The sequence below is a fragment of the Triticum dicoccoides genome, chromosome 7A, assembly GCF_002162155.2.
Source record: "Triticum dicoccoides isolate Atlit2015 ecotype Zavitan chromosome 7A, WEW_v2.0, whole genome shotgun sequence".
NCBI lineage: Eukaryota > Viridiplantae > Streptophyta > Magnoliopsida > Poales > Poaceae > Triticum > Triticum dicoccoides.
Window position 1 is genome coordinate 273,834,545 of NC_041392.1, and position 72,089 is coordinate 273,906,633.

Genomic DNA, 72,089 nt, shown 5'->3' on the forward strand with positions numbered 1-72,089 from the left:
CTTCCGGAGCACGCATATGCATTGCATATCACATCCCGCATATCATGCCATGTTTTGCATCATGTTGCTTGCGCATTGCACCGTGGTTGATTGTGGTTTCTTTTGCTTGTGCTCTTGCTTTGGGTAGAGCCGGGAGACGAGTACATGTTCGAGGAACCCGTTGAGTACGCTTACGAGGATCAAGTTTTCGGCAACTCGGAGAACTTTGTAGGCAAGATGACCATACCCTCAAAATCACTTCTATCTTTGCTTGCTAGTTGCTCGCTCTTTTGCTATGCCGCGATACCTACCACTTGCTATATCATTCCTCCCATATTGCCGTGTCAAGCCTCTAACCCACCTTGTCCTAGCAAACCGTTGTTTGGCTATGTTACCGCTTTTGCTCAGTCCCTCTTATAGCGTTGCTAGTTGCAGGTGAATATGAAGTTTGTTCCTTGTTGGAACATGATTATTGTTGGGATATCATTATTATCTCTTATTTACTTTAATGCATCTATATACTTGGTAAAGGGTGGAAGGCTCGGCCTTATGCTTGGTGTTTTGTTCCACTCTTGCCGCCCTAGTTTCCGTCATACCGGTGTTATGTTCCTTGATTTTGCATTCCTTATGCGGTTGGGTTATAATGGGAACCCCTTGACAGTTCGCCTTGAATAAAACTCCTCCAGCAAGGCCCAACCTTGGTTTTACATTTGCACTAACAACCTATCACCTTCCCTTGGGTTCTGCAGACTCAAAGGTCATCTTTATTTTAACCCCCCCGGGCCAGTGCTTGTCTAAGTGTTAGTACGAACCTGTCATCCGCCGGTGGCCACCAGGGGCAACTCTGGGCTGGCCTGCCGAAAGTTTGGACAATCCGGTGTTGCCCTGAGAACGAGATATGTGCAGCTCCTATCAGGATGTCGGCACATCGGGCGGCTTCGCTGGTCTTGTTTTACCATTGTCGAGATGTCTTGTAACCGGGATTCTGAGTCTGATCGGGTCTTCCTGGGAGAAGGAATATCCTTCATTGACCATGAGATCTTGTGATGGGCTAAGTTGGGACACCCCTACAGGGTTTTGAACTTTCGAAAGCCGTGCCCGTGGTTATGGGCAGATGGGAATTTCTTAATGTCCAATTGTAGAGAACTTGACACTTAACTTAATTAAAATGCATCAACCGTGTGTGTAGCCGTGATGGTCTCTTTCCGGCGGAGTCCGGGAAGTGAACATGGTTCTTGTGTTATGCTTGAACGTAAGTAGTTTCAGGATCACTTCTTGATCACTTCTAGTTCACGACCGTGCTTTGCTTCTCTTCTCGCTCTCATTTGCGTATGTTAGCCACCATATATGCTTAGTGCTGCAAATCCACCTCACTACCCCCTTTTCCTACCCATAAGCTTAAATAGTCTTGATCTCGCGGGTGTGAGATTGCTGAGTCCTCATGGCTAACAGATACTTCCAAACAGTTGCAGGTGCCGATGATACCAGTGCAGGTGACGCAACCGAGCTTAAGGAGGAGCTCGATGAAGATCGTGTTCGTGGGGTTGTTTTGTTTCCAGACGATCAGTAGAGGAGCCCAATTGGGGCGATCGGGGATCTATCGCATTTGGGGTTGTCTTTATTTTGGTTCCGTAGTCGGACCTTGATTGTATTCTGGATGATGTAATGCTATATTCATGTATTGTGTGAAGTGGAGATTGTAAGCCAACTATTTATCCCTCTCTTATTCAGTACATGGGATGTGTAAAGATTACCCCTCTTGCGACATGCCTACTATGCGGTTATGCCAAGTCATGCTCCGACACGTGGGAGATATAGCCGCATCGTGGGTGTTATACCAAGCCACGGGCTTTGCCCAAGAGCATTGCAGCACCACCACCAGGGCCGCTGCCCCGGCATCCAAAACCTCGATGCCGCCTCACCCGCCACCCAACGCTACCCCAACCAAAGAGACGAGTGGCAAGGCCCCGCCTTTAGCACCCCCGAGCTGCCCCTAGTGCCCAGACCCAATAGGTCGCCCAAAACTGGCCTCCATTGGCCCGTCCTGCTGCCGGGCGCGAGATGATGAGGACATGACTACCTTGGATACGACCAAAAATATTGCATACATGTATATCTGTGAGGTGATTTCTAATGCAAACTATGCAATAATTTATTTATGTCATCCAGGACAAAAATACTTCACAAACTTTTGTGTCATGTCTAATTGCAGGTGTATGACACATTTGTACAATCCACATATGAAGATAAGGGAAAAATGGAAGTTTAGGTGCTGTTCAAAATGTCCTCTCACGTCACTTTTGGGCCAAGAGAAGATAGAGTCCAAGTCTATCACGTTCTGGATTCAGATTCAGGCTGCACAGACATACCTGACTCAAAACACCAACAACTTTTTCATACGGACTCCGAATTGGGTGATTCTTTTTTTGTTTGAAAGTAGATTTGTTGCTCTTTCCAACACAATTGGATTCACCTTCAAATTTGCCCGGAGCGTTGAGTTATGGACGAAACAATCTGACGTTGCAGCAGAATCTAAGTCAAACTACAAGCCCAAAGGTGTTGCATCACCTCCACTTGGGTCCATGAGCCTTGTACGACCTAGGGTTAGTTTTAGGCTGCCTTGGGACGTCCTCCCACCTCCTTGGCCGCCACCCTTTGCTCCTATATAAGTAGATCCATCTAGTAGCTTTTTCCTGGGGATTTGTTTAGTTAAAAGTTAGCCATTGCAACTTCGTGTAATTCGTTTGTGTCCAACGACCAGACCAAGACCGCTTTCGGATCCCCACATTTATCAATACTTCATCTATATTCACAATATTCAGATTGCATTATCATATTCGCCTCTATCAAGTGGGACCCCACCTTCATTAATAAAGCTTTCCTCTTATATTCGCAATATCCAGATTGCAATATTAGTTTCTTGCTTGTTCTTCAATTGCTTGCAGGAATTGACCTACGTGGTCAGGCTAATCGTGCTTCCGGCATCGTCGGTAACCTCAGGAGATTGGTTTAGCGATTGCTAAGGCGCAACGTCATGCACATTTGTAGTCGGATCATCAAAGTCATCTCCACCAAACCGATAGTTATCATCTCATCGAAAGATCGGGACCCTCGCCTCTATCAAGTGGTATCAGTTTTCAGGTTGCTCGGTGAGAATTTCTAGTTTTTCCTAGATTAGATTTATTTTCTTACCTATTGTCCAAGAAAAAGCCACAAAAAAGTTAGATATATTCATCCTTTGTCCAAGCCAGTCTGAGTCTTTATAGTTTTCTTTTCATTGCTTGCATAGTTGAATTATCAGTTGCATCGTCGTGTCGAGTTGCCGGTCTTAGTGTCTAGTTCGTTTAGAGTTTCGAGTTCTGTTCAAATTAGTCACGCCACCGCTACATCGTTATCCCTTCCGCTGTCCACCACCCATCCATCAATTCCCACCACATGCTACCCATCGTTCATTGTCACAATCATAGTTTAGGTCGTTCACATTTTCGCTAGATCCAATCTGCATCTTATCTAGTTTGTCTTGAAAAGAGGGAGAGAAAAAAAATAAAAAAAAGTCAGAGAAAAAAAAGAGAAAGAAAAAAAGTGTGAGAAAAAAGAGAAAAGAAAAAAAACAAAATCATTTTGATATATTGCACGCACAAAACGGAGCTACGGATGCGGAGTTAAGACATGATGAAGATGGCCTGAAAAAGTTATAGAGAAGGGACTTAGTGAAATTTTACCCCTCCTCAGATCTCAGATCTAGGGTTCTTCATGTGAAACGAGGTCAACTCCGGCGAGGTGGGGCTTGCTCCGGCGAGGGAGGAAGGCGAGGGGGAGGCCGGAGGAGGGCGGATCCGGCCGTCCCTCGTTCAGATCCGGCGGCGGGCGGCGGCTCCGGCCACCTCGGCACGGATCCGAGGCAAGGCGGCTCGCGGGGACGCGGGAGCTCCAGCGGCGAGCTCCGGCCGGCGAGCGCTGAGCGGGGCGGCGGAGGCGCTAGCACCGGCAAGGCCGAGGCGGGGGACTGGGCGGCGCACGCGGGCGAGCGGCGGAGAGCGGGCGTCGCGGGCGTGGAGGCGCTCGGTCGCGGGGTGGCGAGCGCGCGGGCCTGGCAGGCCGGCGGCGGCGTGCGGTGGTCGGGGCCATGTGTCGGCGCGGGAGAGGCTAGGAGCGGCGGCACGATTCGTCCGGTCCGGGACGGACATGTCCAGCGGGCGAGAGGGGGAAGATCTAGGGTTTCATCTGCGCGAAATTTCGGGGAGGCACACAAATATATAGGTAGAGGGAGCTAGGAGAGTCCAAATGAGGTGCGGTTTTCTGCCACGCGATCGTGATCGAACGGCCGAGAGGATGGAGGGGGTTTGGATGGGTGTTGGTCCACTTTGGAGGGGTGTTGGGCTGCAACACACACGAGGCCTTTACGGTTCCCCGGCTAACCGTTAGAGTATCAAACGAACTCCAAATGGCACGAAACTTGACAGGCGGTCTACCGGTGGTGTACTAAGGCCGCTTGGTAAATCTCGGTCCATTCCGAGAACGTTTAACACCCGCATACGAAAAGAGACAAAAGAGGACACCGGAGGACGTAGGAGTGTCGGATTAAGAAACGGACAACGGGGAAAATGCTCGGATGCATGAGACGAACACGTATGCAAATGCGATGCACATGATGACATGATATGAAATGCATGACATGCAAACAAAAGACAAGGCAACAACAGCGAATAACTGGAAGACACCTGGCGCAACGGTCTCGGGGCGTTACACTTGGTGCTGCCCGGTGACCATGGTCGTGTGGGCGGCATGGTCACCGGGGTGTGGCGTTTAGGGGCGGTGAGTATTGTCCGGGGTGAAAACATGTTCTATCTACGGACGGGCCGGCAGCGGCGAAGCATGATCCTTTCTTGAAGGCGTCGTCGCGGCCATTATTGCCCGTCGTGTTGCTCCAGGGGAAACTCTGACCCTCGGGTCGAGCGGTGGCGGCGCTCTGCTACCTCTTGAGCACTGCGTTGGATTTCCCCAAAGAGGAGAGGATGATGCAGCAAAGTAGCGTAAGTATTTCCCTCAGTTTTTGAGAACCAAGGTATCAATCCAGTAGGAGGCTACGCGCGAGTCCCTCGTACCTACACAAAAAAATAGCTCAACGCAACCAACGCGCTTAGGGGTTGTCAATCCCTTCACAGTCACTTACGAAAGTGAGATCTGATAGAGATGATAGATAATATTTTTGGTATTTTTGGTATAGAGATGCAAAGTAAAAAGTAAAAGGGCAAAGTAAAAAAGCAAAGCAATAATAAAGTGATGGAGATTGATATGATGAGAAAGAGACCCGGGGGCCATAGGTTTCACTAGTGGCTTCTCTCAAGAGCATAAGTATTCTACGGTGGGTGAACAAATTATTGTTGAGCAATTGACAGAATTGAGCATAGTCATGAGAATATCTAGGTATGATCATGTATATAGGCATCACGTCCGATACAAGTAGACCGACTCCTGCCTGCATCTACTACTATTACTCCACTAATCGACTGCTATCCAGCATGCATGTAGAGTATTAAGTTAAAAATAGAGTAACGCCTTAAGCAAGATGACATGATGTAGAGGGATAGTTTCATGCAATATGATAAAAAAAACCATCTTGTTATCCTCGATGGCAACAATACAATATGTGCCTTGCTGCCCCTTCTGTCACTGGGAAAGGACACCACAAGATCGAACCCAAAGCTAAGCACTTCTCCCATGGCAAGAAAAACCAATCTAGTAGGCCAAACCAAACTGATAATTCGAAGAGACTTGCAAAGATAACCAATCATACATAAAAGAATTCAGAGAAGATTCAAATATTATTCATAGATAGACTGGATCATAAACCCACAATTCATCGGTCTCAACAAACACACCGCAAAAAGAAGATTACATCGAATAGATCTCCACAAGAGAGGGGGAGAACATTGTATTGAGATCCAAAAAGAGAGAAGAAGCCATATAGCTACTAACAATGGACCCATAGGTCTGAAGTAAACTACTCACACTTCATCAGAGGGGCTTGGATGATGATGTAGAAGCCCTCCGTGATCGATGCCCCCTCCGGCGGAGCTCCGGAACAGGCCTCAAGATGGGATCTCGTGGATACAGAAAGTTGCGACAGTGGAATTAGGTTTTTGGCTCCGTATCTGATCGTTTGGGGGTACATAGGTATATATAGGAGGAAGGAGTACGTGAGTGGAGCTTCGAGGGGCCCATGAGGCAGGGGGCGCGCCCTAGGGGGGAGCGCCCTCCACCCTCGTGACCGCTCGTGGCTTTCTTGACGGAGGGTCCAAGTCTCATGGGTCTTATCTGATGAGAAAATCGCGTTCCCAAAGGTTTCATTCCGTTTGGACTCCGTTTGATATTATGTTTCTCCGAAACACTGAAATAGGCAAAAAAACAGCAATTCTGGGCTGGGCCTCCGGTTAATAGGTTAGTCCCAAAAATAATATAAAAGTGGAAAATAAAGCCCAATATAGTCCAAAACAGTAGGTAATATAGCATGGAGCAATCAAAAATTATAGATACATTGGAGACGTATCAAGCATCCCCAAGCTTAATTCATGCTCGTCCTCGAGTAGGTAAATGATAAAAACAGAATTTTTGATGCGAACTGCTACTTGGCATAATTTCAATGTAAATCTTCTTAATTGTGGTATGAATATTCAGATTCAAAAGATTCAAGACAAAAGTTCATGTTGAGATAAAAATAATAATACTTCAAGCATACTAACAAAGCAATTATGTCTTCTCAAAATAACATGGCCAAAGAAAGCTATCCCTACAAAATCATATAGTCTGGCTATGCTCTATCTTCACCACACAAAGTATTTAAATCATGCACAACCCCGATGACAAGCCAAGAAATTGTTTCATACTTTTGACATTTTCAAAACTTTTTCGATCTTCACGCAATACATGAGCGTGAGCCATGGATCTAGCACTATATGTGGAATACAATGGTGGTTGTGGACAAGACAAAAAGAGGGTAAGATAGTCTCACATAAACTAGGTGTATCAATGAGCTATGGAGATGCCCATCAATAGATATCAATGTGAGTGAGTAGGGATTGCCATGCAACGGATGCACTAGAGCTATAAGTATATGAAAGCTCAACAAAAAAAACTAAGTGGGTGTGCATCCAACTCACTTGCTCACGAAGACCTGGGGCATTTTGAGGAAGCCCATCATTGGAATATACAAGCCAAGTTCTATAATGAAAACATCCCACTAGTATATGAAAGTGACAGAATGAGAGACTCTCTATCATGAAGATCATGGTGCTACTTTGAAGCAAAAGTGTGGTAAAAGGATAGTAACATTGTCCCTTCTCTCTTTTTCTCTCAATTTTTTTTATTTGGGCCTTTTATTTTTTTATGGCCTCTTTTTTTCGTCCGAAGTCTCATCCCGACTTGTGGGGGAATCATAGTCTCCATCATCCTTTCCTCACTTGGGACAATGCTCTAAAAATGATGATCATCACACTTTTTATTTTTCTTACAACTCAATACTTAGAACAAAATATGACTCTATATGAATGCCTCCGGCGGTGTATCGGGATATGCAATGAATCAAGAGTGACATGTATGAAAGAATTATGAACGGTGGCTTTGCCACAAATACGATGTCAACTACATGATCATGCTAGCAATATGACAATGATTGAGCGTGTCATAATGAACGGAATGGTGGAAAGTTGCATGGCAATATAGCTCGGAATGGCTATGGAAATGCCATGATAGGTAGGTACGGTGGCTGTTTTGAGGAAGGTATTTGGTGGGTGTATGATACCGGCGAAAAGTGTGCGGTATTAGAGAGGCTAGCAATGGTGGAAGGAAGGAAAGTGCATATAATCCATGGACTCAACATTAGTCATAAAGAACTCATATACTTATTGCAAAAATCTAGAAGTTATCAAAGCAAGGTATTATGCGCATGCTCCTAGGGGGATAGATTGGTAGGAAAAGACCATCGCTCGTCCTCGACCGCCACTCATAAGGAAGACAATCAATAAATAAATCATGCTCCGACTTCATCACATAACGGTTCACCATACGTGCATGCTACGGGAATCACAAACTTTAACACAAGCATTTCTCAAATTCACAACTACTCAACTAGCATGACTCTAATATCACCATCCTCATATCTCAAAACAATTATCAAGCATCAATTTTTTTCTTAGTATTCAACGCACTCAAAAGAAAGTTTTACAAATCTTGAATACCAAGCATATTATTTTCAAGCAAATTACCATGCTATTAAGACTCTCAAAATAATCTATGTGAAGCATGAGAGATCAATAGTTTCTATAAAACAAATCCACCACCGTGTTCTAAAAGATATAAGTGAAGCACTAGAGCAAAACTATAAAACTCAAAAGATATAAGTGAAGCACAAGATTAATACTATAGAGCTCAAAAGATATAAGTGAAGCACATAGAGTATTCTATCAAATTCCAAATTATGTATGGCTCTCTAAAAAGGTGTGTACAGCAAGGATGATTGGGGTAGACTAAAAAGCAAAGACTCAAATCATAAAAGATGCTCCAAGCAAAACACATATCATGTGGTGAATAAAAATATAGCTTCAAGTAAAGTTACCGATAGAAGTAGACGAAAGAGGGGATGCCTTCCGGGGCATCCCCAAGCTTTGGCTTTTATGTGTCCTTAGATTATCTTGGGGGTGCCATGGTCATTCCCAAGCTTAGGCTCTTGCCACTCCTTGTTCCATAATCCATCAAATCTTTACAAAACTTGAAAACTTCACAACACAAAACTTAAAGTAGAAAATCTCGTGAGCTCCGTTAGCGAAAGAAAACAAAGGACCACTTCAAGGTACTGTAATGAACTCATTCTTTATTTATATTGGTGTTAAACCTACTGTATTCAAACTTCTCTATGGTTTATAAACTATTTTAATAGCCATAGATTCATCAAAATAAGCAAACAACACACGAAAAACAGAATCTGTCAAAAACAGAACAGTCTGTAGTAATTTTTAGCTAGCGCAAGATTTGGAACCCCAAAATTTCTAAAATAAATTTCTGGACGTGAGGAATTTATCTATTAATCATGTGCAAAAATAATTAACTAAATATCACTCTCCAAATAAAAATGACAGCAGTTCTCGTGGGTGCTAAAGTTTCTGTTTTTTACAGCAAGTTCAACAAGACTTTCCCCAAGTCTTCCCAACGGTTCTACTTGGCACAAACACTAATTAAACACAAAAAACACAACCAAAACATAGGCTAAATAATTTATTTATTACTAAACAGGATCAAAAACCAAGGAATAAAAATAAAATTGGGTTGCCTCCCAACAAGCGCTATCGTTTAACGCCCCTAGCTAGGCATAACAAGCAAGAATAGATCTAGGTATTGCCATCTTTGGTAGGCAATCCATAAGTGGCTCTCATGATAAATTCATATGGTAATTTTATTTTATTTCTAGGGAAGTGTTCCATTCCCTTTTTTAATGGAAATTGAAATCTAATATTCCCTTCCTTCATATCAATAATTGCACCAATCGTTCTAAGGAAAGGTCTACCGAGAATAATAGGGCAAGAAGGATTGCAATCTATATCAAGAACAATAAAATCTACGGGCACATAATTCCTATTTTCCACAATAAGAACATCATTAATTCTTCCCATAGGTTTCTTAATAGTGGAATCCGCAAGATGCAAGTTTAGAGAGCAATCATCAAAATCACGGAAATCTAGCAAATCACACAAAGTTTTGGGAATAGTAGAGAAACTAGCACCCAAATCACACAAAGCATAAAACTCATAATATTTAATTTTAATTTTAATAGTAGGTTCCCACTCATCATAAAGTTTTCTAGGGATAGAAACTTTCAACTCAAGTTTTTCTTCATAAGATTGCATCAAGGCATCAATGATATGTTCGGTAAAGGCTTTATTTTGACTATAAGCATGAGGAGAATTTAGCACGGATTGCAACAAGGAGATACAATCAATTAAAGAGCAATTTTCATAATTAAATTCCTTGAAATCCAATATAGTGGGTTTAGCATCATCTAGGGTTTTATTTCTTTTAATCCCACTTTTATCAATTTCATCATTAAGATCTAAATACTCCGAATTTTTAGAACGCCTTCTAGGTAAAGGTGGATCATATTCAGTCCCATAATTATCAAGATTAATATTGCAAAACAAAGATTTAATAGGAGACACATCAATAACTTTTAGATCTTCATCTTTATTTTCATAGGAATTGGAAGAACACGCTTTAATAAAGGCATCTTTCATAGCACGCGTCCTAGCGGTTCTTTCCTTGCACTCATCAATGGAAATTCTCATGGCTTTGAGAGACTCATTGATATCATGCTTAGGAGGAATAGATATAAGCTTTAAATAATCAACATCAAGAGAAATTATATCAACGTTCCTAGCCAAATCATAAATCTTAAGCAATTTTTCTTCAATCATAGCATTAAAATTCTTTTGCGAAGAAATAAATTCTTTAATATTAGATTCAAAATCAGAGGGCATATTATTATAATTTCCATTAGAATTGTTGTAGGAATTAGCATAATTATTAGAGGGATTACTAGGATAAGGCCTAGAGTTGAAATTTCCTCTATACGCGTTGTTACCAAAATTATTCCTACCAACAAAATTCACATCCATAGATTCATTATTATTCTCAATCAAATTAGACAAAGGCATATCATTAGGATCAGATGAAACACTCTTAGTAGCAAATAATTTCATAAGTTCATCCATCTTTCCACTCAAAACATTAATTTCTTCTATCGCATGCACTTTTTTATTAGTGGATCTTTCAGTGTGCCATTGAGAATAATTAACCATAATATTATCTAGGAGTTTAGTAGCATCTCCTAAAGTGATTTACATAAAAGTGCCTCCAGCGGCCAAATCTAAAAGATTTCTAGAAGCAAAATTCAATCTGGCATAAAAAATTTGTATAATCATCCACAAATTCAAACCATGAGTAGGGCAATTACGTATCATTAATTTCATTCTCTCCCAAGCTTGTGCAACATGTTCATGATCAAGTTGATTAAAATTCATAATATCGTATCTAAGAGAGATGATCTTAGCGGGAGGAAAATACTTAGAGATAAAAGCATCTTTGCACTTGTTCCATGAATCAATACTATTTTTAGGCAAAGATGAAAACCAAGATTTAGCACGATCTCTAAGCAAAAAAGGAAATAGCTTCAATTTAACAATATCATTATCGACATCTTTCTTCTTTTGCATGTCACACAAATCAACGAAGCTATTAAGATGGGTAGCGGCATCTTCACTAGGAAGGCCAAAAAACGGATCTTTCATGACAAGATTCAGCAAAGCAGCATTAATTTCACAAGATTCAGCATCGGTAAGAGGAGCAATCGGAGTGCTAAGTAAATCATTATTGTTGGTATTGGTGAAGTCACACAATTTGGTATTATCTTGAGCCATCGCGACAGACAAGCAATCCAACACATGAGCAAACAAAAGGCAAACAGGCAAAAAAAGGCAAATAGAGAAAGAGAGAGGGCGAATAAAATGGCAAGGGTGAAGTGGGGGAGAGGAAAACGAGAGGCAAATGGCAAATAATGTAATGCGGGAGATAGGGATTGTGATGGGTACTTGGTATGTTGACTTTTGCGCAGACTCCCCGGCAACGGCGCCAGAAATTCTTCTTGCTACCTCTTGAGCACTGCGCTGGATTTCCCCGAAGAGGAGAGGATGATGCAGCAAAGTAGCGTAAGTATTTACCTCAGTTTTTGAGAACCAAGGTATCAATCCAGTAGGAGGCTACGCGCGAGTCCCTCGTACCTACACAAAAACAATAGCTCAACGCAACCAACGCGCTTAGGGGTTGTCAATCCCTTCACGGTCACTTACGAAAGTGAGATCTGATAGAGATGATAGATAATATTTTTGGTATTTTTGTTATAGAGATGCAAAGTAAAAAGTAAAAGGGCAAAGTAAAAAAGCAAAGCAATAATAAAGTGATGGAGATTGATATGATGAGTAAGAGACCCGGGGGCCATAGGTTTCACTAGTGGCTTCTCTCAAGAGCATAAGTATTCTACAGTGGATGAACAAATTACTTTTGAGCAATTGACAGAATTGAGCATAGTTATGAGAATATCTAGGTATGATCGTGTATATAGGCATCACGTCCGAGACAAGTAGACCGACTCCTGCCTGCATCTACTACTATTACTCCACTCATCAACCGCTATCCAGCATGCATCTAGAGTATTAAGTTAAAAATAGAGTAACGCCTTAAGCAAGATGACATGATGTAGAGGGATAGTTTCATGCAATATGATAAAAAAACCATCTTGTTATCCTCGATGGCAACAATACAATACGTGTCTTGCTGCCCCTTCTATCACTGGGAAAGGACACCGCAAGATCGAACCCAAAGCTAAGCACTTCTCCCATGGCAAGAAAACCCAATCTAGTAGGCCAAACCAAACTGATAATTCGAAGAGACTTGCAAAGATAACCAATCGTACATAAAAGAATTCAGAGAAGATTCAAATATTATTCATAGATAGACTGGATCATAAACCTACAATTAATTGGTCTCAACAAACACACCGCAAAAATAAGATTACATCGAATAGATCTCCACGAGAGAGGGGGAGAACATTGTATTGAGATCCAAAAAGAGAGAAGAAGCCATCTAGCTACTAACTATGGACCCGTAGGTCTAAAGTAAACTACTCACACTTCATCGGAGGGGCTTGGATGATGATGTAGAAGCCCTTCGTGATCGATGCCCCCTCCGGCGGAGCTCCGGAACAGGCCCCAAGATGGGATCTCGTGGATACAGAAAGTTGTAGCGGTGGAATTAGGTTTTTGGCTCCGTATCTGATCATTTGAGGAGGAGTACGTAGGTGGAGCTTCGAGGGTCCCACGAGGCAGGGGCGTGCCCTAGGGGGCGCGCCCTCCACCCTCGTGACCGCCTCATGGCTTTCTTGACGGAGGGTCCAAGTCTCCTGGGTCTTATTTGATGAGAAAATCGCGTTCCCGAAGGTTTCATTCTGTTTGGACTCCGTTTGATATTCTGTTTCTCCGAAACACTGAAATAGGCAAAAAACAGCAATTCTTGGCTGGGCCTCCGGTTAATAGGTTAGTCCCAAAAATAATATAAAAGTGGAAAATAAAGCCCAATATAGTCCAAAACAGTAGGTAATATAGCATGGAGCAATCAAAAATTATAGATACGTTGGAGACATATCACGCTCCGGTGTCGTATCCTTCCTGAAGGCGCCGCCTTGGAGCCCACGGTTCGTCGTACGCAGCTTCATCTCTTCGCGGTGACGTGTTCGCGGTCGAGGACCCGGCTGCTCTTGTAGTGCTTGGGGTGATTTTTTTGCGCTCAGCGCCTATGTATCTTTGCCTTGGGTGTGTGTGACGTGCGTTTGTACCGGGTTGTTGTTGGTCATTGCTTTATATATAAAGCGGGACAAAAGTCTTTTTCGATATCAGATAACTGAACTTTCCCCACAAACATACTCTTATACAAGGATACACATACACATCCTAGATAGTTCTAAACTAAGTAGGCAATTGGACTCTAAGATGCCACAATAAAACACAATGTATGAATGGATTGATGCACTTCATCCATTCCATAATTATTATCATGGTTTTAGTTTAAATTTAAACTAACAATTATGAAAGGAGGAAGTAGTGGCTTTAACTCATGGTATAGGAGACTACCGGAGTACACCGGTTTGGGCTTGGGTGTATGTACGAGTTGGTGTTGGTTGTGTTTGATAGAAGGGAAAGAGGGATTTGGTGGAATAGTTCCTTGTATTGCTCGAGTCTCGTGGGCATATACATAGAAGTACAAAGACCAACTTGAAGTACAAGACAAGGCAGGACCAAATCCTAGTCTATTCTATACTTCCAAACAATCCTTATACTCAACATCCCCCTGCAGTCACAACGGTAGTGATGCAGACGATGAGACTGGAGAAGAATCCGAAGGCAAGCCAACGGACATCCCCTCCCCACAGTCGTAACAGTCGATGCATCACGGAGTCGTGGCTGGAGTGAAAACCGACGAGATTGCTCAAGAAGGCGGTAGCCCTTTGTGTCGTTTGTCGAGGTAGCCGAGAGCGTAGGTGGTGTAGCCATAGTTGAGGTAGCCGTGCAAAGAACGCCGTGGTCGGTGTCGAGGTAGTCGCCGTGGAGCCGCGGAAGAAGAGCGGCGGCGGCGGCTAGAGAAGAACCGTGGCGGCGGTGCTCGAAGTAGGCGATAATGAACACGACAGCGTGACGAAGACCGGCGCGGACGGTAACGTTCCCGCACCAAGGGAGGCGGTTGCTACCTCTTGAGCACTGCGTTGGTCTTCCCTTGAAGAGGAAAGGGTGATGCAGCAGAGCAGCGTAAGTATTTCCCTCAGTTTTTGAGAACCTAGGTATCAATCCAGTAGGAGGCCATGCACGAGTCCCTCCCACCTACACAAACAAATAAACTCCTCGCAACCAACGTGATAAAGGGGTTATCAATCCCTTCACGGTCACTTAGGGAAGTGAGATCCGATAGATATGATAAGATAATATTTTTGGTATTTTTATGATAAACAGAAATAAAGATGCAAGTAAAATAAATGGCAAAGGAAATAACTAAGTATTGGAAGATTAATATGATGGAAAATAGACCCAGGGGCCATAGGTTTCACTAGTGGCTTCTCTCGAGAGCATAAGTATTACGGCGGGTGAACAAATTACTGTTGAGCAATTGACAGAATTGAGCATAGTTACGAGAATATCTAGGTATGATCATATATATAGGCATCACGTCCAAGACAAGTAGATCGACTCCTGCCTGCATCTACTACTATTACTCCACACATCGACCGCTATCCAGCATGCATCTAGAGTATTAAGTTCAAGAGAACAGAGTAACACTTTAAGCAAGATGACATGATGTAGAGGGATAAACTCATGCAATATGATATAAACCCCATCTTGTTATCCTCGATGGCAACAGTACAATACGTGCCTTGCTGCCCCTACTGTCACTGGGAAAGGACACCGCAAGATTGAACCCAAAGCTAAGCACTTCTCCCATTGCAAGAAAGATCAATCTAGTAGGCCAAACCAAATTGATAATTCGAAGAGACTTGCAAAGATAACCAATCATACATAAAAGAATTCAGAGAATATTCAAATATTGTTCATAGATAAACTTGATCATAAACCCACAATTCATCGGTCTCAACAAACACACCGCAAAAGAAGATTACATCAAGTAGATCTCCACAAGAGAGGGGGAGAACTTTGTATTGAGATCCAAAAAGAGAGAAGAAGCCATCTAGCTAATAACTATGGACCCGAAGGTCTGAAGTAAACTACTCACACTTCATCGGAGAGGCTATGGTGTTGATGTAGAAGCCCTCCGTGATCGATACCCCCTCCGGCGGAGCTCCGGAAAAGGCCCCAAGATGGGATCTCGTGGATACAGAAAGTTACGATGGTGGAATTAGGGTTTTGGCTCCGTATCTGGTAGTTTGGGGGTACATAGGTATATATAGGAGGAAGAAGTACGTCAGTGGAGCAACATGGGCCCCACGAGGGTGGAGGGCGCGCCTGGGAGGGTAGGCGCGCCCCCTACCTCGTGCCTTCCTGGTTGATGTCTTGACGTAGGGTCCAAGTCCTCTGGATCACGTTTGTTCCGAAAATCACGTTCCCGAAGGTTTCATTCTGTTTGGACTCCGTTTGATATTCTTTTTCTGCGAAACTCTGAAATAGGCAAAAATAGCAATTCTGGGATGGGCCTCCGGTTAATAGGTTAGTCCCAAAAATAATATAAAAGTGTATAATAAAGCCCAATAATGTCCAAAACAAGATATAACATAGCATGGAACAATCAAAAATTATAGATACGTTGGAGACGTATCAAGCATCCCCAAGCTTAATTCCTGCTCGTCCTCGAGTAGGTAAATGATAAAAACAGAACTTTTGATGTGGAATGCTACTTGGCATAATTTCAATGTAATTCTTCTTAATTGTGGTATGAATATTCAGATCCGAAAGATTCAAGACAAAAGTTCAATATTGACATAGAAATAATAATACTTCAAGCATACTAACTTAAGTAATTATGTCTCTTCAAAATAACATGGCCAAAGAAAGTTATCCCTACAAAATCATATAGTCTGGCTATGCTCCATCTTAACCACACAAAGTATTTAAATCATGCGCAACCCCGATGACAAGCCAAGCAATTGTTTCATACTTTTGGTGTTCTCAAACTTTTCCAATCTTCACGCAATACATGAGCGTGAGACATGGACATAGCACTATAGGTGGAATAGAATAGTGGTTGTGGAGAAGACAAAAATGAAGGAAATATGCCCTAGAGGCAATAATAAAGTTATTATTTATTTCCTTATATCATGATAAATGTTTATTATTCATGCTAGAATTGTATTAACCGAAAACATAATACATGTGTGAATACATAGACAAACAGAGTGTCACTAGTATGCCTCTACTTGACTAGCTCGTTAATCGAACATGGTTATGTTTCCTAACCATAAACAAAAGAGTTGTTATTTGATTAACGGGATCACATCATTAGGAGAATGATGTGATTGACATGACCCATTCCATTAGCTTAGCACCCGATCGTTTAGTATGTTGCTATTGCTTTCTTCATGACTTATACATGTTCCTATGACTATGAGATTATGCAACTCCCGTTTGCCGGAGGAACACTTTGTGTGCTACCAAACGTCACAACGTAACTGGGTGATTATAAAGGAGCTCTACAGGTGTCTCCAAAGGTACATGTTGGGTAGGCGTATTTCGAGATTAGGATTTGTCACTCCGATTGTCGGAGAGGTATCTCTGGGCCCTCTCAGTAATGTACATCACATAAGCCTTGCAAGCCTTGCAACTAATGAGTTAGTTGTGAGATGATGTATTACGGAATGAGTAAAGAGACTTGCCGGTAACGAGATTGAACTAGGTATTAGGATACCGACGATCGAATCTCGGGCAAGTAACATACCGATGATAAAGGGAACAACGTATGTTGTTATGCGGTCTGACCGATAAAGATCTTCGTAGAATATGTGGGAGCCAATATGAGCATCCAGGTTCCGCTATTGGTTATTGACTGGAGACGTGTCTCGGTCATGTTTACATTGTTCACGAACCCGTAGGGTCCGCACGCTTAAGGTTTCAATGACAGTTATATTATGAGTTTATGAGTTTTGATGTACCGAAGGAGTTCAGAGTCCCGGATGAGATCGGGGACATGACGAGGAGTCTCGAAATGGTCGAGATGTAAAGATCAATATATTGGACGACTATATTCGGACATCGGAAAGGTTCCGAGTGATTCGGGTATTTTTCGGAGTACCGGAGAGTTATGGGAATACGTATTGGGCCTTATTGGGCCATACGGGAAAGAAGAAAAAGGGCCTCAAGGGTGGCCGCACCCCTCCCCTTGGTCTGGTCCGAATTGGACTAGGGAAGGGGGCGCCCCCTTCCTTCCTTCTCCTTTTCCCTTCCTCTTTTCCTATTCCATATGGGAGGTGGAATCCTACTAGGACTAGGGAGTCCTAGTAGGACTCCACACTTGGCGCGCCCCCTCCTAGGGCCGGCCTCCTCCTCCCTTGCTCCTTTATATACGGGGGCAGGGGGGCACCTCTAGACACAAGTTGATCCACGTGATCATATTCTTAGCCGTGTGCGGTGCCCCCTTCCACCATAATCCTCGATAATATTGTAGCGGTGCTTAGGCGAAGCCCTGCGACGGTAGTACATCAAGATCGTCACCACGCCGTCGTGCTGACGGAACTCTTTCCCGACACTTTGCTGGATCGGAGTCCGGGGATCGTCATCGAGCTGAACGTGTGCTAGAACTCGGAGGTGCCGTAGTTTCAGTGCTTGATCGGTCGGGCCGTGAAGACGTACGACTACATCAACCGCGTTGTGCTAACGCTTCCGCTGTCGGTCTACAAGGGTACGTAGATCACACTCTCCCCTCTTGTTGCTATGCATCACCATGATCTTGCGTGTGCATAGGAATTTTTTTGAAATTACTACGTTCCCCAACAGTGGCATCCGAGCCTAGGTTTTATGTGTTGATGTTATATGCACGAGTAGAACACAAGTGAGTTGTGGGCGATATAAGTCATACTGCTTACCAGCATGTCATACTTTGGTTCGGCGGTATTGTTGGACGAAGCGGCCCGGACCGACATTATGCGTACGCTTATGCGAGACCGGTTCTCCCGACGTGCTTTGCACAAAGGTGGCTAGCGGGTGACAGTTTCTCCAACTTTAGTTGAACCGAGTGTGGCTACGCCCGGTCCTTGCGAAGGTTAAAACAGCACCAACTTGACAAACTATCGTTGTGGTTTTGATGCGTAGGTAAGATTGGTTCTTGCTTAAACCCGTAGCAGCCACGTAAAACTTGCAACAACAAAGTAGAGGACGTCTAACTTGTTTTTGCAGGGCATGTTGTGATGTGATATGGTCAAGACATGATGCTAAATTTTATTGTATGAGATGATCATGTTTTGTAACCGAGTTATCGGCAACTGGCAGGAGCCATATGGTTGTCGCTTTATTGTATGCAATGCAATCGCGCTGTAATGCTTTACTTTATCACTAAGTGGTAGCGATAGTCGTGGAAGCATAAGATTGGCGAGACGACAACGATGCTACGATGGAGATCAAGGTGTCGCGCCGGTGACGATGGTGATCATGACGGTGCTTCGAAGATGGAGATCACAAGCACAAGATGATGGTGGCCATATCATATCAATTGATTGCATGTGATGTTTATCTTTTATGCATCTTATCTTGCTTTGATTGACGGTAGCATTATAAGATGATCTCTCACTAATTATCAAGAAGTGTTCTCCCTGAGTATGCACCATTGCGAAAGTTCTTCATGCTGAGACACCACGTGATGATCGGGTGTGATAGGCTCTACGTTCAAATACAACGAGTGCAAAATAGTTGCACATGCAGAATACTCAGGTTATACTTGACGAGCCAAGCATATACAGATATGGCCTCGGAACACGGAGACCGAAAGGTCGAGCGTGAATCATATAGCAGATATGATCAACATAGCGATGTTCACCAATGAAACTACTCCATCTCACGTGATGATCGGACATGGTTTAGTTGATTTGGATCACGTAATCACTAAGAGGATTAGAGGGATGTCTATCTAAGTGGGAGTTCTTAAGTAATATGATTAATTGAACTTAATTTTATCATGAACTTAGTCCTGGTAGTATTTTGCAAATTATGTTGTAGATCAATAGCTCGCGTTGTTGCTTACCTGTGTTTATTTTGATATGTTCCTAGAGAAAATTGTGTTGAAAGATGTTAGTAGCAATGATGCGGATTGGATCCATGATCTGAGGTTTATCCTCATTGTTGCACAGAAGAATTATGTCCTTAATGCACCGCTAGGTGACGAACCTATTGCAGGAGCAGATGCAGACGTTATGAACGTTTGGCTAGCTCAATATGATGACTACTTGATAGTTTAGTGCACCATGCTTAATGGCTTAGAATCAGGACTTCAAAGACGTTTTGAACGTCATGGAGCATATGAGATGTTCCAGGAGTTGAAGTTAATATTTCAAGCAAATACCCGAGTTGAGAGATATGAAGTCTCCAATAAGTTCTATAGCTGCAAGATGGAGGAGAACAGTTCTGTCAGTGAGCATATACTCAAAATGTCTGGGTATAATAATCACTTGATTCAATTGGGAGTTAATCTTCCAGATGATTACGTCATTGACAGAATTCTCCAATCACTGCCACCAAGCTACAAGAGCTTCGTGATGAACTATAATATGCAAGGGATGAATAAGACTATTCCCGAGCTCTTCGCAATGCTGAAAGCTGTGGAGGTAGAAATCAAGAAGGAGCATCAAGTGTTGATGGTCAACAAGACCACTAGTTTCAAGAAAAAGGGCAAAGGGAAGAAGAAGGGGAACTTCAAAAAGAACAGCAAGCAAGTTGCTACTCAAGAGAAGAAACCCAAACCTGGACCTAAGCCTGAAACTGAGTGCTTCTACTGCAAGCAGACTGGTCACTGGAAGCGGAACTGCCCCAAGTATTTGGCGGATAAGAAGGATGGCAAGGTGAACAAAGGGACTACGGATTAAGCGAAGATTGGCTAAGGACGAGGTGACGATGCGCGTGGGAAATGGTTCCAAAGTCGATGTGATCGCAGTCGGCACGCTACCTCTACATCTACCTTCGGGATTAGTATTAGACCTAAATAATTGTTATTTGGTGCCAGCGTTAAGCATGAAGATTATATCTGGATCTTGTTTGATGCGAGACGGTTATTCATTTAAATTAGAGAATAATGGTTGTTCTATTTACATGAGTAATATCTTTTATGGTCATGCACCCTTAAAGAGTGGTCTATTCTTATTAAATCTCGATAGTAGTGACACACATATTCATAGTGTTGAAGCCAAAAGATGCAGAGTTGATAATGATAGTGCAACTTATTTGTGGCACTGCCGTTTGGGTCATATCGGTATAAAGCGCATGAAGAAACTCCATACTGATGGGCTTTTGGAACCACTTGATTATGAATCACTTGGTACTTGCGAACCGTGCCTTATGGGTAAGATGACAAAAACACCGTTCTCCAGTACTATGGAGAGAGCAACAGATTTGTTGGAAATCATACATACAGATGTATGTGGTCCGATGAATGTTGAGGCTCGTGGCGGATATCGTTATTTTCTCACCTTCACAGATGACTTAGGCAGATATGGGTATATCTACTTAATGAAACACAAGTCTGGAACGTTTGAAAAGTTCAAAGAATTTCAGAGTGAAGTTGAAAATCATCGTAACAAGAAAATAAAATTCCTACGATCTGATTGTGGAGGAGAATATTTGAGTTACGAGTTTGGTGTATATTTGAAACAATGTGGAATAGTTTCGCAACTAACGCCACCCGGAACACCACAGCGTAATGGTGTGTCCGAACGTCGTAATCGTACTTTACTAGATATGGTGCGATCTATGATGTCTCTTACTGATTTACCGCTATCGTTTTGGGGATACGCTCTAGATACGGCCGCATTCACGTTAAATAGGGCACCATCAAAATCCGTTGAGACGACGCCTTATTAACTATGGTTTGGCAAGAAACCAAAGTTGTCGTTTCTGAAAGTTTTTGGTTGCGATGCTTATGTGAAAAAGCTTCAACCTGATAAGCTCGAACCCAAATCGGAGAAATGTGTCTTCATAGGATATCCAAAGGAAACTATTGGATACACCTTCTATCACAGATCCGAAGGCAAGACTTTTGTTGCTAAATTTGGAAACTTTCTAGAGAAGGAGTTTCTCTCGAAAGAAGTGAGTGGGAGGAAAGTAGAACTTGACAAGGTAATTGTACCTACTCCCTTATTGGAAAGTAGTATATCACAGAAACCTGTTTCTGTGACACCTACACCAATTAGTGAGGAAGCTAATGATAATGATCATGAAACTTCAGAACAAGATACTACTGAACCTCGTAGATCAACCAGAGTGAGATCCGCGCCAGAGTGGTACGGTAATCCTGTTCTGGAAGTCATGCTACTAGATCATGATGAACCTACGAACTATGAAGAAGCGATGGTGAGCCCAGATTCCGCAAAATGGCTTGAAGCCATGAAATCTGAGATGGGATCCATGTATGAGAACAAAGTATGGACTTTGGTTGACTTGCCCAATGATCGGCAAGCAATTGAGAATAAATGGATCTTCAAGAAGAAGACTGGCGCTGACGGTAATATTACTGTCTACAAAGCTCGACTTGTCGCAAAAGGTTTTCAGCAAGTTCAAGGGATTGACTACGATGAGACCTTCTCACCCGTAGCGATGCTTAAGTCTGTCTGAATCATGTTAGCAATTGCCGCATTTTATGATTATGAAATTTGGCAAATGGATGTCAAAACTGCATTCCTGAATGGATTTCTGCAAGAAGAGTTGTATATGATGCAGCCGGAAGGTTTTGTCGATCCAAAAGGAGCTAACAAAGTGTGCAAGCTCCAGCGATCCATTTATGGACTGGTGCAAGCCTCTCGGAGTTGGAATAAACGCTTTGATAGTATGATCAAAGCATATAGTTTTATACAGACTTGCGGTGAAGCCTGTATTTACAAGAAAGTGAGTGGGAGCACTACAGCATTTCTGATAAGTATATGTGAATGCCATATTGTTGATCGGAAATAATGTAGAATTATTCTGCAAAGCATAAAGGAGTGTTTTTAAAGAAGTTTTTCAAAGAAAGACCTCGCTGAAGCTGCTTACATATTAAGCATCCAAATCTATAGAGATAGATCAAGATGCTTGATAAGTTTTTTCAATGAGTACATACCTTGACAATATTTTGAAGTAGTTCAAAAATGGAACAGTCAAAGAAAGAGTTCTTGGCTGTGTTACAAGGTATGAAATTGAGTAAGACTCAAAGCCCGACCACGACAGAAGATAGAAAGAGAATGAAAGTCATTCCCTATGCCTCAGCCATAGGTTCTATAAAGTATGCCATGATGTGTACCAGATCTATTGTATACCCTACACTGTGTTGAGCAAGGGAGTACAATAGTGATCTAAGAGTAGATCACTGGACATTGGTCAAAATTATCCTTAGTGGAATAAGGAAATATTTCTCGATTATGGAGGTGACAAAAGGTTCGTCGTAAAAAGTTACGTCGATGCAAGTTTTGACACAGATCTGGATGACTCTAAGTCTCGATCTAGATACATATTGAAAGTGGGAGCAATTAGCTAGAGTATCTCTGTGCAGAGCATTGTAGACATAGAATTCGCAAAATACTTACGGATCTGTATGTGACAGACCCGTTGACTAAAATTATCTCACAAGCAAAACATGATCACACCTTAGTACTCTTTGGGTGTTAATCACATAAATGATGTGAACTAGATTATTGACTCTAGTAAACCCTTTGGGTATAGGTCACATGACGATGTGAACTATGGGTGTTAATCATATGGTGATGTGAACTCTTAGTGTTGAATCACATGGCGATGTGAACTAGATTATTGACTCTAGTGCAAATGGGAGACTGAAGGAAATATGCCCTAGAGGCAATAATAAAGTTATTATTTATTTCCTTATATCATGATAAATGTTTATTATTCATGCTAGAATTGTATTAACCGGAAACATAATACATGTGTGAATACATAGACAAACAGAGTGTCACTAGTATGCTTCTACTTGACCAGCTCGTTAATCGAAGATGGTTATGTTTCCTAACCATAAACAAAAGAGTTGTTATTTGATTAACGGGATCACATCATTAGAAGAATGATGTGATTGACACGACCCATTCCATTAGCTTAGCACCCGATCATTTAGTATGTTGCTATTGCTTTCTTCATGACTTATACATGTTCCTATGACTATGAGATTATGCAACTCCCGTTTGCCGGAGGAACACTTTGTGTGCTACCAAACGTCACAACGTAACTGGGTGATTATAAAGGAGCTCTACAGGTGTCTCCAAAGGTACATGTTGGGTTGGCGTATTTCGAGATTAGGATTTGTCACTCCGATTGTCGGAGAGGTATCTCTGGGCCCTCTCGGTAATGCACATCACATAAGCCTTGCAAGCATTGCAACTAATGAGTTAGTTGTGAGATGATGTATTACGGAACGAGTAAAGAGACTTGCCGGTAACGAGATTTAACTAGGTATTAAGATACCGACGATCGAATCTTGGGCAAGTAACATACCGATGACAAAGGGAACAACGTATGTTGTTATGCGGTCTGACCGATAAAGATCTTCGTAGAATATGTGGGAGCCAATATGAGCATCCAGGTTCCGCTATTGGTTATTGACTGGAGACGTGTCTCGGTCATGTCTACATTGTTCTCGAACCCGTAGGGTCCGCACGCTTAAGGTTTCAATGATAGTTATATTATGAGTTTATGAGTTTTGATGTACCGGAGGAGTTCGGAGTCCCGGATGAGATCGGGGACATGACGAGGAGTCTCGAAATGGTTGAGACGTAAAGATCGATATATTGGACGACTATATTCGCACATCGGAAAGGTTCCGAGTGATTCGGGTATTTTTTGGAGTACCGGAGAGTTACGGGAATACGTATTGGGCCTTATTGGGCCATACGGGAAAGAAGAAAAACGGCCTCAAGGGTGGCCGCACCCCTCCCCTTGGTCTGGTTCGAATTGGACTAGGGAAGGGGGCGCCCCCTTCCTTCCTTCTCCTTTTCCCTTCCTCTTTTCCTATTCCATATGGGAGGTGGAATCCTACTAGGACTAGGGAGTCCTAGTAGGACTCCACACTTGGCGCGCCCCCTCCTAGGGCCGGCCTCCTCCTCCCTTGCTCCTTTATATACGGGGGCAGGGGGCACCTCTAGACACAAGTTGATCCACGTGATCATATTCTTAGCCGTGTGCGGTGCCCCCTTCCACCATAATCCTCGATAATATTGTAGCGGTGCTTAGGCGAAGCCCTGCGACGGTAGTACATCAAGACCGTCACCACGCCGTCGTGCTGGCGGAACTCTTCCCTGACACTTTGCTGGATCGGAGTCCGGGGATCATCATCGAGCTGAACGTGTGCTAGAACTCGGAGGTGCCGTAGTTTCGGTGCTTGATCGGTCGGGCCGTGAAGACGTACGACTACATCAACCGCGTTGTGCTAACACTTATGATGTCGGTCTACAAGGGTACGTAGATCACACTCTCCCCTCTCGTTGCTATGCATCACCATGATTTTGCGTGTGCGTAGGAAATTTTTTGAAATTACTACGTTCCCCAACAAAAAAGGGGGAAGATAGTCTCACATCAACTAGGCGTATCAACAGGCTATGGAGATGCCCATTAATAGATATCAATGTGAGTGAGTAGGGATTGCCATGCAACGGATGCACTAGAGCTATAAGTATATGAAAGCTCAACAAAAAGAACTAAGTGGGTGTGCATCCAACTCGCTTGCTCACGAAGACCTAGGGCATTTTAAGGAAGCCCATCATTGGAATATACAAGCCAGGTTCTATAATGAAAAATTCCCACTAGTATATGAAAGTGATAACATAAAAGACTCTCTATGAAGATCTTGGTGCTACTTCGAAGCACAAGTGTGGTAAAAGGATAGTAGTATTGTCTCTTCTCTCTTTTTCTGTCATTTTTTTATTTGGGCATTTTCTCTTTTTTATGGCCTCTTTATTTTAGTCCGGAGTCTCATCCCGACTTGTGGGGGAATCATAGTCTCCATCATCCTTTCCTCACTTGGGATAATGCTATAAAAATGATGATCATCACACTTTTTTATTTACTTACAACTCAACAATTACAACTCAATACTTAGAACAAAATATGACTCTATGTGAATGCCTCCGGCAATGTGCCGGGATATGCAATGAATCAAGAGTGACATGTATGAAAGAATTATGAACGGTGGCTTTGCCACGAATACAATGTCAACTACATGATCACGCAAAGCAATATGACAATGATGGAGCGTGTCATAGTAAACGCAACGGTGGTAAGTTGCATGGCAATATATCTCGGAATGGCTATGGAAATGCCATGATAGGTAGGTATGGTGGCTGTTTTGAGGAATGTATATGGTGGGTGTATGATACCGGCGAAAGATGCGCGGTATTAGAGAGGCTAGCAATGGTGGAAGGGTGGGAGTGCGTATGATCCATGGACTCAACATTAGTCATAAAGAACTCATATACTTATTGCAAAAATCTACAAGTTATCAAAGCAAAGTATTACGCGCATGCTCCTAGGGGGTAGATTGGTAGGAAAAGACCATCGCTCGTCCCCGACCGCCACTCATAAGGAAGACAATCAATAAATAAATCATGCTCCGACTTCATCATATAACGGTTCACCATACGTGCATGCTACGGGAATCACAAACTTTAATACAAGTATTTATCAAATTAACAACTACTCAACTAGCATGACTCTAATATCACCATCTTCATATCTCAAAACAATCATCAAGTATCAAACTTCTCATAGTATTCCACACACTCATAAGAAAATTTTATTATAAATCTTGAATGCCTAACATAATTAAAGCAATTTACCACGCTGTTTTGTAGGACTCTCAAAATAATCTAAGTGAAGGATGAGAGAACAATGGTTTCTATAAAACAAATCCACCAACGTGCTCTAAAAGATATAAGTGAAGCACTAGAGCAAAAACTATATAACTCAAAAGATATAAGTGAAGCACATAGAGTATTCTAACAATTTCCGAATCATGTGTGTCTCTCTCAAAAGGTGTGTACATCAAGGATGATTGTGGAAAACTAACAAATAAAGACTCAAATAATACAAAACACTCCAAGCAAAACACATATCATGTGGTAAATAAAAATATAGCTCCAAGTAAAGTTACCGATGGAAGTAGATGAAGAGGGGGTGCCTTCCAGGGCATCCCCAAGCTTTGGCTTTTACGTGTCCTTATATTATCTTGGGGGTTCCATGGGAATCCCCAAGCTAAGTCTCTTGCCACTCCTTGTTCCATAATCCATCAAATCTTTACCCAAAACTTGAAAACTTCACAACACAAAACTTAAAGTAGAAATCTCGTGAGCTCCGTTAGCGAAAGAAAAGAAAACACCACTTCAAGGTACTGTAATGAAATCATTATTTATTTATATTGGTGTTAAAGCTACTGTATTCAAACTTCTCTATGGTTTATAAACTATTTTACTAGCCATAGATTCATTAAAATAAGCAAACAACACACGAAAAGCAGAATCTGTCAAAAACAGAACAGTCTGTAGTAATCTGTAGCTAACGCAAGATCTAGAACCCCAAAAATTCTAAAATAAATTGCTGGACGTGAGGAATTTATCTATTAATCATTTTCAAAAATAATTAACTAAATAGCACTTTCCAAATAAAAATGACAGGAATTCTCGTGAGCGCTAAAGTTTGTGCTTTTTACAGTAAGATTAAAAAGACCTTCCCCAAGTCTTCCCAACGGTTCTACTTGGCACAAACATTAATTAAACACAAAAACACAACCAAAACGGAGGCTAGATAAATTATTTATTACTAAACAGGAGCAAAAATTAAGGAATAAAAATAAAATTGGGTTGCCTCCCAACAAGCGCTATTGTTTAACGCCCCTAGCTAGGCATAAAAGCGAAGATAGATCTAGGTATTACCATCTTTGGTAGGCAATCCATAAGTGGCTCTCATAATAGATTCAGATGGTAATTTAATTTTCTTTCTAGGGAAATGTTCCATGCCTTTCCTTAATGGAAATTGGAATCTAATATTCCCTTCATTCATATCAATAATTGCACCAATCGTTCTAAGGAAAGGTCTACCAATAATAATAGGACATGAAGAATTGCAATCTATGTCAAGAACAATAAAATCTACGGGCACATAATTCATATTTGCAACAATAAGAACATCATTAATTCTTCCCATAGGTTTCTTGCTAGTGGAATCCGCAAGGTGCAAGTTTAAAGAGCAATCATCAAAATCACGGAAACCTAGCAAATCACACAAAGTCTTAGGAATCGTGGAAACACTAGCACCCAAATCACACAAAGCATAGCACTCATGATCTTTAATTTTAATTTTAATATTAGGTTCCCACTCATCATAAAGTTTTCTAGGGATAGAAACTTTCAACTCAAGTTTTTCTTCATAAGATTGCATCAAAGCATCAACGATATGTTTGGTAAAGGCTTTATTTTGACTATAAGCAGGAGGAGAATTTAGCATGGATTGCAATAAGGAAATACAATCTATCAAAGAGCAATTGTCCTAATTAAATTCCTTGAAATTCAAAATAGTGGGTTCATCGATATTTAAAGTTTTGACTTCTTCAATCCCACTTTTAATAATTTTAGCATCAAGATCTAAAGACTCCGAATTTTTGAAACGCCTTCTAGGTAAAGGTGGATCATATTCAGTCCCATCATTATCAATATTCATATTACAAAACAAAGATTTAATAGAGGACACATCAATAACTTTTAGATCTTCATCTTTGTTATCATGGAAACTAGAAGAACATGCTTTTATAAAGCAATCTTTCTTAGCACGCATCCTAGCGGTTCTTTCTTTGCACTCATCAATGAAAATTCTCATAGCTTTGAGAGACTCATAGATATCATGCTTAGGTGGAATAGATCTAAGTTTCAAAGAATCAACATCAAGAGAAATTCTATCAACGTTCCTGGCCAACTCATCAATCTTAAGCAATTTTTCTTCAACCAAAGCATTGAAATTCTTTTGTGAAGTAATAAATTCTTTAATATTAGATTCAAAATCAGAGGGCATCTTATTAAAAATTCCATAAGAATTTTTGTAGGAGTTACCATAATTATTAGAGGAATTACTATCATACGGCCTAGGATTAAAGTTTCCTATATACGCGTTGTTACCAAAATTATTCCTACCAACAAAATTCACATCCAAAGATTCATTATTATTATCAATAAAAGTAGACAAAGGCATGTCATTAGGATCAGAAGAAACACTTTTATTAGCAAATAATTTTATAAGTTCATCCATCTTTCCGCTCAAAACATTAATTTCTTCTATCGCATGCACTTTCTTATTAGTAGATCTTTCGGTGTGCCATTGAGAATAATTAACCATAATATTATCTAGGAGTTTAGTAGTTTCTCCTAAAGTGATTTCCATAAAAGTGCCTCCCGTGGCCGAATCTAAAAGGTTTCTAGAAGCAAAATTCAATCCGGCATAAAAAATTTGTATAATCATCCATAAATTCAAACCATGTGTAGGGCAATTACGTATCATTAATTTCATCCTCTCCCAAGCTTGTGCAACATGTTCATGATCAAGTTGCTTAAAATTCATAATATCGTTTCTAAGAGAGATGATCTTAGCGGGAGGAAAATACTTAGAGATAAAAGCATCTTTGCACTTATTCCACGAATCAATACTATTTTTAGGAAAATACGAAAACCAAGCTTTAGCACGATCTCTAAGCGAAAAAAGAAATAGCTTCAATTTAACAATATCATTGTCCACATCTTTCTTCTTTTGCATATCACACAAATCAACAAATTTGTTTAGATGGGTAGCGGCATCTTCACTAGGAAGGCCGAAAAACGGATCTTTCATGACAAGATTCAGCAAAGCAGCATTAATTTCACAAGATTCAGCATCGGTAAGAGGAGCAATCGGAGTGCTAATAAAATCATTGTTGTTGGTATTAGTAAAGTCACACAATTGAGCCATCGTGACAAGCAAGCAATCCAACACACAAGCAAACAAGAGATGGGCAAAAAGAGGCGAATAGAGAAAGAGGAGGACGGAGAGAGAGAGAGAGAGGGCGAATAAAACGGCAAGGGTGAAGTGGGGGAGAGGAAAACGAGAGGCAAATGGCAAATAAAGTAATGCGGGAGATAAGGGTTTGTGATGGGTACTTGGTATGTTGACTTTTGCGTAGACTCCCCGACAACGGCGCCAGAAATCCTTCTTGCTGCCTCTTGAGCACTGCGTTGGTTTTTCCTTGAAGAGGAAAGGGTGATGCAGCAGAGCAGCGTAAGTATTTTCCTCAGTTTTTGAGAACCAAGGTATCAATCCAGTAGGAGGCCACGCACGAGTCCCTCACACCTACACAAACAAATAAACTCCTCGCAACCAACGCGATAAAGGGGTTGTCAATCCCTTCACGGTCACTTACGAAAGTGAGATCTGATAGATATGATAAGATAATATTTTTGGTATTTTTATGATAAAGAGAAATAAATATGCAAGTAAAATAAATAGCAAAGGAAATAACTAAGTATTGAAAGATTAATATGATAGAAAATAGACCCGGGTTTCACTAGTGGCTTCTCTCGAGAGCATAAGTATTAGGTGGGTGAACAAATTACTGTTGAGAAATTGACAGAATTGAGCATAGTTATGAGAATATCTAGGTATGATCATGTATATAGCCATCACTTCCAAGACAAGTAGACCGACTCCTGCCTGCATCTACTACTATTACTCCACACATCGACCGCTATCCAGCATGCATCTAGAGTATTAAGTTCAAGAGAACAGAGTAACGCTTTAAGCAAGATGACATGATGTAGAGGGATAAACTCATGCAATATGATATAAAGCCCATCTTGTTATCCTCGATGGCAACAATACAATACATGCCTTGCTGCCCAGACTGTCACTGGGAAAGGACACCGCAAGATTGAACCCAAAGCTAAGCACTTCTCCCATTGCAAGAAAGATCAATCTAGTAGGCCAAACCAAACTGATAATTCGAAGAGACTTGCAAAGATAACCAATCATACATAAAAGAATTCAGAGAAGATTCAAATATTGTTCATAGATAAACTTGATCATAAACCCACAATTCATCGGTCTCAACAAACACACCGCAAAAGAAGATTACATCGAATAGATCTCCACAAGAGAGGGGGGAACTTTGTATTGAGATCCAAAAAGAGAGAAGAAGCCATCTGGCTAATAACTATGGACCCAAAGGTCTGAAGTAAACTACTCACACTTCATCGGAGAGGCTATGGTGTTGATATAGAAGCCCTCTGTGATCGATACCCCCTCCGGCGGAGCTCCGAAAAAGGCCCCAAGATGGGATTTCATGGATACAGAAAGTTACGACGGTGGAATTAGGGTTTTGGCTCCGTATCTGGTAGTTTGGGGGTACGTAGGTATATATAGGAGGAAGATGTACGTCGGTGGAGCAACATGGGCCCCACGAGGGTGGAGGGCGCGCCTGGGGGGGTAGGCGTGCCCCCCTACCTTGTGTCTTCCTGGTAGATGTCTTGACGTCGGGTCCAAGTCCTCTAGATCACATTTGTTTCGAAAATCACGTTCCCGAAGGTTTCATTTCGTTTGGACTCCGTTTGATATTCTTTTTCTCCGAAACTCTGAAATAGGCAAAAACAGCAATTCTGGGATGGGCCTCCGGTTAATAGGTTAGTCCCAAAAATAATATAAAAGTGTATAATAAAGCCCAATAATGTCCAAAACAGGATATAATATAGTATGGAACAATCAAAAAATATAGATACATTGGAGATGTATCAGCGGTGCGGCGCATATCACGTGGAAGTCAACGCGCGTGGACAACGGTGGACCGCGGGCCGCAGTGTTACGGCCCGAAGGGTCGACGCAACGGCGGCGGGCAGGTCAGGGCGACGGTGGGTAAGACCTTAGGGCGGTTGCAGGGATCGTGTGCCACACTCACTACGCCCCGACGGGGCGACGCAGCGGCAGTGCGAGGATCGGTGCAGCCTCGGGGACGTCCTCGGTGCGGCGGTTGACCGCGGGCCGCCGCACTACGGTCCGAAGGGGCGACGTACTGGCAGCGCGCGAGGTGGTGCAACCACGGGAACGGCCTCAGGGCGGCGGCGGGGATCACGTGTCGCGACACTATGGCCCGAAGGGGCGACGCAGCAGTGACACGGATCGGTGCAGCCACGGGGAGAACCACGGGGAGGCGGCGCTCCGGCCCGACGAGGCGACGCCGCGGCAGCCTGTTGCTCGATCGGTGAAGGGGTGCTCTGAAATCGGAGACAGGGCGGTGATGGCCGGCGTAGATCGACGAGCGGGCCGACGTGCGGACGACGGCGGAGTGGACCGCCTATCGCGTGAGGCCGCCGGGTCGGGGCGACGGGCGGGCAGACGCGCGGACGACGCCCGTTAGGGGCCGCCTGTCGCACGAGGCCGCCGGGTCGGAGAAGAGGCCGGCCGGTCGCGCTGGTGTCAGAGTAGAGGCGCATGGGGGTCGATGGCGGCGGCGGGCAATGCAAACCGATCAAGCATAGATCGGAGAACAAAAAAACACCGATTAAAACGACCGGCGAGAAAGCGAAAAAAAACCGGATTAAGGGCTCGGGAAAAAAGACTCTTTAGGGTAGCCGGACAACACGACCGGCGGACGAACCCTAGGTATGGGCGATGCGGCCCCCGGCGGCGATCATGGAGGCCGACCGCTTCGGGGACAGCGCGTGGGTGCGGAAGCAGCGGCATCTAGGATTTAGAACCCGAAAACTGATACCATGATAGAAGGGAAAGAGGGATTTGATGAAATAGTCCGTTGTATTGCTTGAGTCTCGTGAGCACATATATGAAAGTACAAAGATCAACTTTGAGTACAAGAAAGACAGGACCAAATTCTAATCTATTCTATACTTTCTAATAATCCTTATACTTAACAATGTTGGCACTGTTTATGATTATGCTGCAAGAATTTCAGACGGTGAAAACGACACTTAGCCTTCACGTCCAAGCAAGCAGTCGAGTCGACCGTCATCTCATACGGTGGCAATATCCGCAAGTCAAAATCTTGCCCCTAAGTTTTGCTTTTTCTATCTTCTATAGATCTTTTAAAAAAAAACAACGTGTTGACACCCAGTGCAAGTGACGTTTTGAAGGATTCTTCCAAACCTTTGAAACGACCAGCTGGTATATTGCACACGAAATTGCTTCATGCATGACAGGAACTGCACGATCTGCAGACGACACCTTTCATCCCAACAGCGCTAGGCAGCAGTTTTAGAAAAAACAATTGCCTGAAGCGTGCATGCTCGCTGTAGGTGCTGCCACATTGGATCGTGCACGTGTCAGGCACAGATGTGTCGTGTATAGCAACGCTGTATTGCACAAGAAACCACTGTAGGAAATATATTTTTTTTCATTATTTTATCAGAAAACACCATGTTAGAAGTTGAACTAGTAGTGTTTTTCAGAAAGAAAAAAAAAGTTAAAGTACTGGAGAAGCTCCAGCTATTTCTCAGCATTTCCTAAAAAAAGTTATTTCTCAACAAAATACTGTTTTCTCCGTCCCATAATGTAAGACATTTTTTAACACTATACTATGGGGGAGTAATTGTGCATCACAGCAACACTGCAACTGCAATGGCAATTCACAATTGTACTTCTCATCGCTAACAAGGCTCCCGTGCTCATTTTGCAGACATTGACCCGGGGGACATGATGGCAAAGGTTGCACATATAAATGTGCGGTTTATATGACCAAAGTGTTAGATTTCCAGTCCGCCTGGATTTCTATCAACATCATTCAACAATACTAGTACGTACATGACAAGCTAGATTTGGAACAAGTCTTCTACACTATCATTCATCAGCAATAGTGGTTAGACCATGACACACATTCGAAAGCTTTGAAACGACCAGCTGGCATATTGCACAAGAAAGAAATCACTGCTGGAAATGTTCTTTCTTCCATTATTTTATCAGAAAAAACTATGTTAGAAGTTGAACTAGTAGTGTTTTTCAGAAAGAAAGAAAAAAGTAGAAGCAGTGGAGAAGCTCTGGCTATTTCTTAGCATTTCCTAAAAAAACTATTTCTCAACAAACTACTACTTCTTCCGTCTCATAATGTAAGATTTTTGTGACACTATACTAGAGGGGGGGTAGTTGTGCATCACAGCAGCACTGCAATGGCAATTGTACATCTTATCGCTAACAAGGCTCCTGTGCTCATTTTGCGTGTTAAATTTCCAGTTGGCCTGGATTTCTATTAACGTCATTCAACAATACTAATATGTACTCTCTCTGGTCCTTTTTAGTCTGCATATAAGTTTTTGTTTGAAGTCAAAATATCTATACTTTGACCATGAAAAAATGTATCAACATTCACAATGTCAAATCAATATTGTTAGATTTATCATGAGATGTAGTTTCATAGTATATATATTTGGTGTTGTAGATCTCGATATTTTTTAATATAAATTTCATCAAACTTTACAAAATTTGACTTGGCACAAATTTAATATGCAGAGTAAAAGGACTGGAGTACATGACATGCTGAAAAAGATTTGGAAAAAGTCTTCTACACTATCATTCATCAGCAATAGTGGTTAAACCATGACACACATTCCAAAGCTTTGAAACGACCATCTGGCATATTGCACAAGGAAGAAACCACTGCAGGAAATGTTCTTTCTTCCATTATTTTAACAAAAAAAACACCGCGTTAGAAGTTGAACTAGTAGCGTTTTCCAGAAAAGAACAAAAATGTCAAAGCAGTGGAGAAGCTCTAGCTACTTCTCAGCATTTCCTAAAAAAAGGTTATTTCTCAACAAACTAGTACTTCCTCCATCCCATAATGTAAAACGTTTTTTGACACTATACTTGAAGTAGTTGTGCATCACAGCAGCACAGCAGTGGCAATTGTACATCTTATCGCTAAGGAGACATGATGGCAAAGGTTGTACTATAAATGTGCGTTTATACGACCAAAGTGTTAGATTTCCAGTTGGCCTGGGTTTCTATCAACATCATTCGACAATACTAGTATGTGCATGACACGCTGAAAAATATTTGGAACAAGTCTTCTACATTATCATTCATCAGCAATAGTGGTTAGACCATGACACACAGAATAGCCAAAATAGACAAGTTAGTAGCTTCCAAACAAACAAGCAAACAAAGAAAGAAAAGGCAGGTCTCATTTACAAAATTGTTACACCCTCTGGTCACCAACATAGGACGTTTTGACAGTTCAATTTAAACCGTCGAAACATCTTACATTTACATACGGAAATAGTACTACTACTTATCGCTAACATTAGCATTAAAAACCCTCCCGACCAAGAGGAACAAAAAAAAAAGATTGACTGTTAAAAGACATCGGTAGGGCCCCCGCGTCGCTCCGCACGAGCGACACGGGCGGCAGACCCGAGCCACCACCGGCAGCGGCTTCCGCCGTCGTCTTCCCCCCTCGCCGCCGCCGGGATGCTCCGCCGGGCAAAGCCCGTGTGGCAGCGGCGGCGGCGGGGCTTCTTCTCCAGGGCGCGGGTAGCCCGTGGCTGGCTCGTGCGGCGCCAGCGCATGGTCGTCGCGAGCCCTTCGCCGGCGGGCTGGAGCTCCTCTCCTCCGGCGGGGGCGACGGATCCAGGGCCCTCCCGCCCGGATCTGGTGGTGTGCAGGCGTGGCCGGCTTGCAGCGGCAGCTCTGGCGTCGTGGGGTGACGCCTCGGCGGCGCGCATCTGGCGTCGGTTGCGGACGGCGGAAGGGACGCCGGGGCGGCGGCCTCGGCCCGGGCTCCAGCGTGGCTTGGGCGTGGACGGCGTGCGTGCGCCCGGCGGCGGCTCGGTTCTGGCTAGTGCGCGTGGGGCGCGGTGACCGGCCTGGCGCGACGGCGGAAGGCGCGCAGCGGGCGCGGTGACCGGCTGAGTGTGGCGGGTGGGCTTCTCTAGGGTGCGAGGTGTGCTATGGAGGGACTGCCTGCTGGCTGCTCTGCTTCTTCGCCTGAGCAGCTCCAATTGGATCTGATGCGAGGTGCATCGATCTGGATGCTGCGCTTCGCGATGTGGCTTTGGTCGCTGCGGTGGTGGTAGCCATGGTGGTGCTGCGGTGGTGGACGGCGGCTTCGGCCAGGGGGTGGTGCGTGTCTGGTCGCGGTGGATCGTGGGATCCCGCGGCCAGAATGAGGTCGGCCTCAGCAGGTGGTGGAGGGTAGGCGGCGGTCGGTGGTGGCAGGTGGTCGGTGCATCTTCGGGAGAAATCTTTGCTCTGGCCTTCTTTGGAGCCGGCGACGGCGGTGCCCGCGGGTGCCGTGATCTTTCTTGGAAGCGTCGTCGTGAAGGTGTGCTCCTCCTCCCCACGGCTTGGGCTTCGGAGGGAAACCTCAGATCCGTTGGATCGGGCGATGGAGGCGTCTTCGCGTCTTTCTCCTCCTTGGGGGCATCGTCTCGGAGCCGGCTACGACTGGGAGACTGGTGGATGGCGGCATCTTCGCCGTGTGGTTTGCTGAGGCGGGGCGCTGGTTTCTGTTTGGCAACGATGATGGCGTCGAGAGGAGCTCGGGTCGCAGCGTGGACTTCGATAGACAGTTCTTCCTGGCGTGTCCGAGGTGCTCTTAGGGCATGCCCTGGTGAGGCTCGTCGTCAAAGTCGGAGTTGTCGGTTGCTTGCGCGTGTGGCCATCCGGTGGCATGTGCCGTCGTGGCTTCTATGCAGCTGTTTGCGGGTTGGCTTCGAGGTTGAAGCTCTACGGTTAAGTCGGAGTTGCTCGTTCAATGCAACCGGTGATGACGATGACGCTTGCGGCTCCTCGGCGAGTGCCTTTCTTCTTTGCAGCTTTGTGTCCCATGTCGGTGGCCAGGTTGGCCGGTGGTGCCCATGTCATGTGGGTTAAGTTGTATCAGTTTTAGCCTGGTTTTCCGTCAATTAACCGGGCAATTCTCTTCTTCTTAATCAATGAAAATGGCAAATCTTTTGCCTCGTTTCAAAAAAAAAAAGATGAACAAAAATCAGAATCCACGCGGCACAGGTTAGCGGGTCCCTCTCTCTCAGGGCAGCCCTTCTTTTTATATATCACAAGAGTAAAGAGCTGCTCACACAGAGTGGCTCCCCATGTCAGGGAACACATATCAGAGACTAAAACATCTAACACTACTAGATCGGGCTCACACCTAACAGATTAGCATTTGTATCAATAGGTCGTGATGGCTACGCCGCACGACCAAGCTAAGGGTCCTGCTGCTCGCCCTTTACCGGCGTCTTGGTGCCGAAGACCGCCATCGCAGCAGCGGAGCTGCCGTTCTGGTCGCTCAGGCTTCTGGCCACCACCAGATCGCTCACCACGTCGAAGTTGAGCCTTCCGTTAACTTTCTTCCCGCTGCACAAATTGCAAGTGTTCTCATGATTTGCTTCTTGACAGTCGAACGAGGACAATTTCCAGACTCTGGTTTTTACCTGTTTAGGCGGGTGTTAATCGCATTCAGATCCTTGGAGGGGCTCTGAAATGCATGGGTGCTCTCCCCGACACACGCGTAATAGCTCTTGGAGCTCGGCGAAAGCAGGGTGTCCATCTGAAATGATCAATTTTATCAGTCAGCAACATTGATCAAGGACTAGTGCAACAATTTAGAGTCACACATGACCAGGATGATGCTAAATAAAGCATAGAAACTTCACAAAACTATTCACCTTTGACGATCGTAGCGGGGAGACATATACATTATGAGTGGCAGAAACTTTCTTTGGAGACATGTCAGGAAGGTTCGGAAACCTAGACAGCCGAGGAGATTCTGGAAATGAGGCTGCTGATGTGACAAAAAAACAAACACTTCAGAAAAATCATTTGCAAATCCAGCATTTGAACAATCTTGCTTATTTTCAGTTAATCGATGCATACCATCGCCACCACTTTTTGGCTCATTGTTTCTGTTTGGACTGGTACCAGGTCCAAGATCCACCAACAAAGGCTTGACGGTAGGAATAAATACTTCGTTGTAGAAAGTGATGATATCAACATGATCCTCTCCTATTTTCTGTCATGAAAACAGTTTATCAGATACTCCCTTCAGAATACCAGCCAATTGAAAACCGGGGAAAAAATCCCTTGAACAATTAAAACAATGTGAGGTTTTACCCCGCTGCGGCTCCTTGATGGCCAATTAACATAAACACTACGGAAAACCTGTGGCTTGCATTGAGACTGTTTTCTGTAGCTAAAAATAATCTCCTTGAAGGTAAGGGCTAGTTGAGATATCTGTGAAAAAAGATATATGAACAGTAAATTAATTGTAGCGAGCAAGGCCTTTATCTGAAGGTTTTCCAAGGACAGTGATAAATTAAACATACCTTTGCAACTCCATATATGCAGCACAGTATGATCTGGTCAATGTGCCTGTTGAAAAAAAGAGCGGTTTGTTGGCTGATAATTTGCTGGACAAGGGAGTATACTCGCTCCAGAATTTGCTGACTAAGTTGCAATCTTTCACAGAGACATTTGATTCTAATGGCTGCAAGTTTTGTTATCTGCAGGGGGGCAAAAAGGGTACAGTATGATCAGCAAGCATTTTAGTGCATCACATTACATTGCATCAAAAACAAACACCCACCTTGCTCAAGAATACACCTATTCCTGTCTCTGCGCATGTTTCTCCTCCTGCTGCTGGATTAGGTCTTGTTGGGCTGCAATTAAGAACACAGAAGGCAAAGTTTCAGTTTAGCATCTCGCCTCGCTAACCTGAAGAGTTCACACAGGAATCAGGAAGAAATGTCAAACCTTGCAAACGCCGACTGAAGAGGAGGTAGAAACTTTGATTTGATGGCATCCTTTACTGGTGATCTAAATGAGTTGTCCACCAGCACATTTCTCCTTTCAGTACATGCTCTTTTGGGCGATCTAACTTCATCTTTATCTACAGAAAATATCATTGACACACAGGAAGTTTAGTAACTTCATATACCAAGTGGGAAAGCCCTAAAAATGCTACTCAATTGGCAGCACAGATTCGAAAACATGATATAACAGGCATATGTTAGTGGTGACTTCCCAAAACTGCTACCTGGTTGCTTGTGAAATGGGAGAGGTGGAAGGCCACCCAGTGAAATATCATGATGCACCGCAATAGCATCAAGCGAAGGCATTGGTTCAGCCAGTAAACCTAGCCGGTTTATTTCTGCAGACAATGTAGGTCTAGCAACAATTAAGGAATTGTACATTGAGGAGCCTTTCTCCCATGCCATGCTTTCCAGAAGTCGCTCCTCAAGTGAATTCAAATGACGCTTCAACTCTCGCGGAAGTGAATCTTCATGTCTGACAAAGCTCTCTATGACTTTGCTCAAATCAAAAGCTGTTATGCCAGTTTTCTCCAGCACAGCTGGGAACATCATTGTGACTGTCTTGTGAGTGGCCAGAACTAACTCAGCAGAACAGGCAATCATACAACGATGGAATCGCTCATTAGACAGAAGTGACGTAAGATTGCTCCCACTCAAGATCTGTGACTCTGCTCTGCACATTGACTCCAGAACTCTATAGTACAGCTTAAGAGCTTCCATTTTCCTTTGCTCTGTCCAGATAGCATCCATCCCGCTTGTGTTTCGCAAACTAGTACACATACGCTCACCAAAAGAACTGCCTGTGAATATGGCTCCAAGTATAATGGCAGCTCTGCATGTGATGTCATCTGTTACATCCTTATCACATGCAGAGAAGAAGCGCAGCAACTCCCCAGAAGGTTTGGAAGGGAGAGGCGATATTGTACTTCGAAGCCACTTGGCAGTTGTCATGGCTGTGCTCACTGGGGTGAAAGGAGCCATCTTTGAGTTGCAGAAGCTATTTCCATTAGGTGACGGACAGAAACGTGGAGGAGACATTGGGGCTCGACTTGCTGTTGATTTGGTAGGTGAGGCCATAACATCATCATACTTTCTCTGCGAGATCACAGATAATTAGGTTAGTAAAGATCAAAGCTTTTGAGCTATGAAAGAATGTAGGATGGGCATAGGCTCATTAGTAATTACCTTTGTGCCCGGCAATTTAAGGGCACCTCCTGACAGACTTCCACTGCCAAGCAAACTGTCCTCATCATTAGCAAACATCCGTGCATCTAGTTCTCCCTTTGTATCAAGTCCATTCACATATTCCTTTTCCAGGACCTGCAAACTTGATTTCAATGAATCTTCCTCAAGAAAATTCTTGAAAAACGTCAAGCCCTCTGCATCAAAGAAAAAAGTAGCTGTGACATTGGCCAACAAAAAATTCATGAAAGACAAACATAGAGTCAAAACTTTAAGAACTTCTGTTTGCAGCCCAGACTCATACCTGGATCAATAAACGATAAACTGCCCTGCTGGCACTCTGAAACATCCGAGCATGGTTTCTTTTTTAAAATATCCTTTATGAGAATGTTTGTCTTCTGCAGTGCTTTGCTCAACTCATCTTCTGAGGTAAGATATCTTTCACAGAGGGATGCAATAAGATTGACTCCCTTATCTGACTTCTTAGCTGATTCAAATCAATATAAACAGCATCCATCAGTTTAAAGCTGTAACTGCCAATGGCTGTGTGCACCAATCGATGCAGAGGCTAGGGTTTAACCTCCTTTTCAGATAAAAAGGATGTAGCTGCCAAACAAGCTGAGCATGAAAATAGTCAAAACAAAGAGGGAATCATTACCAAAGCAGGACGAATCCTCGATGCTGAAGTTCCTTAACCGCACAGGGATATGAATAATAAGCACAGCCTGCAAGCAATAAGTATTCAGTGTTTACAAGTTAGACAAATATCATACAAGGACATTTTGTCTTGTTGCATATGAAGAGAAGATCAGGCGACACGTGTGAGATAGATCATAGTAGGGAGTCCTTACCAACACAGAAACCAACTCAGTTGTGGATGTTAAAAGATTCTTCACGGCGCTTGATGCTTGGTTTCTCAGAACTAAGAAGAGTAACCATCCAAAGTCATAATATTCAGAAGCTTGTTGCACATTTAGCTCTGAAGAATTATTTGCAGGTTTGCCATCGTTTAAGAGGAATAGCTCCTGGTATGCGCGCCTGTAATGCCTGAACAAGAGAAACATCGCTGCCGCTTGTCAAACACAATACTAGTTCATAAATGCTCAAGACCAGGAAAAAACTACAAAAAAGAGCGATGAGTGCAGCAGCAAATGAGCTAAGATTCAGTGAACAGAGTTGCCATGTGGGCATTTTAGGTTACATGCAGAGGAACTTACCGGCCTAGGGAGCATAAATGGACAAGATTGGCCTGCAGCTCCTGTAACTGAACACAAAACAAATAAATGGCATTAATCAGCAAGGGATGAACACATAATATGTGTTTCAGTTCTCAAACCAGGGGATAAGCCATTTGTGTGTGCATAATTAAATTACCACAAGCCTCTTCTCCCAATCTGAACCATAGAGACCAGTCAGAATGAATCCAACCTTTATGCAGAACTGAGGCATCTCCTTGAAAAAATCAACAATCCTGCAGAGCATCCACAGAGATGAGAAACAGACTAGCTAAAGCAATTAACTGAGAACTTGGTTAGAAGAAAAACTGCAGTCTCACTTGAGATCGAATGCCCTCAAAATCTGGCGCAGCGTGATGCCACGGTCTTCCTTGGCCTTCCCTGCGTTGCCGAGCTTTGACACGCAGTAAAGGACACAAGCGCACCAGGACCTCTCAATCTCCTCGGGCTATTAAGCACAAGAAACACAAATTTTAGCTGCTGCTGTACATCAGAACATGACATGGTTTGCGGATGAAGACGCCGAGATTTACCGATCCACTGCCCAAGGATGACATGCTGGACAGGAGGATGATCTTGGTCTCCTTAAACAGCTGCATCGCCTGCCTCGTCGTGCTCTCGTCGAGCACTAGCTTCCTCTGTTCGCCGGCAAATAGAGTAGTTGGCAGGATTAGATAATGAACAAAAACTCAGACATGGAAATAGCCCACAAGATGGAAGCTTGTCGCCTGCCCTAAATCATGGTCAAAGATCAGGCGGAATAAACAACTTAATACGCTCTGCCTGCAGGTAAATGTCTATGGCTACGGATAAAACACACAAGTTCCAGTACAGGAGATAGTAGTACGGAGTACAAATTAACAGTAAAGGGTGATTTTTTCTAAGATTTGGAGGGGTTAACCACAGGTCACAGAAATTAGCCGCCAGAAAATCATTCGCCCCAAAAAGATGCCGCCAAGATAATCACGAAATAGCACCGCCGCCAGAGGATTTGAAAGCGGTAAGCGCAAAATCACACCGAACCCGCAGAAGAATCTGAAGGGGGGAGAAGACAATCTAATCCAAGGGGACGAGAGCGCAGAATCCCAAGGATCTGGAGCATGGGGGCAAAAAAGATGGCAAATTTCCCCCCAACCAATCGTACATGAAAAAGATAAGCGGGAATCGAATCCAGCATATAGAACGGGAGAAGATGGGGTCGAGACCGCGAAATTTGAGAATGGCGCAACGCCCGCCATGATTTCTTGTTGAATCTTGACGGAGACAATCTAATCTAAGCGGGGAAAGTAGGAACAGATCGGCACAAAGAACTGAACCCCTGGTCCGAGAAGGGGAAAGAAGGCAGGGGTGGATTGACTGGGCCCCGTACCTTGCAGACATCAGCGAAGCGCTCCTCCATTGCGGCGGCGGCGTTGTTGTTGGCGTTGGCGCCGCCGTTCATCCTCGCGGGGGCCGTGGACGTGGAGCACGCCGTGACCCCCGACCCCGACCTCGCGGGCTGCGGCGCGTCTGCTCCGTCCATACGCTGCCTCCCCCAGTAGGAGTATAACCTCCGGGGACGGACGAAATCTGGAGGCTATGGACTCCGGCGAGCGGCTGCGGCGAGGAGAGTAGGGTTGTTGCGGTGGGGCGGCGTGGCGGAGAAGGGTGTGGGAGGCAGGGCAGGGCAGGGGAAAATAGGTGGGAGTGCGCGCCAAAAGAGAGGATTTTTATGTCCGGTGCGGCGGCTGCGCGGTGGGCCCGCGCGGGGTTTTGGCGGGAGAGGCGCGACGGAGATGGCGGGAGATCTGCCCTGCCCTGGGCTGAGCGGGCCCTATACGGCGGTGACGATGTCGGGATCCGTGGCCACGTGCGGCTCGCGGCGGCAGAAACGTGTCCGGCTGGGTCTCAGTCTGGGACGGTGAGAGGCTTGCGATGCACGATACATACAGTTCCGTGCTCCTTCGGGGTTCAGTGCTGCCTACTGCACTTGTACCGATTCCACGGATGCCGTTGAATTACTACTAGTACGTACTCCCTCCTTCTCATCAAAAGATAAATATAAAGTAGTACCTCTTTCTCATCAAAATATATATATTTTATCTTTACTAGGAAAATGGCCCGTGCGATGCAACGGGATAAAAATTCGATCAAAAGCTACACAGTGTCTTGGTTTCATGGCTCAAGGGCTTTTTAATCCCGGACGAAGGTAGTATTTGAGAGAATTGATCAAAAGACAATGGTAGCAAATAGCTAGGTGCCCATGGTTGCAACGATAGAAAGAATTGATGTGTATTTAAATTTAGCGAGAGTCCCTTGTCCATCAACATCTTGGTTCTAGGTTCTGCACAGGTTCTATGTCCATTCCAAGGGCGATACGCATAACCTGTAATCCCATTTTAATTACAGTTGACACCACCATAATATCTCTATGACCATCGCTAGACGCTATCCGGAAGTAGAGAGGAAAAAAAGAAAAACAGGGTCAACAATTGTCTAATCGGTATGCGTGTAGCCGTTATTCGTTATCTATCTCACACACTTGTCGTTCCACATCTATCCTCGTGCGTCTCGTTGCTGCAGCTGGCTCGCCGACACCGAAGATCACTGCTACAACCCATGTCGCAGCCGGCTCGCGGTCAGCCACCACTGGCATAATAATTTGCTGAGACTTGGGAGTCTAGACTTTAATTATTGCGGGATGATAATCGGTTTTATGTCGGTTTTATCTTCTCAGAGCAAGCAAAGTATAGTTTATACTCAATATTTTGACATTCAACATGTATGTACTACAATTTCAAAAGGGCAATAATATCCGATAATACCCAATGCATTGCCCTTCACGAATTATCTTGGTCTGTTCTCATCGATGATCTGCTAGCAACCCCTTTTTAATTCGGTGCCTAGGTACTATTTTATTCGGCATTGGTGGTTAAAACATTCAGTACCGGCGCATAAAATACAGTATTTTGAAGGAAAAGAAAGCTTGTGTATATTCAAGTTGCTAATTCACATGAACAGCCACGCGGCGAGAAGAGTTCGCGTGTGGTTGGGTATAGGATAGAAAGAAACTACTGGACCAGTAGGCTTAGGTGGTGGTGTGGGACCCAGTGGACGCCATGTGTAACTCGGGCGAGATCTCTCGCCTGCTCGACCGCCATGGAGCCACCGGATCGATCGCTTAGTCTTATCTCTAGACGCAGCATTGCAGCCCCTCTCTCGTTCCTATCCCATTTATTTTCCCCTTCGCTAATTAGCCCCTTCCCAACTCCAGCAGTCAGCCTCACCATGCCTGGAGAGGAGCTCTCCTCTGTGCCATGATCCACCTGAAGCAGGGCAAGCCCAGCTGCCGCCCCTCTCCTCCTTTCTCTAACTTTTCCCTTCTTCTTCTTCTCTCTCTAATCTTTGTTTTCTCCAGAGAAGGGAGTCACCATGGAACCCGTAGCACCCCCGCCGCCCTGGAGCTTCGCCCCGCCTCCGCCTGTCTCTCCGCCAGGCTCGTGTTCCTCCGCCTCGATTCGTCCACCCCGCCGCTGGATCCACGTCAGAGCAGATGGATCCACCTCCTCTCGCCTGGCCTGCCGCGGGAGCTCGCCCACGAAGCCGGCATTCATCTCCTACTCATCAGGCTGCCTTGGAGCTCCCCCTGCCTCCGGCCGCCTCTCCGTCCATGGGAGCTCGCTCGCGAAGCCGTGTTCATATCCTACTCATCAGGCTGTTGGGTGCTCGCTACCTCGGCTGGTCCGCACGCACCGCACAAGGACAGGTGCCGGCACCGGAGCAGCAGAAACGCAGGCGTCCCACCGCGACGGCGCAGGGGGGTTGCAGCAACTGGTCCAGCGTGGCGCGGAGGCCGGCGGGCGACGACCTCATGGCTCTTGGTGACGCTTAGCCATGCCTGGCCCACTGCCGGAGCCTCTCCTCTAGTTCGCCGTTGCGGTAGCGCCCGCACTCCAGTTCAGCCACTACCGCCTGAAGCCGCCCCGTCGCAGCACGCTCCACCGCAGCCAACACCACCGCCACGCCGCGACGCCTCACCCTAAGAGAGCACGCCGGCCGCCTTATCCTCCTCTGCCGTGACGCCTCGGTCCGCCGCGTTCTACAACGCCCGCCGCGACGCCTCACCCCATTCCTGGGCTCACGCGGTGCGGACGCCCTCCGCGACACATTCCCCTGCCTTGGCTTATGCAGCGTCGACGCCGGCGGCAAGCGGCGGGGCGTGCCGGGCGGTACAATAGAGGCAGGCAATGGATAAGTGGTGGAGGTGGCCGGTGGTGGCAGGGTTTTTCTGCAAAAAAAAAAACGAAACGTTTTCCATCATTACCACACATTACATGTAGGACTGTGGGTTAATTTATCAGAAACGGGAGAACTTGTTTGCAAAAAGCCTGACAGCAATCGTTGGTTTATTATTAGAGAAAGATTTTTATCTTTCCTCCCTAATTTTCGTCCGTCATAATGATAATTTTCGTCTGTCCGTCGTTACCATATAATAATTTTCGTCCGTCACGCATTACAGGCCATCTAAATTTTTCTTCGCCATCATTGTGGCCCAATTTAGCCGGCCCCGTTGTGGCCCAACTCAGACGGCCCATCTGATGTGTGACAAGCGCAAAACTTTACAGGCCACGACCAGTTGAGCTAGAGTTTGCTTTATGTCTTGGGCAAGGATTCTATAATTATGAAACTGTCCCATCTAGACTACTTATACCTGAAACTGGCGATGATTTCTATCCAGGTGATAAGATAACGGGCATAATTGATTTGGAGTTTTCGTGTACGTGCGTGCTTGTGTGTTCGGGGCAGCCACAAAGATCAATCAGCCCGAGGTTTGTTGTGTATACGTAGTGTACATGTAGAACCGGGTCATTTAGGAGATTGTGTACTCTCCAGTATTGTCATTGCTTAGTCGCTGTCCATTTTCATACACGATTATAGATACGGTAGGGTGGGTGCACCACTGCACGCCGTTGACCTCGACAAGTAGTTGGTCGTTAGGAGGAGGGCTCCAAGAAGCACCGGCCAAGCTTTGTCTAATTAACTACAAATGGTGGTGTTCTTCTAATCTAGAAGACCACAATACTAAAATATTGTTGGTGCAATGGAATTTCAGCTTGAGTTTCATAGGCAAAGTGTTTGTGTTGACTAACTGAATTTGTTAGTTTCTTTATAGGTGAATTTATGTTTTCATCAATACAAGGGAATTTGTATGTACGAAACAACCAGGCTTGCTGTGCATAGTTCATGTTTTCAAACATACTATCCACTTCTTCAACCTGCTATCGGAGGTATCATTTACTTTATTTTCTCTAGGGCTTTTCATGTGAATGCTGCTATGTCCCTTGATTCGTATTCAATTTTTTTCTGGGTTTAACTCTGCTACAAGCTTGCCCTCCAAACAAATGATGCATATGAATCAATGAGAAGGAGAAATACGCTATGCTCACAACTTCACTATTCAGGTATATTATCTCCTCTCGATTATTTCACTAGCAATTGACAATAGAAGAAAGAAATATTTCAGTTTGGTGCGCACAATCAGCGACGAAGTACTAAAATATCAATGACCCATTGCAACGCACGGCCCCTTTTGCTAGTAAATATAAAGTGCGCTTCACTTTTTCTGGTATTGACCGTATGACTTTGACCACGATTTTTACTTATTGTATGTCTACAAAACTAGCATATAGACATATGAAATATAATTGTTTTGCATGACAAATGCGACGATGCAATTTACAAATGTTTTTTTGTTGAGAATCAACAATTTAGAGATGTTCAATCCGTGCATTTTTTACTGTTTAATGCTCAAAGGCATGCATCAAAGAACGTGCAAAATCAAACGCGTCTTATATTTTAGAAGGAGTGAGTATAACATAATAATAGCATGTACTAGTGTGTCGTTATTTCTTTTAACAACTTTACCACATACACGAGTGTGAAATTAATGTGTTCATCCAAATGTCCATAAATGCGATGGGGCAACATCCAAACGGCTCAGTCGTTCACGGCCATAATGCTGTACTACAACATTCAAATGTTGCGCCTGCCCGTGGCATAGAGGTGCACGTCAAAGTCTACAAAAAACATATCAATAAAAACTGCTCAATGTGTTTGCTTTTCTCTAGTAACGGGATTAATTACAATGTGCTTTCTCTCTTAAAGTTCAATTTGGTAGCGTGCAGCATGAGCAACGGAACAACATACTGCCTTTCATCAAATTTATTGAGTCCACTAGTGAAGCTTGAAGCTCATTGATTGGCATGTTGAGCAAGCCGAATAGAAGGAAACAACATGTAGGCTAATGTTTCAAGGTCCATGAATAAAAAATTGTTTGTTTATCCTTTCTTCTTTATTGGTTAACTAAAGCTTGTTTGCTTAGCCATCCTGGTATGGACCCAAGCCTCTTCTCCTTTGCAGCAATCGTTTTTTCCTCAATGAAATGTTTGTTTGACTTATGCCTGATGTGGTGGGTAATTCATGCCAACTATAGAGGTAGTTTCAATGATATATGCATGGACAGACAAAAAGAACGAAGAAAAGTACATGTCATTATTATTTGTTATAGAAGCACAGTGAAGACATATCAACATTGTTCATTTTCAACCTCCTCATCTCTTGCATCCTCACACCCGTCTTCAACCAACCACAGGCCTCAACCACCCACGTCCAAGAGACGCTACCACGCACCACCTCATTGTCTCGCCCTTCCATTAACCTTCCTCACCATCGTTGTTGGCTACTACCCTGGCCATCAACATAACCCCATGATTTGCAGGAACCCCGGTGGGCCCTGCATCCTTGACCCTCCCCTCCCTTCTCTCCTCATCTCTCTCACCTCCACCTTGGCTCTTGCACGTCGCTGCCGATCGCAATATTGTTCTCCGGCTCTGGCAAGTTTCCGGCTCCGCCTTAGCGCGACCGACGCTCTTTGCTGCCACTTCTCACGTCACCTTAGACTGAAAAAAACACCACGCATCTAAGATTTACTAAAACCGTAAGTTAAGAGCATCTACAGTCGGACTTGGCAAATCCGGCCCCTATATATCCGCGGACGCATCCGAACAGGCCCTCGTATCCCGTGCCCGACATCCACGTATCTCATATCCGGACTCCCAAATTCATGCACGTCCATCATACATGCAAGCATCGCACGTAAATAACAAATGTTGATACCGAAAATACATAACATTTACATAAAATTTATTTTAAGTGCACAATTCAAGCATCAACTCTTTGGTTCCAGTGCAGGTCCGCATATACTCCACAAGACCACTGAGTAGCTGCGCGTACACATGATGATCTCGAAGATTCGGATGCATCTGTAGAAAGTTCATAAGCTTAGCCACACCTTGATCTTTCAGGATTTGAACTTGTTCTTCAGGCGCTTCAAAGACATTGGTTTGGGCAACACCATCATCCTCATCCTTGATAATCATATTGTGCAAAATAACACAAAATGTCATGAACTGCCACAAAAGTTTTTGATTTCCACATAATTGCAGCTCCACGAACAAATCCCAATGAGCTTTAAGCACTCCGAATGCCCTCTCCACATCCTTCCTAGCTGCTTCACGGATTGTTGCAAAGCGGCTTTGTTTCTTGCCCTGTGGTTCGGATATGGTCTTCACAAACGCCGCCCACTGAGAATAGATGACATCAGCAAGATAGTATCTCATGTTGTAGTCACAACCGTTGACGGTGTGGTTGCACGTCAGCGATTCCCCATTACAAAGCCTCCTGAACATCGAAGATCACTGAAGCACGTTAATGTCGTTGTGGGAACCTGACATTCCAAAGAAAGCATGTCAAATATGTAAGTCATGTGATGCCACTGCTTCTAGTGTGATGGTGGCATCTTTGGTGTGTCCTTGATACATTCCTCACAAACCTTTGGCGCAGTTCTTCCATTGACAATGCATGCAATCAATTGGTCTGAGCATTTCTGGAAACCCTTTGGCCTCTCCAATTGTTGGGAAACGTAGAATGCAATTTCAAAAAAAATCCTACGCTCATGCAAGATCTATCTAGGAGATGCATAGCAATGAGAGGGGGATAGTGTGTCCATGTACCCTCGTAGACCGAAAGCGGAAGCGTTTGACAACGCGGTTAATGTAGTCGAACTTCTTCTTGTTCCGACCGATCAAGTACCGAACGTACGACACCTCCGAGTTCTGCACACGTTCAGCTCGATGACGTCCCTCGAACTCTTGATCCAACAAAGTGCTGAGGGAGAGTTCTGTCAGCACGAGGGCGTGGTGACGGTGATGGTGAATTGATCCACGCAGGGCTTCGCCTAAGCACTACATGAATATGATCGGGGGCATAAACTGTGGAGGGGGCCGCCGCACACGGCTAACAATGTTTGTTGTGTGTTCTAGGCACCCCCTCCCCACGTATATATAGGTGGGAGGGGGAGGGGGACAACCATGGGGCGCCCCAAGTAGGAGGAATCCTACTTGGGGGCCTTGTCAAATTCGGCCCCCTTACCATCTTTTCTGAAGAGGGAAGGAAAGGGGAGAGGGGAGGGAAGGAAGGGGGAGGCCGAATTGCCTCCCCTTCCTTCTCTCTTCCCCTTTTCCTTTCCCCTTCCTATTCGGCTAGCAAGGGGGCGCAGCAGCCCATGCTGGCTTCTGTGTTTCCCCTCTTAGCCCAATAGGCTCAAATCTTTGCCGGGGGGGTGCCCGGAACCCCTTCCGGTGACCCAATATGTACCCGGTACCCCCGGAACACTTCCGGTGTCCGAATATCATTGTCCTATATATGAATCTTTACCTCTCGACCATTTCGATACTCCTCGTCATGTCCGTGATCTCATCCGAGACTCCGAACAACATCTGGTCACCAAATCACATAACTCATATAATACAAAATAGTCATCGAACGTTAAGCGTGCGGACCCTACGGGTTCAAGAACTATGTAGGCATGACCGAGACACCTCTCCGATCAATAACCAACAGCCGAACCTGGATGCTCATATTGGTTCCCGCATATTCTACGAAGATCTTTATCGGTCGTACAGTAATGACAACATATGTTGTTCCCTTTGTCATCGGTATGTTACTTGCCCGAGATTCGATCGTCAGTATCTTCATACCTAGTTCAATCTCGTTACAGGCAAGTCTCTTTACTCGTTCCATAATGCATCATCCCACAACTAACTCATTAGTCACATTGCTTGCAAGGCTTACTATGATGTGCATTACCGAGAGGGCCCAGAGATACCTCTCCGATACTTGGAGTGACAAATCCTAATCTTGATCTATGCCAACCCAACAAACACCTTCGGAGATACATGTAGAGCATTTTTATAATCACCCAGTTACATTTTGTGACGTTTGATAACACACAAGATATTCCTCCGGTATCCGGGAGTTGCATAATCTCATAGTAGAAGGAATATGTATTTGACATGAAGAAAGCAATAGCAATAAAACTGAACGATCAATATGCTAAGTTAACGGATGGGTCTTGTCCATCACATCATTCTCCTAATGATGTGATCCCGTTCATCAAATGACAACACATGTCCATGGTTACGAAACTTAACCATCTTTGATTAATGAGCTAGTCTAGTAGAGACTTGATGACCCACAAGTATAGGGGATCTATCGTAGTCCTTCCGATAAGTATGAGTGTCGAACCCAACGAGGAGTAGAAGGATATGATAAGCGGTTTTCAGCAAGGTATTCTCTGCAAGTATTGAAATAAGTGGTAATAGATAGTTTTGTGATATGATAAAGTGTAACAAGCAACAAGTAACAGAAGTAAATAAAGTGCAGCAAGATGGCCCAATCCTTTTGTAGCAAAGGACAAGCCGGAACAAACTCTTATAATAGGAAAAGCGCTCCCAAGGACACATGGAATATCGTCAAGCTAGTTTTCATCACGTTCATATGATTCGCGTTCGATACTTTGATAATTTGATATGTGGGTGGACCGGTGCTTGGGTGATGTTCTTACTTGAACAAGCATCCCACTTATGATTAACCTCTATTGCAAGCATCCGCAACTACAACAAAAGTATTAAGGTAAACCTAACCATAGCATGAAACATATGGATCCAAATCAGCCCCTTACAAAGCAACACATAAACTAGGGTTTAAGCTTCTGTCACTCTAGCAACCCATCATCTACTTATTACTTCCCAATGCCTTCCTCTAGGCCCAAATAATGGTGAAGTGTTATGTAGTCGACGTTCACATAACACCACTAGAGGCTAGACAACATACATCTTATCAAAATATCAAACGAATACCAAATTCACATGACTACTCATAGCAAGACTTCTCCCTTGTCCTCAGGAACGAACGTAATTACTCACAAAGCATATTCATGTTCATAATCAGAGGGGTAATAATATGCATATAGGATCTGAACATATGATCTTCCACCAATTAAACCAATTAGCATCAACTACAAGGAGTAATCAACACTACTAGCAACCTACTAGCACCAATCCCGGACTTTGAGACAAGAATTGGATACAAGAGATGAACTAGGGTTTGGAGATGAGATGGTGCTGGTGAAGATGTTGATGGAGATTGCCCTCTCCCGATGAGAGGAGCGTTGGTGATGATGATGGTGATGATTTCCCCCTCCGGGAGGGAAGTATCCCCGACAGAACAGCTCTGCCGGAGCTCTAGATTGGATCCGCCAAGGTTCCGCCTCGTGGCGGCGGAGTCTCGTCCCGAAAAGTTCCTTCTTATTCTTTTCTCATCGAAAGACCTCATAGGAGAAGATGGGCATCAGAGAGCCACCAGGGGGCCCACGAGGTAGGGGGGCGCGCCCTAGGGGGGGCGCCCCCACCCTCGTGAGCAGGGTGTGGGCCCCTTGGCCTTCATCTTTGGCGTGGATTTTTCTTTATTTCTTTTAAGACATTCCGTGGAGTTTCAGGACTTTTGGAGTTGCGCAGAATAGGTCTCTAATATTTGCTCCTTTTCCAGACCAGAATTCCAGCTGCCGACATTCTCCCTCTTTATGTAAACCTTGTAAAATAAGAGAGAATAGCCATAAGTATTGTGACATAAAGTGAAATAATAGTCCATAATGCAATAAATATTGATATAAAAGCATGATGCAAAATGGACGTATCAACTCCCCAAGCTTAGACCTCGCTTTTCCTCAAGCGAAAAGCCGATAACAATAAATATGTCCTCATGTTTAGAGGTAGAGGCGTCGATAAAGATAAAACAAATACGGACATGAAGGCATCATGATTGTTATTATAACAGCAACATATATAGGTTTTGTTATATGATTACTTATGTTCAAGTGATGATCTATTCACAATGCAAAAGTATAAATCATAAACCTTATTGGGCTCCAACAAACTATAATCTCAGTCATTGAAGCAATTGCAATTTATCATAACATCGGAAAGAGTCTATGTCAGAGCTAAAAAGCAAGTCCACATACTCAACTATCATTTAGTCCTCCATAATTGCTAGCACTCACGCGATACTTGTGGTTACGGAGTTTTAATCGGACACAGAGAAAGATAGGGGCTTATAGTTTTGCCCCACAACCTTTTACCTCAAGGGTAATGTCAACAATAATGGTTCCTGCTCCCCTACATCCAATTATATATATATATATATATATATATATATATATATATATATATCATGTTCTTTCCAACATGTTGAGCTTGCCAAAGGATAAAATGAAAAAGAAAAGGTGAAGATCACCATGACTCTTGCATAAGGTAGAAGATAATAATAAAGGATAGGCCCTTCGCAGAGGGAAGCAGAGGTTGCCATGTGCTTTTATGGTTGGATATATAAAATCTCAATGCGAAAGAACGTCACTTTATATTGCCCCTTGTGATGTGAACCTTTACTATGTAGTCCGTCGCTTTTATTACTTCCACATCACAAGATCGTATAAAGCTTATTTCTCCCACACCAATCAAACATACATATTTAGAGCAATTTTTATTGCTTTGCACCGATGACAACTTACTTGAAGGATCTTACTCAATCCATAGGTAGATATGGTGGACTCTCGTGGCAAAACTGGTTTAAGGGTATTTGGAAGCACAAGTAGTATTTCTACTTGGTGCTGAGAATTTGGCTAGCATGAGGGGGAAAGGCAAGCTCAACAAGTTAGAGGATCCATGACAACATACTTTATCTCAGATATAAGAAAGACATAACTCATTACATTGTCTTCCTTGTCCAACATCAACTCTTTAGCATGTCATATTTTAATGAGTGCTCCCAATCATAAAAGATGTCAATGATAATATATTTATATGTGAAAACCTCTCTTTCCTTATTACTTCCTATTAATTGCAACAATGACCAAAGCTATGTCTGCCAATTCCCAACAACTTTTAATCATCATACTCTTTCTATGTGAAGTCATTACTCTCAATAAGATCAATATGAACTTTTTGTTTCTTTTTATTCTTTTTCTCTTTTCCTTTATTCACCCAAGATCATGGCAAAATAATCAAGCCCTTGACTCAACACTAATCTTTATTATATATAACTCACAGACTCGATTACATAGAGAGATCATAAAGCAAAACTCAAAACTAGATCATGCCATAAACTTTATTCTACTAGATCAAGATACTACTAATAGGATCGAACTAAGAAAAATGGTAAAGATAGGAGTTGTGATTGTGATACGATACTGGGGCACCTCCCCCAAGCTTGGCAGTTGCCAAGGGGAGTGCCCATACCCAGATACTCAATTCTTCTTTGTTGGAGGAGACAGTGGTGGTGACGAGTAATCGCACATCGAGCGTAAGAGGTCCTCCAGCTTGCGAATAACGCCCTTGAGTGCGACAATATGCTCCTTCAACAAAATATTTTCTTGTGTGAGATACTTGTTTTGTATACGAGCTAACTCAATCATCTTGAAAGCTTCGATCTCAGTTGGGGTAATAAGGTTATGATCAAATTGAAGGATGTCTTTTGCTGCCGGAGCTTGATCCTCCGTGGCCTTTTTGGTCCTTTCATCCTTGTTGACCCTCGTGGGTTCTTCCCTCTTCAGTTCTATCTTCATTAGCCAAGCATCGTTTGTCACCATTGTTGGAGGAGGGAGACGACATGATGCCTAGCCTGGAAAACCCTGACAGAAAACAACTCAAAACAAGATCAGAGGAGATTTGCGTGATACGGGAGTCAAAACCTTCGGGAGGTTATATGATGAATTTTTACCGACCAAAATACGTAACGTGCAAGAAAACGGAGTCCGGAGGGCACACGAGGCGCTCACGAGGTAGGGGGGCGCGCCCTGGGGGGTAGGACGCGCCCACCACCCTCGTGTCCTTCCCGGATTGCTGCTTATTTTTCTATTTTTCTAAATATTCCAAAACGGAGAAATATTGCCTTAAAAAAATTTGAAGTTGGTTTACTTACTGTACCACATACCTATTCCTTTTCGGAGTCTGAAACATTTCGGAAAGTATCCCTTATGTATTCCTCCGGGGTTATGGTTTCAATAATATTGGTTTCAACATTTATGGGATTACCTGAGATATAATGTTTAATTCTTTGACCATTTACCACCTTCGGATTTGTGCCCTCGAAGTTGTTGATTTTTATGGCACCGGAACGGTAGACCTCCTCGATGGCATAGGGGCCTTCCCATTTAGAGAGAAGTTTTCCTGCAAAAAAATCTTAAACGAGAGTTGTAAAGCAATACATAATCACCTACATTAAACTCACGCTTTTGTATCCTTTTGTCATGCCATCTTTTAACTTTTTCTTTAAACAACTTGGCATTTTCATAAGCTTGGGTTCTCCATTCATCAAGTGAGCTAATATCAAATAACCTCTTCTCACCGGCAAGTTTCAAATCATAGTTAAGCTCTTTAATAACCCAATAAGCCTTATGTTCTAGTTCGAGAGGTAAGTGACATGCTTTTTCATAAACCATTTTATACGGAGACATACCCATAGGATTTTTGTATGCAGTTCTATAAGCCCATAATGCATCATCAAGTTTCTTAGACCAATTCTTTCTAGACCTATTAACAGTCTTTTGCAAAATTAATTTGAGCTCTCTATTGCTCAATTCTACTTGACCACTAGACTGTGGGTGATAAGGAGATGCAATTCTATGATTAACATCATATTTAGCAAGCATTTTACGGAAAGCACCATGAATAAAGTGTGAACCACCATTAGTCATTAAATATCTGGGGACTCCAAACCTCGGGAAAATAACTTCCTTAAGCATTTTAATAGAAGTGTTATGATCAGCACTACTAGTTGGAATAGCTTCTACCCACTTAGTAACGTAATCAACAACAACTAAAATATGTGTGTATCCATTAGAGGCAGGAAAAGGTCCCATATAATCAAAGCCCCAAACATCAAACGGTTCAATAACAAGTGAATAATTCATAGGCATTTCTTGACGTCTACTAATATTACCAATTCTTTGACATTCATCACAAGACAAGACAAACTTACGGGCATCCTTGAAGAGAGTAGGCCAATAAAAACCAGATTGCAATACCTTATGTGCAGTTCTATCTCCAGCGTGGTGTCCTCCATAAGACTCGGAATGACACTTGCATAGGATCTGTTCCTGTTAATGCTCAGGTACACAACGTCTAATAACACCATCTACTCCTTCCTTATAAAGATGTGGGTCATCCCAAAAGTAATGTCTTAAATCATAGAAAAACTTTTTCTTTTGCTGGTATGTGAAACTAGGTGGTATAAACTTAGCAACAATATAATTATCATAATCAGCATACCATGGAGTACTCGAGAAGTACTTATAACATTTAATTGTTCATCAGGAAAGTCATCATTAATAGGTAGTGGGTCATCAAGAATATTTTCTAACCTAGACAGGTTGTCTGCAACAGGGTTCTCAGCTCCCTTTCTATCAACAATATGCAAATCAAATTCTTGTAGCAAGAGAACCCATCTAATAAGTCTAGTCTTAGCATCTTTCTTTTCCATAAGATATTTAATAGCAGCATGATCAGTTTGAATAGTTACTTTAGTATCAACAATATAAGATCTGAACTTATCACAAGCAAATACAACTGCTAAAAGCTCTTTCTCAGTAGTAGCATAATTTCTTTGAGCATTTCTAGAGTCTTACTAGCATAATGAATAACATTTAATTTCTTATCAACTCTTTGCCCTAGAACAGCACCTACAGCATAATCACTAGCATCACACATAATTTCAAAGGGTAGGCTCCAATCAGGTGGCTGAACAACAGGTGCAGATACTAATGCTTTCTTAAGTATTTCAAATGCTTCTACACAATCATCATCAAAGACAAATGGTATATCTTTTTGCAATAAATTAGTCAGAGGCCGAGAAATTTTTGAGAAGTCCTTAATGAACCTCCTGTAAAATCCGGCGTGACCAAGGAAACTTCTTATACCTTTGATGTCCTTGGGACATGGCATCTTTTCAATAGCATCAACCTTGGCTTTATCAACTTCAATACCTCTTTCAGAAACTTTATGCCCCAAGACAATACCTTCATTAACCATAATGTGACACTTTTCCCAATTCAAGACAAGATTAGTTTCTTCACATCTCTGCAGAACTCGATCAAGATTGCTCAAGCAATCGTCAAAAGAGGAACCATAGATGGAAAAGTCGTCCATGAAAACCTCACAAATCTTTTCACAAAAGTCAGAGAATATAGCCATCATGCATCTTTGAAAGGTAGCAGGTGCATTACATAAACCAAAAGGCATACGTCTATAAGCAAAAGTACCAAAAGGGCATGTAAAAGTAGTCTTTGATTGATATTTAGCCGACACAGGTATTTGAGAGAAACCAGAATAACCATCTAGAAAGCAATAGTGTGTGTGTTTGCATAATATTTCTAGCATTTGATCAATAAAAGGTAAGGGGTAATGATCTTTCTTAGTAGCTTTATTTAATTTGCGGAAATCAATTACCATCCTATAACCTGTGATAATTCTTTGTGGAATCAATTCATCTTTATCATTAGGAACAACAGTAATACCTCCCTTCTTAGGGACACAATGGACATGACTTACCCACTCACTATCAGCAATGGGATAGATTATACCTGCCTCCAGAAGCTTGAGTATTTCTTTTCTTAACACTTCTTTCATTTTAGGATTCAGACGTCGTTGAGGATCACGAACTGGTTTGGCATCTGCTTCCAAATTTATTTTATGTTGACATAGAGTGGGACTAATGCCCCTAAGATCATCAAGAGTATATCCAATAGCAGCACGGTGCTTCTTCAGAGTTTTCAATAATCTTTCTTCTTCATGCTCTGAAAGGTTAGCACTAATAATAACAGGATATATCTTCTTTTCATCAAGATAAGCATATTTAAGATTATCAGGCAACGGTTTGAGCTCAAACACGGGATCACCCTTGGGTGGAGGAGGATCCCCTAAATTTTCAACAGGCAAATTGAGTTTTAGAATAGGTTCCCGTTTAAAGAATACTTCATCTATTTCCCTTCTTTCATTCAGGAACATATCATTTTCACGGTCTAGCAAATAGTGTTCTAAAGGATCACTAGGAGGTACGACAATAGAAGCAAGACCAATAATTTCATCCTTACTAGGTAATTCTTCCTCACGATGTTGTTTACTAAATTTAGAGAAATTAAACTCATGAACCATATTATCCAAACCAACAGTAACAATATTCTTAGTGCAGTCTATGGTAGCATTGACAGTATTTAAGAAGGGTCTACCAAATATAATGGGACAAAAGCTATCTTGTGGGGAACCAAGAATAAGAAAATCAGCAGGATATTTAGTTTTCCCACACAAGACTTCAACATCTGTAACAATTCTCATTGCTGAAATAGTATCTCTATTGGCAAGTTTAATTGTGACATCAATATCTTCTAACTCAGCAGGTGTAATTTCATTCTTAATTTCTTCATATAAGGTATGCAGTATAACACTAGCACTTGCACCCATATCACATAAGCCATGATAACAATGATCTCCTATTTTAACAGAAATAACAGGCACGCCTACCACATGTCTATGTTTATCTTTAGCACAAGGTTTAGCAATTCTAGCAGTTTCACCTTCGAACTGAATAACATGCCCATCAATATTATCAGATAAGAGATATTTAACAATAGCAATATTAGGTTCAACTTTAACTTGCTCAGGAGGTGTATAAGTTCTAATATTGTTTTTACGAACAACAATTGAAGCTTTAGCATGATCCTTTATTCTAATAGGGAAAGGTGGTTTCTCAATATAAGAAGTAGGAACAATAGGATCATTATAAGTGTCAGTCTTCTCTTCAACTTTAATAGGTGCAGCTACTTTTACTTCTATGGGAGGATGATATTTAAACCACTTCTCCTTAGGGAGATCAACATAAGTAGCAAAAGATTCACAGAAAGAAGCTACTATCTCAGAGTTAAGTCCATATTTAGTGCTAAACTTACGGAAAATATCGGTATCCATAAAAGATTTAACACAATATCAAACTTAGGTGTCATACCTGACTCCTTACCTTCGTCGAGGTCCCAATCTTCAGAGTTGCGTTTAATTCTATCCAATAATGTAACGCCCTCGATGCGACTATATCTCCCACGTGTCGAAGCACGACTTAGAGGCATAACCGCATTGAAAGCAATGTCGCAAGTGAGGTAATCTTCACACAACCCATGTAATACATAAGGGAAAGAGATACATAGTTGGCTTACAATCGCCACTTCACCCAATTACATGAATAAAACATTACATCAACCAGATATAATCAAGGTTCGACTACGGAACCCAAAATAAAAGAAGACTACCCCAAATGCTACACAGATCCCCGATCGTCCCGACTGGGCTCCACTACTGATCAACTAGAACGAAACAACACAAAGGACAAGATCGTCATCGAGCTCCTCCTTGAGCTTGGTTGCGTCATCTGCACGGACTCATCGGCACCTGCAAACTAGTTTTGGAAGTATCTGTGAGTCACGGGGACTCAGCAATCTCACACCCTCGCGATCAAGACTATTTAAGCTTATAAGAAGGTTAAAAGGTATGAGGTGGAGCTGCAGCAAGCGACTAGCATATATGGTGGCTAAACATACGCAAATGAGAGCGAGAAGAGAAGGCAAAGCACGATCGAGAAACTATGATCAAGAAGTGATCATAGAACAACCTACGTCAAGCATAACTCCAACACCGTGTTCACTTCCCGGACTCCGCCGGAAAGAGACCATCACGGTTACACACGCGGTTGATGTATTTTAATTAAGGTCAACTTCAGGTTTTCTACAACCGGACGTTAACAAATTCCCATCTGCCCATAATCGTGGGCACGACTTTCGAAAGTTCAAAACCCTGCAGGGGTGTCCCAACTTAGCCCATCACAAGCTCTCACGGTCAACGAAGGATATTCCTTCTAGCGGGAAGACCCGATCGGACTCGGAATCCCGGTTACAAGACATTTCGACAATGGTAAAACAAGACCAGCAAAGCCGCCCGATGCGCCGACAAATCCCGATAGGAGCTACACATATCTCGTTCTCAGGGCACACTGGATAGGTCAAGCTACGAGTAAAACCAACCCTCGAGTTGCCCCGAGGTGGCCCCGCAGGCTGCCCGTTTCGGACCAACACTCAGAGGAGCACTGGCCCGGGGGGTTTAAAATAAAGATGACCCTTGAGTCTGCAGAACCCAAGGGAAAAAGAGGCTAGGTGGCGAATGGTAAAACCAATGTTGGGCCTTGTTGGAGGAGTTTTATTCAAGGCGAACTGTCAAGGGGTTCCCATTATAACCCAACCGCGTAAGGAACGCAAAATCCGGGAACATAACACCGATATGACGGAAACTAGGGCGACAAGAGTGAAACAAAACACCAGGCATAAGGCCGAGCCTTCCACCCTTTACCAAGTATATAGATGCATTAATTAAATAAGAGATATTGTGATATCCCAACAAGTAAACATGTTCCAACAAGGAACAACATCTCCCTGTTCCAACAAGGAACAAACTTCATCTTCACATGCAACTAACAACGCTATAAGAGGGGCCGAGCAAAGCGGTAACATAGCCAAACAACGGTTTGCTAGGACAAGGTGGGTTAGAGGCTTGGCTCAACAACATGGGAGGCATGATAAGAAAGTGGTAGGTATCGCAGCATAGGCATAGCAAAAGAGCGAGCAACTAGCAAGCAAAGATAGAAGTGATTTCGAGGGTATGGTCATCTTGCGTGAGATCCCGCAAGGAAGAAGAACGAGTCCATGAAGAAGACAAACGGACGTAGCAACGGATCCTCACAAACGCGACGTTATCGAAACCAACCCGAAGAAGCAACACCGGAAAAGAAAACACACAACATAGTAAACAACCTCCACATAAGCATGGCACGATGCGCAAACACGTATGATGCATGTCGAGTTTAATGAGGCATGGCATGGCAAAGTGCACAAACAAAACTACAAATTAAGTGGAGATCAATATGCAACAAGTTGCATATTGACGAAACACCACATGACTTATTTAGTTCTCTCTCGGTTATGTACCCAACAATATTAAATGTTGTTAAGCATGTCAAGAGGTGAAACATAAAGGGATTATCTATCTAAACAATTTAAATGGGGCCGGATATAGCAAACAACAAATCTGGTAAATCCCCATATGCATATAGCAAATTAATACAAACAACAATTTTAAATATTCTTGATGTTGTTAACATGATGCGGATGACATGTGCAAGTTTTATGCAACATTTATGAAAATGTTGATACGAGCATTTTATGAAGCATTTGTCATCGTGGTAGAAAGAAAGGGGTGCCACGACGTCGAAACAGTAATGATGCCATGGCAACATTCCGGTTCCGGTACTTGATTGAGATACCGATGCAAAGGAGAAGTGTGCGGATGCGTGCAAAAGATGGTGGGGCGCTTCCGGATTCCGGGTGTCCCACGAGTTGGTGACAAGGAAACGAGTGACAATTTGGACACGACGCAAACACGAGCATCTCAAACATCGCAAGCATTCGTCCATGACGGTCGTCTCGACGTTATACCTCTAAAGCGTGCATTATCGGAGCGGTTCGAGTCGGCGTGGAGGAAGTAGTGGAAGTAGACGTTCTCGGACGTCGATGGAAGTAGTGGTTCACGCGACGGTAGTCGAAGCAGTCGTTCTCGCACGCTCTAGGGTCGACGGTAGAGGTTCTCGCGATCTCGACGACGGTAGTGGTACATGTTTATTGTTGCACGAGTTTCCGTAGACGATCATGTCATCAGTGTCGTGGTACTTGGGGTCTTCGGACTTTCCGGTCTCGTTCTTGCGACGGTAGTCATTCACGTTCATTCGGAGAGGTACTTGATGACTCCAACATCTTCGGGGCGATGGTAGTTTTACACGGTCCACGAGACGTCGATCGTTCGGGGTCCGACTTGCGGGTCTTGCCGATATGAAGGGGTACTTGGCGTTATTAGCGATTCCGAAGACGACGGTAGAGGTACACTTGTTGTAGGGGTACTAGTCGGATCCACGGCAACGGTAGAGGTACAAACGTTCTCGCGGTACTTGGGTCGTCGTGGAACTTGGCGCTTGCCGTATTGATAGCTTGAAGGGGTACTTGGCGTGTCCGAGGTCTCCGACCGTAGTGGTACTTGACGAAAGGGTCTCTGGAGGCGGCCTCGCGTCGCTGGATTCGGTGGCCTTGGCAACGACAAAAAAAGGCAGTGGGGCAGTAGCATGTAGATGACACAGGTGACGGGGAGCTTGGCAAGAGGCGTCACGTGCAGGAAGCAGAGCCGGCTGGTCGACAGGGCGAGGACGATGGCGATTGTTGCTGGGGCTCCGACGAGCTCCGACAACGCAGACGACAAAGGGGCAAGTGGCGTGAGGCTCCTGCTGGGCGCGGAGGATGACGGATGTGGGCGCTCGAGGTGGCGCTGGGAGCGTGTCTCCAGCGATGCCGCTCGCTAGTGGCGACCAGAGACGGAGGCAGTGTCTCGGCGAGGTTGGAGAGGCCAAGGCTGCGAGGCATGGTGCCATGGCGAGGCGACGACGCAGAAGAAGGCGCGACTGGTGGCGGAGGTCGCCGGGCGACGTGTGGACGAGACAAGGGGCGGCGGAGGAGTTCCGGCAGTAGGACGGCGACGCTGTCCCGTGGCTGGAGGACGGCACGAGTGAGAGGAGGGATCGGGCGTGATGCGCGGCCCCTATGCGTGCTGCGGTGCTAGGAGAACCAGAGGGAGTGGGTCTAGGGAAACAGCAGGAGAGACAGGGATCGAGTGGACTGGGGCGCCGCGAGGGAGATCGAAGAGAGGGAAAAAAGGGGATCGAGCGCGGTCTCCTGTCTCGATGCGTGCGTGAGTGGCGGCCTGGAGGGAGACGAAGGAGATGCCAGGGGTGCGCTAGGGTTAGGAGGAGTGGGCCTAGCGGGGAATTTGGGCCTGGGAGGCCGGTCGGCCTGGCTGGGCTGCCGCCCCCTGCTGGGCCTGGTGCTCTCTCTCTCTTACACTCCTTAGAAGAAAAGAGGGAGACAAGAAAGAAAAAAAATAGAGAAAAAAAAAGAGGGATGTAGGGAACGAATTTGAACATGCGGGTAATTTTCTTGGACTCACAAAAATATGCTCGGTCCGAGTAAATTAGAAAAGGCCAGTTTGAACGATAAGAATTCAAACTCATTTGAATTTAATTCAAATGGGTTTGAACTAGGACAAGGTTTTTGGAGTATCCAAAAATGTTGAGAATTTTGGTAGAGCTCCGGAAAAAGGTAAAAGAATTATCGACAAAGTTTGAGAGTCAAAAATCGGAAGAAGGAAAGGTCAAGGATTTAACATGCAAGTGGGTTGTAGATAATTCCAAATTAATGGAATACTTTATACTAGCTCCCTAAATATTGGGAGTGTATGTTATAAAGAGAATCACCACATGAATTCCCTCGGTTTAAATGGACCGAATATCCATACGGTTTATTTATTTGAGTTGCAAAAGATTTATGAGATGATGACATGATGCAATGCAAAAATAAAAGGGCAGGCACAAATGAAACACACGGCGAAACCCGGAACATAGGGAAGGCATCTGAAGCTCCGGTCTTGGGGCGTCACAACGCTCCACCACTACGAGAGGATCTCGTCCCGAGATCTAGAATGGCACCGGAGGGAAAACGGAAGAGAAAGAGAAGAGGTAAAGCTAAGTTGCTTCTTTGGCAAACGAGTGAGACCAAAGAACCTTGAAAAGGTTAAGCCATTCGAGAAAAGAATACAACGGAGATGACGAAGCTGAAAACACTCCGTTAGAAAAGAGGAACAAGGGAGAACAACTTCGGGCAGCACTCCGATTGAAAAGAAAAGGAATTGAATAAGAACTTGGTAAGATGAGGAGATACTTGACGAAATCACAACATACTGCCTCCGGAACAAAAGAATAGACGATAAATAATTGAAATAGGAGAATGGAGAAGAAAATGCCAACTTCTGCCACAAAAAATCTTGAAGATCACCCTTCCAAGAAAGTTAAGCGGAGTTGTTGGAAAACCAACAACGAAAAGATTATGCTTGTTGTGGGCTTATGGAAAACATCTCGAAATTATGAGGTGAAATTCTGCCACTAATGGGAACAAAAGATTGGGTTGATATGAACAAGGAGACGAGAAACTTATCTCACCGGAAGGATGAATGAAGAACTTGGATCATTTATAAGCACCATAATTAGCAACAATCCTTAGGGAAGGATTTAGGTGAAATATAACCCAAGATAACTCCAATGACGAGATTGATGGATTTAAAATACCTCATTCTTAACAACATGCAAATCATGACACATGAGCTCAAATTATGAAGAATGACATAATACCACCTGAAATGGTACGGTAGAAAGAATTGCACTTCGGATTGCAAGATGAAGAATGCTTGAGCTCATCTGAAAAGAATCTTGATGAACACTTCGAGAAGGAATTAAATCCTTGATGAACCATCATGTAGAATCTCCATGAAGAACTCCGGTAATAAAAGAATGATCCAAATAATTGAATGATGAAAAGAATAAGATTGAAGCCTTGCAATGATTGGATGAAACTTTGCGACGAGATAAAGTGGAAACTAGGGACTCCAGAAGGAAAGATAAAGCATCTCGAACCGAGAATGTTTTATGATGAACCACCGGAATAAGGAATTAATCATTTGGGTGAAACAAGAATAAGAATTATGTTATGCATATCCTTCACCAATTAAATTGATGACAAGCAACGGATTTGGCATACTACTTATTCTCGTAGAAAAAAAATTAAGATAGATATAGCGCAAACTTGAGAAAGTGTTCAACGAACCACCGGTAGGATCGAAACAACGAATGAATTGATATGATAAAGAAGGAAGAGAAATCTTGAACGAACCATCGTAAGAATTGGAAATGAACGAAGAAAGATAAAGGAACACCGGGAAGAATTATGAAATGAACGAGGATACTTGAGAGAATTTAGATACAAGTGAACGAAGGGACCACAAACTGATTAGAGAATATTGAATGATGCACCGGTAAGATTGGAGAATGATAACTGGAAGCTGAGAATGAAAAACCTGAAATGATGGACTCCGGATAATCAAACTGAGAAGACTCTTGAATTGCTTCGGATAGGTGAAAAGAATTTTGACAATCGAAAAAAAAACAATTATGAGAGGATGGCCTCGAACTAGAACCACGAATCTTGAAGAGAATGGAGCAATATTTAAGAGAAACTCTTCCTCGGTCTTCACAATCCGAGAATGACGACGAGAAACACCACCATGAATCGTTGAGACACTCCGGAATGATTAAAAGAGGAGAGGTTGAGCCAAAGATGAAAATAATTTGAAAGATCTTGGAGAAAAACATATGACAGATGATGAATCATTCTTACATCAAACTTGAAATGAATTTAGGATAGCTCCGGTAAAATTAGAAGAGTCAGGTAAGATCCTGGGAAAAGACCTGTGGGTTAGGGCCCACTCAAAAGAAACATCGTTGAACAATTTAAAAGAGAGATTGCACCGGTTGAGACAAATGGCTTGAAAGAGATAACAACCTCGAAATGGGTTGAACGGATCTTGAAAGACAAGACGAGCCTTCTGAGATATCTTGAGCACTCCGGAACAAATGAATAGCGAGAAATGAATTATTATGAGGTGCACCGGTATGAGAAGGCATTGAAATGAGGAAAGGGTATGATCAACAAGGCTTGACTTGGTTCCACCGGAGAAGAAAGAGAATGAATAATGATGAACTTGAAGCTCCGTTAGGATCTTCATGAGAATCACCAGGTAAGAACATTAACGAAAAGGAATGGAGAAAATTCACATGAATAAAATGGATACTTGATTAAGAAATCTGAGTCCTTGAAGAAACAAGGGTGGGAGGGAGGGAAAACAAAGGCAACTTGAAGACGGATGAAAACAAACACCGTTGAGAAGAAATGGTAATTGATCTTGCTGATGTTGAACTGATCGGATCCACTTGAAGAGAAGCACACCGGTGAAAAGGATTGACATGACAAACTCGATGATCGAGAAGGATTAGTATTCACATAGAAATATGAGAACACCGCTTAGGAAAGGTATGGAATCAACACTTGACATTGAAGCAACTCGAATACCACAACTCAAAATAAAACAAAGGATTGGCTTGCAAAATAAGCCGGAACAAACATATGATAGAGATTTCGTCCGAAGTTTTCGTGGTGGGGCCTACACGGGCTCGATCGTACAACACCATCATGTACAAGGCAGTGCACATGACATAAGAAGCGTCCCCGAGTCGGAATAGCCAAGGACTCTTTAAGACACAACGAGACCACTTTAAAACCAACCGTGAATAGGCGGGCCACTAGACGTCGAACCCCAATTTCATATCATACATCCGTCGGAAAGAAATCCTAAGAGCTACTTGAATTCCCACTTATAAACTCCCGAAATTTTCCGGTTATGCAATCAGGTGTTGGGGATACAGGGGAAGCATAATATCTCACCCAAAACTAACAAATCCTACATCCAGCTGTATCCATCCTTCAACACATAACCAAGAAACCTTCGGAAATCATCTACCTCAACCTTCGAAAATCATCCGTTATACGAGTTATGGCAATACTCCCGAACTCCCGCCCCAGTACTGGGTGGCGTCGAGGTTATCTCACCAACAACTGCATAAAAGAGATTTTCGATGTCGGTGAAACTAACCTCAGGTATTCCAGAATTGCAACGATAAAATTGTGACGACAACACCTCGGAGCTCAACTCCCCGGGACACTGCCACAACTCCTAAATGACAGGAGGCACCAAGAACAATGTTCTCGTCACAAAACCATTGGAACGATTCCAAGATACCCGCGTGATCCTAAATTTTTTTAGTGAAATTTGGGAAGAGAAGAGTCAAAACTCTACGTCAGGATGCCTCACCAGAACGATGAAGGGACTGGGGAGTAAAACGAAGTCCTAACTCTCCGATATATATAATTCCTAAATTACTTAAAACGTATCTAGACTCAATAACACCAACGATTCGATCAAGCAGGGGGCTCCTAAGGTGGGGAAGGCTCTGATTACCAACTTGTAACGCCCTCGATGCGGCTATATCTCCCACGTGTCGAAGCACGACTTAGAGGCATAACCGCATTGAAAGCAATGTCACAAGTGAGGTAATCTTCACACAACCCGTGTAACACATAAGGGAAAGAGATACATAGTTGGCTTACAATCGCCACTTCACCCAATTACATGAATAAAACATTACATCAACCAGATACAATCAAGGTCCGACTATGGAACCCAAAATAAAAGAAGACTACCCCAAATACTACACAGATCCCCGATCGTCCCAACCGGGCTCCACTACTGATCAACTAGAACGAAACAACACAAAGGACAAGATCGTCATCGAGCTCCTCCCTGAGCTTGGTTGCGTCATTTGCACGGACTCATCGACACCTGCAAACTGGTTTTGGAAGTATCTGTGAGTCACGGGGACTCAGCAATCTCACACCCTCGCGATCAAGACTATTTAAGCTTATAGGAAGGTTAAAAGGTATGAGGTGGAGCTGCAGCAAGCGACTAGCATATATGGTGGCTAAACATACGCAAATGAGAGCGAGAAGAGAAGGCAAAGCACGATCGAGAAACTATGATCAAGAAGTGATCCTAGAACAACCTACGTCAAGCATAACTCCAACACCATGTTCACTTTCCGGACTCCACCGGAAAGAGACCATCACGGTTGCACACGCGGTTGATGTATTTTAATTAAGGTCAACTTCAGGTTTTCTACAACCGGACGTTAACAAATTCCCATCTGCCCATAACCACGGGCACGACTTTCGAAAGTTCAAAACCCTGCAGGGGTGTCCCAACTTAGCCCATCACAAGCTCTCACGGTCAACGAAGGATATTCCTTCTAGTGGGAAGACCCGATCAGGCTCGGAATCCTGGTTACAAGACATTTCGACAATGGTAAAACAAGACCAGCAAAGCCGCCCGATGCGCCGACAAATCCCGATAGGAGCTGCACATATCTCGTTCTCAGGGCACATCGGATAGGTCAAGCTACGAGAAAAACCAACCCTCGAGTTGCCCCGAGGTGGCCCCGCAGGCTGCCCGTTTCGGACCAACACTTAGAGGAGCACTGGCCCCGGGGGGGGTTTAAAATAAAGATGACCCTTGAGTCTGCAGAACCCAAGGGAAAAAGAGGCTAGGTGGCGAATGGTAAAACCAATGTTGGGTCTTGCTGGAGGAGTTTTATTCAAGGCGAACTGTCAAGGGGTTCCCATTATAACCCAACCGCGTAAGGAACACAAAATCCGGGAACATAACACCGATATGACGGAAACTAGGGCGGCAAGAGTGGAACAAAACACCAGGCATAAGGCCGAGCCTTCCACCCTTTACCAAGTATATAGATGCATTAATTAAATAAGAGATATTGTGATATCCCAACAAGTAAACATGTTCCAACAAGGAACAACATCTCCCTGTTCCAACAAGGAACAAACTTCATCTTCACCTGCAACTAACAATGCTATAAGAGGGGCTGAGCAAAGCGGTAACATAGCCAAACAATGGTTTGCTAGGACAAGGTGGGTTAGAGGCTTGGCTCAACAACATGGGAGGCATGATAAGAAAGTGGTAGGTATCGCAGCATAGGCATAGCAAAAGACCGAGCAACTAGCAAGCAAAGATAGAAGTGATTTCGAGGGTATGGTCATCTTGCCTGAGATCCCGCAAGGAAGAAGAATGAGTTCATGAAGAAGACAAATGGACGTAGCCAACGTATCCTCACAAACGCGACGTTATCGGAACCAACCCGAAGAAGCAACACCGGAAAAGAAAACACACAACATAGTAAACAACCTCCACATAAGCATGGCACGATGCGCAAACAAGTATGATGCATGTCCAGTTTAATGAGGCATGGCATGGCAAAGTGCACAAACAAAACTACAAATTAAGTGGAGATCAATATGCAACAAGTTGCATATTGACGAAACACCACATGACTTATTTAGTTCTCTCTCGGTTATGTACCCAACAATATTAAATGTTGTTAAGCATGTCAAGAGGTGAAACATAAAGGGATTATCTATCTAAACAATTTAAATGGGGCCGGATATAGCAAACAACAAATCCGGTAAATCCCCATATGCATATAGCAAATTAATACAAACAATAATTTTAAATATTCTTGATGTTGTTAACATGATGCGGATGACATGTGCAAGTTTTATGCAACATTTATGAAAATGTTGATACGAGCATTCTATGAAGCATTTGTCATCGTGGTAGAAAGAAAGGGGTGCCACGACGTCGAAACGGTAATGATGCCATGGCAACATTCCGGTTCCAGTACTTGATTGAGATACCGATGCAAAGGAGAAGTGTGCGGATGCGTGCAAAAGATGGTGGGGCGCTCCCGGATTTCGGGTGTCCCACGAGTTGGTGACAAGGAAACGAGTGACAATTTGGACACGGCGCAAACACGAGCATCTCAAACATCGCAAGCATTCGTCCATGACGGTCGTCTCGACGTTATACCTCTGAAGCGTGCATTATCTGAGCGGTTCGAGTCGGCGTGGAGGAAGTAGTGGAAGTAGACGTTCTCGGACGTCGAGGGAAGTAGTGGTTCATGCAACGGTAGTCGCAGCAGTCATTCTCGCACGCTCTAGGGTCAACGGTAGAGGTTCTCGCGATCTCGACGACGGTAGTGGTACATGTTTGTCATTGCACGAGTTTCCGTAGACGTTCATGTCATCAGTGTCGTGGTACTTGGGGTCTTCAGACTTTCCGGTCCCGTTCTTGCGACGGTAGTCATTCACGTTCATTCGGAGAGGTACTTGATGACTCCAACATCTTTGGGGCGATGGTAGTTTCACACGGTCCACGAGACGTCGATCGTTCAGGGTCCGACTTGCGGGTCTTGCCGACATGAAGGGGTACTTGGCGTTATTAGCGATTCCGAAGACGACGGTAGATGTACACTTGTTGTAGGGGTACTAGTCGGATCCACGGCGATGGTAGAGATACAAACGTTCTCGCGGTACTTGGGTCGTCGTGGAACTTGGCGCTTGCCGTATTGATAGCTTGAAGGGGTACTTGGCGTGTCCGAGGTCTCCGGCCGTAGTGGTACTTGACGAAAGGGATCTCTGGAGGCGGCCTTGCGTCCCTGGATTCGGTGGCCTTGGCAACGACAAAAAAAAGGCAGCGGGGCAGCAGCATGTAGATGACGCAGGTGACTGGGAGCTCGGCAAGAGGCGTCACGTGCAGGAAGCGGAGCCGGCTGGTCGACAGGGCGAGGACGATGGCGATTGTTGCCGGGGCTCCGGCGAGCTCCGACAACGCAGACGACGAAGGGGCTAGTGGCGTGAGGCTCCTGCTGGGCGCGGAGGACGACGGATGTGGGCGCTCGAGGTGGCACTGGGAGCGTGGCTCCAGCGATGCTGCTCGCTGGTGGTGACCAGAGACGGAGGCAGTGTCTCGGCGAGGTTGGAGAGGCCGAGGCGGCGAGGCATGGTGCCATGGCGAGGCGACGACGCAGAAGAAGGCGCAACTGGTGGCGGAGGTCGCCGGGCGACGTGTGGACGAGACAAGGGGCGGCGGAGGAGTTCCGGCAGTAGGACGGCGACGCTGTCCCGCGGCTGGAGGACGGCACGAGTGAGAGGAGGGATCGGGCGTGATGCGCGGCCCCTCTGCGTGCTGTGGCGCTAGGAGAACGAGAGGGAGTGGGTCTAGGGAAACGGCAGGAGAGACAGGGATCGAGTGGACTGGGGCGCCGCGAGGGAGATCGAAGAGAGGGAAAAAGGGGGATCGAGCACGGTCTCCTGTCTCGATGCATGCGTGAGCGGCGGCCTGGAGGGAGACGAAGGAGATGCCAGGGGTGCGCTAGGGTTAGGAGGAGTGGGCCTAGCGGGGAATATGGGCCTGGGAGGCCGGTCGGCCTGGCTGGGCTGCCGCCCCCTGCTGGGCCTGGTGCTCTCTCTCTCTCTCTCTCTCTTACACTCCTTAGAAGAAAAGAGGGAGACAAGAAAGAAAAAAATAGAGAGAAAAAAAAGAGGGATGTAGGGAACGAATTTGAACATGCGGGTAATTTTCTTGGACTCACAAAAATATGCTCGGTCCGAGTAAATTAGAAAAGGCCAGTTTGAACGATAAGAATTCAAACTCATTTGAATTTAATTCAAATGGGTTTGAACTAGGATGAGGTTTTTGGAGTATCCAAAAATGTTGAGAATTTTGGTAGAGCTCCGAAAAAAGGTAAAAGAATTATCGACAAAGTTTGAGAGTCGAATCTCGGAAGAAGGAAAGGTCAAGGATTTAACATGCAAGTGGGTTGCGGATAATTCCAAATTAATGGAATACTTTATACTAGCTCCCTAAATATTGGGAGTGTATGTTATAAAGAGAATCACCACGTGAATTCCCTCGTTTTAAATGGACCGAAGATCCATACGGTTTATTTATTTGAGTTGCAAAAGATTTATGAGATGATGACATGATGCAATGCAAAAATAAAAGGGCAGGCACAAATGAAACACACGGCGAAACCCGGAACATAGGGAAGGCATCTGAAGCTCCGGTCTTGGGGCGTCACAAATAAATTCCATCTGAATTCAATAGTCTTCATCATAAAAGAGCCAGCACAAGAAGTATCAAGCATGTTGCGATTGTTTTCAGAAAGCCGAGCATAAAAACTTTGCATAATTATTTCTCTCTGGAGCTCATGATTGGGGCATGAATGTAACATTGATTTAAGCCTCCTCGAAGCTTGAGCGATGCTTTCTCCTTCGCGAGGCCAGAAATTATATATATAATTGCGATCACGATGAGCAAGATGCATAGGGTAATACTTTTGATGAAATTCCAGCTTCAATCTTTTATAGTCCCATGATCTCATATCATCACATTGCCTATACCATACCAATGCGTCTCCTTCAAAGATAAAGGGAAGACCTTCTTCTTAGCAACATCATTGGGTATACCTGCAAGCTTAAATAATCCACAAACTTCATCCACATATATTAAGTGCTCATCAGGATGCTTTGTTCCATCTCCTGTAAAAGGATTAGCTAGCAGTTTTTCCATCATAGCCACAGGAAATTCAAAAGGAGTTTCATTTTCAATAGGTTCAGTAGGTTGAGGAGCAACTCTTTGCTCTACTGGACAGGGTGAAGATACCCCGAACAAGCCCCTCAGAGAATTACTTTCCATAGTAACAAGTGACAGTAAATTTCAGCACGCTATATAAATTTTTCCTTACCAAATTCCACCTACCAAAGGCGCTACACTCCCCGACAACGGCGCCAGAAAAGAGTCTTGATGACCCACAAGTATAGGGGATCTATCGTAGTCCTTTCGATAAGTAAGAGTGTCGAACCCAACGAGGAGTAGAAGGAAATGATAAGCGGTTTTCAGCAAGGTATTCTCTGCAAGTACTGAAATAAGTGGTAACAGATAGTTTTGTGATATGATAAATTGTAACGAGCAACAAGTAACAGAAGTAAATAAAGTGCAACAAGATGGCCCAATCCTTTTGTAGCAAAGGACAAGCCGGAGCAAACTCTTATAATAGGAAAAGTGCTCCCGAGGACACATGGGAATATCGTCAAGCTAGTTTTCATCACGTTCATATGATTCGCGTTAGATACTTTGATAATTTTATATGTGGGTGGACCGGTGCTTGGTTGCTGTTCTTACTTGAACAAGCATCCCACTTATGATTAACCTCTATTGCAAGCATCCGCAACTACAACAAAAGTATTAAGGTAAACCTAACCATAGCATGAAACATATGGATCCAAATCAGCCCCTTACGAAGCAACACATAAACTAGGGTTTAAGCTTCTGTCACTCTAGCAATCCATCATCTACTTATTACTTCCCAATGCCTTCCTCTAGGCCCAAATAATGGTGAAGTGTTATGTAGTCGACGTTCACATAACACCACTAGAGGCTAGACAACATACATCTTATCAAAATATCAAACGAATACCAAATTCACATGACTACTCATAGCAAGACTTCTCCCTTGTCCTCAGGAATGAACATAATTACTCACAAAGCATATTCATGTTCATAATCAGAGGGGTGATGATATGCATATAGGATCTGAACATATGATCTTCCACCAATTAAACCAACTAGCATCAACTACAAGGAGTAATCAACACTACTAGCAACCTACTAGCACCAATCCCG

At 43.8% G+C, this 72,089-nt stretch overlaps 1 protein-coding gene across 4 annotated transcripts; it reads right to left on the minus strand.

Annotated features, from left to right (window-relative positions):
* Positions 1–36,265: 36,265 nt before the first annotated feature.
* LOC119328817 (retinoblastoma-related protein 1) lies at positions 36,266–42,175 on the minus strand. 4 transcript variants are annotated; one of them, XM_037601812.1, is made up of 18 exons: positions 41,855–42,175; positions 41,019–41,123; positions 40,806–40,933; positions 40,625–40,721; positions 40,468–40,514; positions 40,102–40,297; positions 39,909–39,975; positions 39,555–39,737; positions 39,254–39,447; positions 38,293–39,163; positions 38,010–38,145; positions 37,843–37,915; positions 37,583–37,759; positions 37,371–37,490; positions 37,134–37,269; positions 36,926–37,038; positions 36,692–36,807; positions 36,266–36,614 (listed from the first exon to the last, which is right to left on the minus strand). In XM_037601812.1, the coding sequence occupies exons 1-18, from the start codon at positions 42,005–42,007 to the stop codon at positions 36,464–36,466; spliced, it is 3,063 nt and encodes a 1,020-aa protein (XP_037457709.1). In that variant the 5' UTR covers positions 42,008–42,175; the 3' UTR covers positions 36,266–36,463. The 4 variants fall into 4 exon arrangements, 2 of the variants coding, with proteins under 2 accessions (XP_037457709.1, XP_037457708.1); XM_037601811.1 differs by having other exon boundaries at positions 36,926–37,041; positions 41,855–42,174; XR_005159176.1 differs by lacking the exons at positions 36,266–36,614; positions 36,692–36,807 and having other exon boundaries at positions 37,340–37,490.
* Between the last annotated feature and the right edge of the window lie 29,914 nt (positions 42,176–72,089).

Coding starts and splice junctions, on each gene's coding strand:
- LOC119328817 (XM_037601811.1), bottom strand. CDS start 42,007: ATGGACGGAGCAGACGCGCCGCAGCCCGCGAGGTCGGGGTCGGGGGTC. Junction 39,448..39,554: donor TTTATCGTTTATTGATCCAG/GTATGAGTCTGG, acceptor TCTTTGATGCAG/AGGGCTTGACGTTTTTCAAG. Junction 38,146..38,292: donor CCCATTTCACAAGCAACCAG/GTAGCAGTTTTG, acceptor TATTTTCTGTAG/ATAAAGATGAAGTTAGATCG.